Genomic DNA, 60,948 nt, shown 5'->3' with positions numbered 1-60,948 from the left:
TGTCTAATTTCTGATTTATCCAACGTGTAAGTGTTCTACGAATTCTTATCAGTTTTTACTGAACAATAAACTGATCAAAGATATAAAGCATTGTTTAATTTGCATACCCACGTTTCGTCTTCAAAATACTCGTAAGCCAAACAATTACAAAGTTGAAGAGCATTGAGGATCCAAAATTCTAAAAGTTGTACCAAACACGGCTAAGGTAATCTACAAAATGTATGCCTTGGATAAGAACATCCTAAGTTTTTCAAAAAATTTAAAGTTTTGTAAACAGCAAATTTATAAAAATGACCACATTATTGATATTCATGTAAACACCGAAGTGTTGACTACTGGGCTGGTGATACCCTCGGGGACAAAACGTCCACCAGCAGTGGCATCGACCCAGTGGTGTAAATAGTTATCAAAGATACCAAAGTTATAATTTAGTACGCCAGACGCGCGTTTCGTCTACATAAAACTCATCAGTGTCGCTCATATCACAATATTTAAAAAGCAAAACAATTACAAAGTTGAAGAGCATTGAGGAGCCAAAATTCAAAAAAAGTTGTACCAAATACGGCTAAGGTAATCTATGCCTGGGATAAGAAAATCCTTAGTTTTTCGAAAATCTCAAACTTTTGTAAACAGGAAATTTATAAAAATGACCACATTATTGATATTCATGTCAACACCGAAGTGTTGGCTACTGGGTTGGTGATACCCTTGGGGACGACACGTCCACCAGCAGTGGCATCGACCATATGGTGTAAGTAGTTATCAAAGGTACCATGATTATAATTTAGTACGCCAGACGCGCGTTTCGTCTACATAAGACTCATCAGTGACGCTCATTTCAAAATATTTAAAAAGCCAAACAATTACAAAGTTGAAGAGCATTGAGGATCCAAAATTCTAATAAAAGTTGTACCAAATATGGCTAAGGTAATCGATGCCTGGGATAAGAAAATCCTTAGTTTTTCGAAAATTTCAAAGTTTTGTAAACAGGAAATTTATAAAAATGACCACATTATTGATACACCGAAGTTTGTTTTTTCTACCATAACACAATTTATCTAGACCGTATGCTTTTTCAGTGACAGAAAAAACATCTAGAGAATGATACAAATATATGACCTTCTAACAACACCCAGCAGCTACGCACACATGCACTTACAAGTACTGACTGAAATTGTGTCGAGATTTTATGTTTGGTTGACGACCACACGCAAAGTGTGAAAAAGGCCTATAATATTCTTTTGTATAATATTAACATCGATGAAAACATACTGACGAGTGTATTGGTACAAAGATATAACAAGCGAAAAAAAACCAACCAAATATTGGATAGTTTATTGTCGAGATGTAATTCCAACTGTATGTGGTGGTGTTTAATTTTTTTTGTGATTGTTCAACCCTTGTAAATAGTTAAGAACATTTCAAATCTGCCTTTACATGTTCAAGCATATTGTGATGTGAACGATGTGAATGTGCATTTCAACAACTTACCCAGCCCTTACTAAATAAAATTGAGAATGGAAATGGGGAATATGTCAAAGAGACAACAACCCAACCATAGAAAAAATAACAGCAGAAGGTTACCAACAGGTCTTCAATGTAGCGAGAAATTCTCGCACCCGGAGGCGTCCTTCAGCTGGCCCCTAAAGCATACAAATTCATGATGACGTTATGCAAACCAACTGTATGGTGCAGTGAAGAGTTTATTGAGATAAATTAAATAGTATTTTTGTACAGTAACTATTTTTAATTAACATTGACTGTTCTTTAATAATTTCATCGTCTTTCGCATACAAAGATGCAAATGTGGTTCACCACCTGTTTTTCCAATGCAAACCAAGTGGCACCTCTATGAATGTCCATACCAAGATTGCCTCGCCCACTTATCGGGTGATTATTGTTAAGGTTCCAGTTCGAGTACGGCATAACTGTTCCATCATCAAACGTCCAATCCCCATTTAATGCTATACTGTCCGTACCTTGCATACAAACGTGGCCTGTAGATAGGTTAGCTATTCAAAGACAAACAGTTCATAATATAATGATAAGATAAAAGTGATAATGCAGAGTTGATAGACTGCCATGCAATTGCACTTGTTAAGATGTCTTCACAAAATACCATATTAATGATGTCTTTGCACTACATCCGTTGTATATGCATTGATTGATATGTGGATACAGGCATGCTAGAAGACCATAGTTTAGTTGATAGTGATTGAGTGATTTATCTAGTCTCTAGAGCCTCTGAGAGTACCAATTCAAGTTTAATAGTACATTGTGTCATTTGTCCTAATGTAAGTTATTCATGTGCATCATGACGATCTTATTAATCTATCCATATATAACTAATTTGTACTGTATGCTGTAACTTTTTGTTTTCACATTATTGTTTTTTATAGTTCGTTCTTATGTTGTACTGTTATACCACTGTCCCAGGTTAGGGGAGGGTTGGGGTCTCGCTAACATGTTTAACCCTGCCACATTATTTATGTATGTGCCTGTCCCAAGTCAGGAGCCTGTAATTCAGTGGATGTCGTTTGTTTATGTGTTACATATTTGTTTTTCGTTCATTTTTTTTACATAAATAAGGCCGTTAGTTTTTTCTGGTTTGAATTGTTTAACATTGTCTTATCGGGGCCTGTTATAGCTGACTATATGCGGTATGGGCTTGCTCATTGTTGAAGGCCGTACGGTGACCTATAATTGTTAATGTTTGTGTCATTTTGGTCTTTTGTGGATAGTTGTCTCATTGGCAATCTACTTTTTTATATTAGGTGAAGAGAAGGAGGTATATTCGCTTATCTCATTAACAGCGCAACATAATATATGTGTCGGCCTAAAATCAGAGGCATGAATTCAATGGTTTCGTTAGTTGTTGTTTATCATATGTGTGTCTTGTTTATTTTGATTTTCTCATAAATTAGGTCGTTTAAGTTCCCCGCTAGAAATATTAAATATACGAAAGCGTTTTAGGAAAGGACTACAGAAAACTGGATGTTGACCTATAGTTGTTTAAATCCCCTTCATTTTTTATATTGAAATCTTATCACATCTAATAAATGAATTGAAGTATTAGATAATGATGAATAAAAAAAAATAGATCATGTGATCGTCTTGGCAATTAGACCTCTATATACTTATTATTTTTTATATTAACATATAAGTATTTATATACTATTTTAAAACTAAATAACAGACAGCTGACGGACACCTACGGGTGCGGTAATACTCGCTTAATTGAAGACCTATTGGTAGATTTCGGCTGTTGTTTGCTCTATGATCGGGTTGTTGTCGCTTTGACACATTCTTCATTTCTTTCTCAATTTTATTACAATAAAAGTATACAATAAATAATGGCAATCCTATGATTTTGACCCGTGTATATATTAAATAATAAATACACCGTTTGGTGGTGTGCCTGTCAGATGAGGAACGTACAGATATGGTCAAAGGTAACCGGTGAATATATTGTGTTATTGGTATCGGATTCGACCAGAAACTTGTTAATAAATGGCAATATTAATTATGTGGAAATTAAAAGGGTCTGGAGTTCTGTAATTTTTAATCAACACAATTGACCTATATTAGCTTTACATAAAATTGAAATCTTTGATTTGTCGTTTTTACCCCATGACAGCTAACAAACTCGACCGCGTTACTTTAGTATTATAGATATGTTCTGGACCATGTGAGTATTTGGACCATATGCGTATGGTCATGACCATATGCGTATACTCATATGGACCGACCATACGAGTATGATCTGACCGTACGCGTATGGTCAGACCATATGAGTATAATACTCGTTTGGTTATTAACGGGCTGGACCATATGAGTATTTTGACCATATAGGTATTTTGTTATAATAACATTCAAAACTTTCAGTAATACACAAACTCTATCTAAAAAAAACAATGATGGTAACATGACAGCGTATTTTTTTTATAATTCAAATACTACGTAAAATTAAACATTAAATTAATGTCATAGTTAGCTTTCATCCCTAATTACATTCTTGTATGTAGGCTCTGGGTGACATTTACTTCCACACGGTATCATAACTTTTTTGCATTTGCAAGTCTTGGTTTTGCACGATCCTTTTTATTTACACCTTTTGTTTGCGAGTGAAAAGCTAGCCTTATTGTAGCTACGTACAGTGATATGATATCGAGGTATTGGGCCATTCCGATATGTCTACGATGTTTTTAAAAAGCTATAGATCTCAAATATCGTACTGGAATACACCATATTCACAGGAAACATTAAATAAACTATGTTTTTTTGCAGTGCCTTCAAATCTTGAGTAACAGTTCAAGAAATTTAAGTTACTCGTAATAAACAAAGATCGGAAATGACCATCGGTTATGACCATCGGTATAAAATGTGTTTATAATAGTTTTCGCATAGTAAAATAAAATCAAATCAAATTTGGAAACTTATAATTCTTATTTAGCTTATTTTTATTATGATATAATAATAAAATCTTCTATTTGACAGCGTCTTTTTAATAGACGTGTTAGAAAAGTTGATACTACTGCTGGCGCTCGTGTTGGATGAAGATATTAATACAATATGATATACATAGTGCGGTGACTGAAGGTAGATTTTTTGGATTTTAATCTCCCCACCGAACACACACCTATATAATATATCATTGGAAAGAGGAAATCGTGTACTATAATAATATGCCTGTCGTCAGGACTTTGTATGGTCACAACTTTTTTTAAATTGAGGTCAAAGGTTATATGTGAAAATCTGTGAAAATTTGGGAGGGTTTCAATTTTGACATTTTATTCTATTTCTAAACTCTACATAAATACAAACGATACTGTTTTGGCTTTATTAATGTTTGTTATTATACATAAACCTTAATCATTAAGATTTATTTTATCAACAAAATCCTAAAACGACGTTTTATAAACAAAACTTCAAAAATTAAGTTTTCAACCTATAAAATGTTTAGAGCACCTGAACCTTTTGAAAAATTTCAATTTCAGGTAAAAATCAAGTGTCATGCAGGACAATACTTTAAAATTATTTTTTTTAAACTATCATATTGGGTGAGGTATCAAATCAAAGCAATAGAACACTACAGTCAAATATGACCTCAAATTGAATTTCGGATACTTCCAGTTTTATCATAGACTATTCGTTGCTTTTGTTTTTTTTCACAATTATTACTGCTTTCATATAATATTATCTTTTGTTGCGTATTTTACTCTGGTTAATATCTATAACATTATAAGTTTTGTATCTATATCCCCCCTGTTTTCCTTGCAACGTATTTTAAAAGTATTCCATATAAAAAAAAGAAGACGTGATATGATTGCAAATGTGGCAACCCTCCAAATGAGACATAAATTACCAATACGTCCCGTATGGGCTTCAACAATGAGTAAAATTTATACTGCATAGTTTCACAAAATGAATATTGTAAAACAAAAGAAAAATCTCTCGACCTGATTAATGTACAAAATGAATAAGAAACAAACAAATATAGTATATAGAAACATACGACAAACACTGCATTACTGTCTCGTGACTTGAAACAGACACAAACAGAATGTGGCGGGGGTTTGACTTTTTTAAGGGCACGCCAACACTCCCCCAACCCGGGGGCTGGGACCATGTGTATCAGTTCAACCAGCTCTATACCTAATCAACCGTTATCTCCATCATTTTCATTTTCACCAACCGTCACAAGACATGTTTTTAATATTTCTACACATTTCACTCATGGCCACAGGTATGCACATGAAAGGTTCTGTTCAAAGCAAACACGTTATTTTGAGTTTTCCTTTTCAAGTACAGACAAGATATTGTTGGAAGTCCGAAGACATTTGTTCCCAAAGAAATACCAGCTTTAACCCATCCCTTTCAATTCATCCAAGATTTTACAGAGATCTTAAATGGGGTTATATACATTTTCATGGATCTACAATCTGTCGATACCTGTAACTTGGCATTGCACACGAGCATGTTCTTCTCTGGCTGTTTATGACGTCTTTACACTAAATCCATTGTATGTTGGATGTGTACGGATTGAGTGCTTAGTCTTAGAGGCATGGTTTTTTAATTAGTTGTTAGTGGCTTTGAACTAGCTGTCAGATAACTGCGAGTACTCTCAGATCTGTGCATTGTGTCTTTTTTTGTCGGGATGTATAAGTACCCTGCCACGTCCACTTGTATTTTTTTGTCTATCTGGTGAGTTAAGCCTTTTTCAACTGACTTTTATAGTTCGTTCTTATGTTATACCACTCTCCAAGGTTAAGGGGAGGGTTGGTATCCCGCTAACATGTTTAACCCCGCCACATTATTTATGTATTTGCCTGTCCCAAGTCAGGAGCCTGTAATTCAGTGGTTGTCGTTTGTTTATGTGTTACATATTTGATTTTCGTTCATTTTTTACATAAATGAGGCCGTTAGTTTTCTCGTTTGAATTGTTTTACATTGTCTTATCGGGGCCTTTTATAGCTGACTATGCGGTATGGGCTTTGCTCATTGTTGAAGACCGAACGGTGACCTATAGTTGTTAATGTGTGTGTCATTTTGGTCTTTTGTGGATAGTTGTCTCATTGGCAATCATACCACATCTTCTTTTTTATATTAAGATGACATCCATATGCTTGTCTGCAAAGATGATGGGGAAACATTGTGCATGAGACGTACACACTACTCTTGATTTCGTTCAATTTCATGGTTGGCAACACATTAGATAGCATCGCACTCTACTTTAAGAAGCATAAAATCCATTGGCATTCAATATTTCAACAAGTTGTTTCGAATCAAACTCATGGTACATTTGTAAAGCCAATCCTAAATGAAAAGGAGTAAAATAAAATGGCCACACAAACGGTTGACACAACTACGCAATTTCTGTGATGCCATTTCCTGAGAATAGTCTTGGCTATGCAGTTTCATCGAGTTACCATAAAATTAATTGCAATAAAGACGAAGGCATTGACTGAATTGAAGAAGAAGGAGACAATTCTTCCGAAGTTTTGTATATTTCTGTAGAGTTTGTAGAGATGTCTTTTCTATTGTATACTTGCAGCGGAATGACATATATCTGTCCGTTATTTGTGTCTTTTACATTTGACATTAAAATTTTGAATTCAGTTTTCAATTGACTAGCAGCTGATATGGCATCTCAAATAGTTATTTTGCTACAAAATATTGTTATATTTGCCTTGAACTTGTTGAAGTTGTTTGACAACTGTATTTCTATAGAAATCAATGAGTTTAGACTGCATTTTACAAGTAGAATATTTTAAATTAGAATCAGCTGGAAGAAAAGATCTACAACTAAGTAAGATATTTATCTAGTAACGGTGTCATGAGGAATGACCATTACATCGTTGTCAATAGCCAAATTACAATTAGTAAAAGCAGTATCGTGATCTGAGATATCTGCTTTTTTTTCGTTTTTAGCAAATAATTTGTAATGCAACCAAAATGACAGAGTGCTTGAAGTTTAAAAGATGGACGGGAAACTATTTCAACTTTAACTTTAACTGACACGGTTAAAACATTCTTAATACGCTCATCTGATTCAAACTTGAGTAGTTTTTGATCTTTCTAAAATGTTTTGTTGCAACAAAATATACAAGCGCTCTAGTTGAACGACTGCATTCTAGAACGCGTACACATACCCGAAACTGACGAACAACAGTCCGATATTTGTATGTCGTCATTAAATAGCAGATTAGAAGCTTCCTCGCTCTAAAAGGGGGAAAAAATATGTTTACTTGTGTAACTTTTGTAGCATGAACAATGATAAGCAGCCTGCACGGACTCCTGTAAATTAACAGCTTTCGCATGAAACATCTTGATGTTCACCTCATCTAATCTTTTATTCAATGCAGGTACAAAAATCGACTATCCTTTACTGGTAAATTGACTCAAAATTTCAGTCCATTTTTTCTTTTCTTTGCATAATAAGCACTGCATAAAATTTAACAACTTTTGTCTTTTCTTTGGACTTAATGGAGCAAGTTGCAACTGACTTGACATATCACGGAATATTTATTGAAACTATCCGTCAATTATTTTGATTTTACATTAGACTTTTCTGACAAAGTATATTTAATGTTTTATAACAAAAAATCATAGAATACAAACACATACAAACAAAGAATGTAGCATATATCAGTGCAAATATGTGTATATAATAGCGAAAAAGGTAGTAATATCATATATCAGTTGAGAGCAAATTATTGACTAAAGCACAAAATGTGACGGAAGGCAAGTGATTAAGTTCCGTGTTGAAATAGAAGTTTTTTATTCCATTCTTTTTTCATTAATTTCTTAAGGTTTTTTTTCATATTTTGGTTCCGAAATTTTTATCACTGATTAGTTTTATGAAATACTATATGCTAAAATTATTATGGGATAATTTTTATTACTACTATAAAGAAGAAACTAAAGTTTGTGTCTGAATTTGCAATCAAAATTACCTCAATTTTTAACAGTCTAAACTTCGCAAATTTTATAGATTTTAAGAAAATGAAATACTAAATAGAATATTTCGATATATGAAAATAGCTTCAGGAAAAACTATTTCAGTTAAATGTAAGCAAACATACACAATTTTTCATTTTGAAAAAGGGGGGTTGAAACTCTCCAATGTACTACTAGTCATTAAAACGACTATTTAGAAAAAATGTGACCGTACGAAATTCTGACGACAGGGCAAAAACTAAAGAAGACATATTTGTCTTTAAGTTAAGACCATTTTCAGCCGTGTGTTATTTGGGGAGATTAAACTCGTGATCTAGACGACTTTTTACACTTCTGTCACCGCACTAACAGGGGTCATCTCTAAAAGTTTAAATACTCTCTCATGTTTTGTTACCTGTATGGGTGTGTTTGATACCGTTGATGTTTACCTGCAGCAGTTTTTTTAATAAATAACACAGAAGGCGATCAAATATCATGTAAAAAAAGTAAAATAGTTTAAATTTTTATATTTTTTTTATCAATTATCATATTTATCTTGTTTTACGTTTTGTAAACAAATGGAAAAAAGGGCATAGTCGTATAACGCATGACTTCACATATTTACGTTTTTATATTAAATTGTTTATTAATATATTCTTTTTAAGGACACTGATAATAGAACAGCTGAAAGTAAATTAAAAAGATAGAAAAAATAATTCAAAACAAATAGCAGAAACAAATATAGAAACATTAAAATTAACCCCTAACCCCCTCCATCCTCACCCCAGGTCAACTCTTATAAGACCAGAAAACAGGGATTATGATTTCTGTTTCGTTTAACGTTTATTAATCAAGCATCTTTGATAAGATGGAAGCTTTTTACTTTCAATTTTTTTTTTAAAACCAAGTTTGCAAGCTATTGAAAGAAAATGATAAAATACAATTCGTCTCAATTAATTGAATAAGAAGAATGGAAACAGGGATTATGTCAGAAAAACAACAACCAGACCAAAATATTTAAAACAACAACAGGGTCTTCAACAAGCGAGAAATCCCGCATCCAGCGGAAGTTTTGAGCAGGCACCGAATACCTTATGTATACTAGATCAAGAAAATGGACGCCACTTTACACTTCGAAACACAGAGATGATGTTTTCCGTAGCTACAAATTCACACCCTTTAACGGCTTTCAATACTGTATATATTTTCAATCGACCCTTCGTGTAAATTAACATTCATTTGCATTTACGATTTCAATGGTTTTTGCATTTTGCAATTGTCAACACAAAACTTTATATGACCTATAAATGAACAATATTGCATCTTATCTAATCTTATATATATTTTTAGATTTTTCAGAATAATTTTAGATTCTTCAGATTTCAAATCAATGCAATAATTCAAACGAAAATAATGAGTAAATCACACCCTATATATATATAATTCAACCATAATTTCGTTTGAATTATTGCCCACAAAATCTTGTATTTACGTTGGCATATAAGCATCATGCTTTTATCTTATGAACAAGGAATATTTAAAAAAAAAAATGTTTCATTATAATATATTGGGAAACAAAATCGTCATTAAATGAGAATAAAACAATAGTTTGAGTCTCCTAGGAGTTAAGGCGAAGACATAGTGAATTTGCAAGTCATTTAGCATTTGTTGATTCTGAAAAGAAAATAGAAACAAGCATTGTCCCCCTTTTCAACGAAAAATAATTAAGATTTTTTTTTTAATAATTTAAATATATTCCTTTAATCAAATAATACCAATTGCATGTGTGAATATACTTTTTTTCAATATTCCACGTGATTAGTTTTAAAAGTCACATACAATGCGTATGTCTTGCTAAAAATAATTACGCCTTACAGTGGTATCAAACACATCCATACAGGTAACAAAATATGAGAGAGTATTTAAACTTTTGGAGATGACCCCTATATATCATATCGTATTAATCTTCATCCAACACGAGCGCCAGCAGTAGTGTCGACTTTTCTAACACGTCTAATGAACTGTCATCCCATATGAATTGTTTTTAAGCTTAAAAGTAAACTGTAACAGAGTGTAAAAGATTGTTAATTACCCCGACCATACGCATAAGGTCCGACCGCACGCGTATGGTCAGACCATATGAGTACATACCCATATGGGTATGACCATACGCGTATGGTCCAATTACTCATATGGTCCGGAACAGATATATATATCTATATATCATACAAATAATTTGAGTTGCATAGGCGTTAAAGATCAGCTTTTTAACAGGAATACTACCACATGCACACTTTTTTCAAATGTACATGCTACTTATGATGCTGTTACCATACCGAATAATAATTTTAAAATTTCGAATTGGTTTTTAGTATATTAGTAATAGTTCGCCCGAGTAGAGTCCCTAATTCTCAAAATACCTGTGTAGATATTTTGAAAATATATAATAACATGGCGAGTCGTAAACTGCATGCTGAATAGAAAAACTAGGACACCAGTAGTATTCCTCTGTTCGAAAATCCTAAATCGATTGAGAGAAAACAAATCCGGGTTACAAACTTCCACCGAGGGAAACATATCAACTATAAGAGGAAAACAGTGAATTAATTCAAAACTAGTAGTTCTATAGAATTTTCAGGAATATATCTAAGCAGCAACAACACAAATCAATAGCAGGAACATCATATCATTTATGGCATTATTATTAGGGACATTTAAAAAAATGATTAATGCTTAGTTTTACTTACAAGTAGCTTGAACAATATACCGTTGTTTTTCCTCGGAGTCTACTCTTATTAGTTCTGCTCCAAATGATTGACATTGTAATTTCAGTTCATCGAAGTCGGTTTGAATTGGACCATTGATATTATAACAAAGATTCAAGGGTTCGTAATAAACAAAATTATCCCAAGGAGGACATCTTCTTATACCTGAAAGAGACATACTATTAACAGTTGGGTTGAACAAAATAATCATAATAGAAGAAATATCTCCCATGATCTATATACATTAACAGATTGTGGAGTAGAGAACTTGGCGTACCTTTATCACACACAAGTTCGCTGAGGGTTAGGAAATGTAAGCATTGACTGAAATGTTAGGTTTAGTATATCCTAGGCATAGAATACCTTATATTAGCTGTATTTCGTACAATATTTTGGGTCATATAGCTCTTAAACTTTGTACATTAAAACTATTTGAACGTCACTGATGAGTATTATGTAGACGAAACGCGCGACTGCCGTAACAAAAAATCAGCCTGGTACCTTTGATAAATATTTACACTATCAGGTAAATGCTTCTGCTGATGAACATGTCGTCCCCAATCGTATCACCAGATCAGAGGTCAGCAATTTGGTGTTGACATGAATATCGATAATATGGTCATTTTCATAAATTTGCGGTCGGTAAAAGTATGATTTTTTTTTCGAAAAACTAAGATTTTTCTTATCCCAGGAATGGATAACCTTAGCTATATCCGGCACAATTTTATTGAAATATAGGTTATACATGCTCTTCAACTATGTACTTGTTTGGCTTTGAAACTAATTAATTTGATCTGAGCGTCACTGATGCGTCTTATGTATTCGAAACGCGCGTCTGGAGTAAGAATTTAAAAAGCTGGTACATTTGTACCTTAGATAACTTATTAAAGTGACAGAATATTTGTAGTATACCTGAAAAATGATAAAAAAAAAAAGCATAGCAAAGTGTATGGCGCTATTTTGCTTCGCCCTAGTGTATTATATTACATTTGTTGAAGATAAAAAAATATTTTATATGTATAATTAAAATTGACATATCATTCATATCTAGATTTAGTCTAATAAAACTTTAAACTTACGATCTTCTGTTACATAATGTCGCCATCCTGTTCCACTTTCTGGTGCTGTCAGATTTAGATATAAAATAGAATGCAGTAGACATTTGGTTGTGTTCACATTGAAGAAAAACGACGCACATCGATAATTCAATAGGCAGGCACTAGAACACAATGATAATGATTTTGTGTGAATGTCCAAAAGAGCATTTTTGGAATCAAAACGAAATTCATTTAACAGATTATTCTCGAAAAAAAATGCTCTTGGTTCAACAGTTTTCAAAACAAAAACTAAAATCATAACGAAAACGTTAATTATGCACATGCATCCCATCGCGACTAGTTAAATGGTTAACTCTGACGACAAAACGGAAAATTGTCTCTATAATCTACCAACATATATAGATTACCTTTTGTAGATTTCAAAGGCAAAGGAAAATATACACCTTCTTTCAAACCAATGAAAAGAATTAAATAAATGTTATTCAAACGAATTACCATATATTTGATTCTTCTTTTTGTCATTTTGCGTGTTTTAACAAACACAATTTAATCAAGTATAGATTATTTCAAAACATACAAATACTGTTCAGGCAGACAGGAAAGCTAAAAGACAATTTTCAAGATATGTCATTTGGTATGAACGGAAGCTTATTAGGGTCCTGCTTTTTAAATTTATTTTTCCATTGTCGACTTTAATCTTGGAGTTATAAACTCTAAACGCAAGTCCGACAATGCTTTTTTTCGACTTTATCAAACAAGTGAATCTCTTAACTAAGACCATCGAGACGTTTTGTTCACGGGACTTTAGCCTCTGTCAAACAGTGCACTTCAGTTGTGCTTTATTTACTTTACTTTTTATTATTGATAGCTATTATGATCAATATTCGGTACCTACATTTATTAATAAATATATTTAAAGCATGACTTTTACTTTTTTTTTTACATTATTTCAATTTTTAAATGCATATATTAAGGGACTTTAAATTTATTTGAAAAATGAAGTCCTGATTGATTCAAATACCTCAATTAACCATTTATATACGATTTTCAATATATATAGAACATAGTTTTCCCCCTAATCAATATGACGTTATAAAGAACAATGTAATAAGGAGTAATAACATATATGTTTAAAATCATGCACAATCATGACCCATATGATTGCCAAAGGAGTAATTACATATATGTTTAAAATCATGCACAATAATGACCCATATGATTGCCAAAGGAGTAATTAAAAATATGTCTAAAATCATGCACAATAATGACCGATATGATTGCCACATACACATATACCAATTACTACGAAATAACACCTCAAATTACTTTTCATTAATGCCTATCTTTCTTTTACATTAAGCCGCAAATTATCAGTAGATCTAGTATAACTTCAGTTATACAACATGTACAATAAACTATGAGCTAGATGTAAAATAGCAGTCGCGATTATCTTAGCTGTATTTGGCAAAATGCTTAGTACTTTTAGTCCTCAATGCTCTTCAACTTTGTACTTTGTTTGGCCTTTTTAACCTTTTTGGATTCGAGCGTCACTGATGCGTCTATTGTAGACGAAACGCTCGCCTGGCGTTTAAATACGTTTAGTCCTGGTATCTATGATGCATTAATTTACAACCACTAGGTCGATGCCACTGCTGGTTGAGATTTATTTCCCCGAGGGTATCAAAAGCTCAGAAGTCAGCACTTGTTATGCTTACACAAATTGTCATTGATATGTTTATCTTTATAAATTTACTGTTTACAAGTTTTTGAATTTTTTGAAAAACTAAGGCTTTTCTACCTCAGACATACATGACCCTTGGCTGTACATGCTGTAATTAGCAAAATTTGTAGGAATGTTTGTCCTCATTGCTCTTCAACTTCCAACTTTGTTTGGTAATTTTAACCTTTTTGGATCCAAGCTTCACTGATGAGTCTTTTGTAGACGAAACGCGCGTCTGGCGTATAAACAAAATTTAGTCCTGGTATCTTTGATTCTTTCATTTACAACCACTGGATCGATGCCACTGCTGGTGGAGATTAATTTCCCCGAGGAAGCCCAGTAGCCAGCATGCATTAATCTCTTTATCGGATACTTCCGACAATTGTTATATGTATGGCAAATTAACCAATGAAATAACTAAAACAGTCAAAAATTTGATTCAAAAGTTAAATTATGAATCCAACAAATACATTATAATTGCCCAACAATAACATCTATATCTATATGATATTTATTTATACTACTTTTTCCTATAGAGGCATTTTGACAGATTGAAAATTTGGAAGAGTTTTATCATCACTATTACTCCATGTTTGTTGTTTTAAAAAAAAAGTTTCCTTAAATTTTTACGCTGTCATAATTAAAACAAGTCTGACGTCACAATGGAAAATTAAACAACCGATACTTGAAATGCCGAGATACCCTTGATATGGGTTTTCAGCCCGGTTGGGAAATTAGGGCTTGTGTACTTCTGCTCATTACACATATGCAAAAGCTTTCATATCATTGTTAAGTTTATGATAAATAAGTATGTTAAATAAATGCTTTTGCCTCAACCATTAATCAGAAAACTAATGACGAAGATGTAAACAAACACATTATGGTCTTTGCTAACAAACAAATGTTACACACACTATCATTGACTTACCAAAAGTATACCTAATTCCCTTAAACTGACACAAACTTAACTCAAGTTAGTCTTTCAAATCATTTTACTTTTTTGTCTTTTCCAAACACATTATCTCTTATCATTATCACATCTTCTTTTTAGGAGATGATCGTCCAATCCGCTCATTCATTATTCAGTGACTTTCGAAAATAATGAGAAGTGATATGATGTTCAAATGAAGTGATGGTAAGCAAATAAAAGGGAAACGTATTGCCTTCAACAGTGATTAAAACTCATACGGTATAGTCGATTATGAAATGCTTGACAAGAAAAATATTAAAACTAGTCAACAAGAAACCATATAGTTAACGTCCTATTTCATAACAAAACAATTTACGAATAAAATTAAATATGACCAACATAAAAAAAAAACAACAACTGCTAATTAACAGGTACTTGAATTGAGACAGACACACGCAAAATGTAGCAGCCTTAAACACATGTGAATGCACCGACCTTTTTAAACCTGGAAGAGTGTGTAAAAGTGCATCATGATAGAAAAACTTATAGAACAGTTGAAAAGGGCTTAACTCGTCAAATCGAAACAAAGCAGAAACAAATGAAGTCCGAACGTGACAAGGTGTATATACATCCAACACAACCCAAAAGAAACAGAGTTCAGATTTTGGAGTACTTAAAGTTACTGACAGCTGGTTCAAATTAAGCCAAAAAAAGTTATTTAATAAAATGATGTCTCAAATACTAACAAAACAGCGCTTTCATCCTGATTTTTCATTAGAATATAGGGAATTTCACAACTGTTACAGACATGTCCCAGGCTAAGTGAGTTTGAATGTTACAGATGTCCCACCATTTTCTATTTTTTTTATCCAGTCAGATGCCTGTAAATCAGCGGTCGTCATTGGATGATGTCTCTTTGATCTGGTTTATGTTGATTGTTTCGTCATAAATCAGGTAAAAAAGAATTCCTTTGAATTATTCCGCATATTGACATGATAAGGCCTTTCATGGTTTACTATACGGAACATGTTTTTTTTTCAGTTGCAGATTTGGTAGTATAATTGTGAATACGAAGGTAAAAATATATCGATGTTAAACATGTTAAAGATATCAACATTTTGCTATATCTCGTTCGTGGGAATGAAAAATTGCTATCATTTAAATTTTTTCCGATCAGAATATTTGTATGTTCTTGTTTATCGTGAACAGCTGACTGACATTTTCAACGTAAGAATTGTAAACTACAAGAAACAAGTTTATAGTCAGTATACATGATGATATACTATCACAATTAGTATTCCAATATTTGAAATGTAAATAGGCTTTCGTGCTATTTCTGACAAATCACAGTTCCTATCAGATTCTCCGTTAGGAATTTCAAACCAAGTAAAGTTTTTTGAAATTGAAATACCAAGGTTGTTTCCTTCTGTAGCTCCTGGAGATGCCATTGGGTTCCAGTTGAAACTAGATATCATTGAGATGGGAGCCATCTCTGTGGGCCCCGCTGTTAATAACGTGGGGTAGATAAGTTGTATGGATAATCTGATATGAAGCATTATTTGAAGTTATAACATAGTCTCATGTGTGATTTTAATCTAAGATTTTAAGTTAAAACTGATAAATATTCTGAACTTACTTTCATAGTATAATAGTGATATGACTGCATGATGTTAACTCATTGTTGACTACTGTAAGGTGACTTCTGGATATATGGATTGATGTTTGAACAATATGTTTAAAGGTGCTGATATTTGTCACATATTTTTAGAATTATGCCTTCAATATATTATGACCCACCAAGTATAAAGTATGAAATATTAACGGTTCTCGAGAGGTAGAGCTGACACAATTTGTTAAGAACAACGAACAGATGGACAGACCGACGGACTGACCTTTGACCTAGGATGCATACATTATGACACATTCTCTGGTGTTGGTTAATATATATGTTAAGTTGAAAATGTTTGTCAGGTATAAAGTATGAAATAATAACAGCTGTCCTCTCAAAATATGGTGTAGATCAAATTTGTTAGCGATGGACAGACCAACAGACAGACAGACCTTTGACCTAGGAAGGGGTACATACATCATGACACACCCTCTGGTGTTGGTTAAAATGGATGTCAAGTATAAACTTTGAAATCATAACGGTTCTCAAGATATAGAGCGGACACGATCTTCACCACAGGACACAGGGTTGTCAACTGAAACCAAAGTTTTTTTGATGTTGACCTTTGACCTAGGAAGTTGTACATACATCATGTCACGCCCTCTGGTGGTGGTTAACATGGATGTCAAGTATAAACATTGAAATCATAATGGTTATCTAGATATGGAGCGGACACGATCTTCACCACAGGACACGGGGTTGTCAACTAAAACCAAAGTTTTTGACCTTTGACCTAGGAAGTTGTACATACATCATGACACGCCCTCTGGTGGTTGTTGAAATGGATGTCAAGTATAAACTTTGAAATCATAACGGTTATCTAGATATGATGCGGACACGATCTTCACCACAGGACACGGGGTTGTCAACTGAAGCCAAAGTTTTTGACCTTGACCTTTGACCTAAGAAGTTGTACATACAACATGACACACCCTCTGGTGTTGGTTAATAATCATGTTAAGTAATGGTTCTCTAGATATGGAGCGGACACGAAAGTGTTACGGACCGACAGACGGACGGACGGAAAGACGGACGGACAGGCGGACGGTACGACGGATGGACGGACAGACGGACGGACAGACGGACGGACAGACGGACGGACAGACGGACGGACAGACGGACGGACAGACGGACGGACAGACGGACGGACAGACGGACGGACAGACGGATTACTATAGGGCGACCCGCCTAAAGGCGGGGCCCTAATAAGTCATTAATGTTCCATCGTCAAAAGTCCATTGTTGTGGTAGATGAATTGTATTCGTTCCTTGGAAACATAGCTGTGGAACTGTGAAGTCTTCTAAAATGAATGGAGAGTATATGTAATACAATAACACTAAATATATAATGTACTTAATTGAATTGAAATACGTAGATATTCATAAAATCATCATAAGAAATGTGTACTAAATTTGTTCAGATATTACAATAAACAAGGACAACACCAACAGACAGACGTAAATTGACATGAAAATAAATGTCGAAAAGAAAGGATAATTTTTATATAAGAACGCATTCATCCCCTTCCATATATTTTAACATCATTTAAAGGAATGACAAGAGCGGACAGTGTGCCCGCTTCTGTTTCATTCAATATGGAATTTACTGACCCCATATATATATATCGTCATACTAGTAGTTTACAAGCACACTGTGTAACTAATAATATCCCTTGGATAGAGAGTAGCTTTATTTGACAATTATAGGAAATCTTCTTATTTGGACAGTAAGGATATACAATACTTGATATTAATTCAAAATATCTCTGCTTTTCTTCAGTATCCACTTTGACTAACTCAGCATTTGCGTTAAGGCAGATGTGTTTGAACAGAGTAAAATTTGTTTGCAAGGGGTCGTATATTTTGTAACAAAAATCCAAGTCCCTGTAGTATATAAATCGGTCCACCGAGGAACAGCGACCACTTCCTGGAAATATAAATAAACTCATCATAGATACAAAAGACTCATCAATGACTCTTGAATAAAAAATGTTACAAAAGCCAAACAAAGTACCAAATTGAAGAGCATGAAAAACCAAATGATTCCTGAAAGTTTTTCCAAATACAGCTATAGTAATATAAATTAAAAGTTTTATATTGTCTTCACAGAATAAAACGTATTTGTATCTATTTAACAAATGTTGACAAGTCAATTATAAAACAAATCATGCACATCGTAAGATTGGGCTTAACCAAACGCAAGTAACACCCTTATGAGTGGATAAAGTAATCTTAACCCTTATTCAAGCTTAAACGCATACTTTGTGTATCTTCAAAACTGAAATCAAGAATATACCCACATTTGTTCACTGAGGTGAGAGAAACGTAGATATACGCCTGATTTATTTTACAAAAATAACTTACGATCTTCTGTTAAGTAAAACTTCCATCCTGCACCAAATTGAGACGGTTCCGTATTTCTGAACGATATGGCATGCAAAGTGCATTCTTTAGTTTGGGAATTGTAGAAATACGACAAGCAACGCATATGTTCGAGACAAAGCATTGAGCAATGCAAAAGAGAGGTAACTGTTGCATTGTACACTGTGTTTGCTGTCTGGAAGTGACCATCATACTTATCATCATACACAGCATATTGTTGTAACATTGTCATAGAGAAGAATAAGTTGCAGCAGAGTGTATATCCTCTTAAAAGTATCATTTTGGTTTTTGCTATAGATTTAATGAAACTAACATAAAAGCCACGACGTGCGTATTTATAAGGTTATGAAAAATCAATTAGTAATGGTTTTAGTAAAACTAACTATGTTTTAACTTTTAAAACTGTATTTCCGTCATCTTTGGTCTGACATTGGACTATATTGAGTTGATATAATACGTCATGGAGATAGCAACAAAGGCAATTACATCCGATGCACATTTTGTTAAGGGACAATACGACTAGCAGTTCTAAAACAGTCTTTATCCGACAAAACGGTTATATAATGAAATATAACTTATTTTCTGGCAATTTTCCAATAAAATAATACATAAATTAAACAATAATATTTGTTTACTCTCTACAACAAGTATTGTGCAGTAATGCTAAAACAATCTTTATTCAGCTCGACTTTGTTATAAAGAAAGCAAACTTATTTTAAAAACAGCTTTTCAGGTGTGACAAAAATAATACAATCTTGTTTGTTTATATGCTAATAGGTATCCTGCACAATATTTGTTTCAATAATCTACTTTATTTAAGTTACAGGCTTACTTCGAGGACAAAACGACACGTAAAATAGGTTAATTATTATAGTGAAGATCCATATAAACATTCGTTGTATTATTTTCTGTTAAAAACGATCAACTGCATCCTGTTAAAAACTTAAGATTAGATTATAATACGTATACTCTAAACAAGGTTGTTGTATATGTATAGCAACAACGTATTTCACAATATGTTGATTTTTTTTTTATTTCACTCACCGCTAAATGTTTGTTTCAATTTCAAGGAAACTTTTAAAATATCTTACACTATGTTTTCTAGCTTAGGATTACAGAAATCTTTGCTTTGTATTTTATTTGCATTTTCCTTATGATCATTTATACCATATATTGGCAAAATTTAAAAACGCAAAACATTATTATTCCTTGAAAATAATTCTAAGTCTTATTTTCAAATATTCATTTTTTGTAAAATAAATTGTTAACATAAATTTCATTCATTATTCAATTGTTAAAAAATGTCTGCAGTTCCAAAGATGTATTAATAACTCCAAGGTTTAAGGTTCAAATCATGTGGAATACAATGAAACCATGGTCTCCTTATCAATGCATGTGTTACCGTCGAAAGCAAACACTGCCTGTAACTAACACTTAAAGGATTCACAAAAGGGTCGACTCTTTCTGTTGGGAATAATTTGAGTTTGGTTTTATACCTTTTGATTTAACTTTTGGCCAATTCACTACAGTGTGATTTGGAAATATTGCGGTTTCAACTTCAGGGCAATATACATAAAGTCAATTTTTTGGCATTTAATGATGAAAAAAATACATATGACGTGAATCGGTCTGCATTTGCACTAAACAATTTGATAAGCAGTAGATGTGGTAAACATATTACGTTACGTAATGAAGTTTTATTGACGTAGAGTTGTCACTGCAAATTGATTTTGGTCATGTGTGGTCATTATCAAATCCCGTTGGTACACGGACAGTAAGAGACGGTTCTGACGTGAAATGATTTTGTAACAGTACGTTCACTTACGCTTGGTTACAATATTCGTGTAGCCTTTTTTTCAAATTTTCATTGTTCAGTCTCGGTAATATTAAAATGCAACAATTGTTTATAAGTTTTAAGTATTGAAAAGTTAAAATAGCAAAAAAGAAGGAAAAAATTGTCCACAAAGAAAAACATTAATAGAAATAATCATTTATGGTTTCCAAAATTCTGGCGCCTTCATTAATAAAGTATGTTCAATAAGATTAGGTATCTCTGGTATTGGTCGTTTTGAAATGTTCGCAGAGTTCAGTATTTTAGTTATTTTACTTTTTACGGATATATCATTAAAAATATCGCCAGCAATGCATAAAGCATTATAAAAAACAAACAGCAGATTAAATATCTTCAGACATTATTACCATACTAGAAAAGTTAATACCATACCATATACATGATACATGATACATATACAAGTATTTCTCTAATTCTATGGAAATTTATCGCTTTCCGAAACCATTGTATAAAAAAATTTAATCAACGTGTGGTTGCCGGTGATCTCAGAACATCATTGGATGATTTTAAGGGTCATGACCTTTTTAGCTAACTGGATGAATCAAAATATGCTAACAGGTGTTAATGAAATCGACAACTTCGTGCAATGTGAAAGGCACTCGAAGGGGATTTTCGGTTAACTAAAAAAGAAAAAGTTTTTTTTAATCATTAGAGAAACAGATTCTTTCATAGTTACTCGTGAATTATCGGATTTATCCAATCTCGAAGCGGCTCGGACTTTAAAATTGATAATTTAACTATCTCGATTGGATAAATCCGATAATCCACTGGTACCAATGTAAGAATCTATATATATCTATTTTTTTCTATTTATCAAACTGTTCACGTGAACTCAAAATTGTTTTATTTGAATGACTTATAAAAAGTGTGGTTATTAAACATGTTGATACCAACAAACTTAAAAGCACATATAGCCTGTTTGGATTTTATTATCATATCTGACAATGGCTTTATGTATCTTTAAAAAATAAAATCAATTTTGTTATATTGTTGGTTTTAAATTTTTTGTTACGCCTTCTTCATGGAATTGTAACAGATGGAAACATACCCTCAATGTTTCCGACAACGCTAGTAGGGCTTTCTTTTCGGCATGCTCAAACAACAACGCTCGTTTTGTCAATGTAATAAAATTAGATATTAATTCAAAATAAAATAAAAGAAACTGTAAAAAATGTGCATCGAACATGTTGTTGAAATATTGGTTATTGTTCAAAATATTTAATTCCATTACTACTTCAGTTGGTCTAGATACAAATGAAAATAAGAAGATTAGATAAACATGTAATCATGTATGTAAACATACAAATAGAAAAGTTAAATGCTTCTTCGAATTTCTTTTTGCTTAAGATTATTGCACAATTTTGATAAATTTGGTATATGTCAACAATCAGTCCATTCTTCTAAGTTAAAAAGCAATACAAACATAGAATTAAATATAGAAATAGTAAGTGTCATATTTATAATTGGTTTAAAGTGGTGGCCCAAAAAATAATTCAGGCCCATTTTACTGTGAAGTATCGAATAACTTTTCAAAATGTATAATTATGTTTAATTGCATATCAGAATATGTAATTTCTTGTAAAAAAGGCGTAGCAGTCCATTTATTATTGATGTTGATATACTTGTTATATAAGAACCTCGTCGAACATTTTAACGTTTACATTTGTCGTCAAAATGTTAAATCTGAAAGGATTTATAGTCTGTTGTTGCATCTTGCATTATTCTGCTGAGTTTATGCAGCTGTATAGTATATATGATGAAACCTTTGATAACAAATACCATTTATCGAACGCTGTTCATCATTCAACAGTTACATTACTATCGCAATGCGCAATGCTTTGTCTACAATCTATGCGCTGTTTGTCGTATTTTTACAATACGCAATCTGGCGAATGTATTTTGCATGCCATATCATTCAAACATACAGTACCGTCTTTTGCTGGCATGGGATGGAAGTTTCACCTAACAGAAGATCGTAAGTGTTTATGGTTCAATTGGGGATATTTTTTGTGTGTGCTTTTTGATTGAGGGGTGTGTGGTATGAGTTTACAAAAAAAATGAATGATTTCAACGAATCATGGTAAATTTTCATAAACTGTATGCTGATTCATGTGAATAAAATGCTCGGTAATGAAAAGAAAACAATTTTTGGATTGAATCCTGTTTAGAAAAACTGAAGGTATAATACTACCAAATCTTAATACGTAAATAGGTCGAAAAAAATATTACCTTGAATATTACAGTTGTAGGTAAATAATTCTACATTTAATTTCAGCCTGGGCCATACACATATATCTTGAGTAATTCAAAATTTTGGGTTTCTATATAGATTATTATGGAAATTTGAGGTCACATGGTTACTTTAACTTGTACACAGGTTAAAAAATGGTGAGCATTTTTTATATGCTATAAAATGTATAATGTGCAATTTTCTATATTCTGAACTGGACAGGACAAAAAATTACTCATGCCAATTTTTTTTCTAATTGAATCAAAGATAAATTCTGCACAATTATTTGAAAATTGCAAATGTTTCAAAGACTTATACATGTAATAGGGGGAAATCAATCGAGGTATAACACCTCAAGTTTAAATCTAAAAACTTATTTTATGAAAAAAGAAGTTCAGCTTGTACATGTTTACTTTCGTTTACTATACACATTTTAAAACTAATTTCCTCTATATTTTTCATCTTGAGACGTGACTTCATCATGTTCATGGATGGATTATAACTACATGACTCCTAACTATGTAGTTGTCCTTTACTTTTAAAGGGAGTAGTCGCTGTACCATAAATGATGGATTTATCTACTACAAGGATTTGGATTTCTGTTACAAAATATATGACCCTTCACCAAGAGACTTCATGGTCTATAAATCAATATGTGAACAAGCCAATGCTGAATTAGTCAAGGTGGATACAAAGGAAAAACAGAAATATATTGAATTAATTACAGGTAAGATGTGCCTTTTTTATTAACCACGTGGTATCTTACATACACTACCAATTACTGTAACTTTCTGGTGGATCTTGAGAAAAACAACCAAATGCTTTTCAAAAAAAAGTATTGATACGTATTTCATTTTAAACGTTGGTATTACAATACGAATTTAAGGAGATGTGAGACACAAAAATAAAACAAACAAACAGTGAAAAATGTCAAAATACGATATTAATAGTCATTAGTGGCACTCATATCAAAGTAGATTGAAACCCAAGCAAGTATAAAGTTAAAGAGCAGCTGATGAGTATAATGTAGACTGGTATATCTAGATATAAGCATAGTACCTTTGATAACTGTTGATATCCAAATTATTTTTATAGTAATTTCCTGGAAAAATTATCTCTATGTTATTGTCACTCATCAAATTAGGACGTTAGTTGTTAACAAATATTCAATATAAACCTTTTAATGATACAAATCTTATTTATCTTATTTTATGTAGTTATCAAAGGTACCAGGCTTATAACTTGATACGCCAGATACGGCGCGTTTCGTCAACATTAGACTCATATATGTGACGCTCAGATCAACACATTTAAAAAGCCCAAAACGTATCAAGTTGAAGAGCATTGACAAGCTACAATACCCAGATACGGCTATGGTAATCAAACAAAAGTCCACCTATTGTTTGCGCTATGGACATAACACATAGATTTAATGCAAAGCTACATAAAGTAACAGTAGTATACTGCTGTCCAAAACTCACCACTCGATTAAGCGTAAACAAATCTGGGTTACAAACTAAAACTTAGGGGAAAACATTAACCATCAGAGGTATACAAAAGAAACATTAACCATAACAACGAAACAAAAGATACACTGAACTGCAATAAAAAACAAACACAAGTTACGGTGTCAGAAACTAAAATACTGGTACAACACCGGGTATCCACATCCAAAATCAGCAGATTGATCCGAATCCCAAAAAACAAATTTAGAACAATAGGTATCAGTGAGTTAGTTAAATTATATCTATATGATAATTACCCACCGCTACGCATAATTTAATAATTGTTCATTGTGATTCATATCTTATATTCCTCTGCGTTTTCTGGTCGGGATAGCCGGTGTTATGACTATTGAACACCGGAATACTATTGTTGCCTTTATTATTCCTTGAATTATTTGTGTAAACTTCAAAAGTCTTCAGCCACTCGAAAACCGTTTTCCATTTTATGTTAGTTTTATTAACTAAGTATGAGATTGTTCTAGTTTTGTTGTACATGCATGATTATTATGTTTATTTAAACTGACTTTGGAGATTATTGTTTTGAAAAACTGTACATGTGTTAAATATTTCAGCTGACTTATCCGTTTTAAGGCTATGTGTCCAAGGAACGGATACAATTGATTCACAACAACGCTGGACATTTGACGATGGGACATTAATGACTTACTTTAATTGGAATCACCAGTATAACCAGCCATCTGGAGGACAAGGATACATTGGTATTTCAGTTGTGCGTAACTTTACTTGGTTTGATATTGTTGCCTCAACGCCTTCAAGTACATGTAATTTTATTTGCCAGAAATAGAACTACAGGAGAGTCCAACTATTACGCGTAAACGAAGAGTTTTAGTCATTCGAATTCAGTTTTCTATTTTATGTTTTAGTTTTAAGTTTGAGAATCTTCTAGCTTTTTGTACATGTATTTGTAATTTATAGACTGACTTTGTTTTACCGTATATCTTTTGTATTATGAAGTATTTGAGATTTGCAATCGACATTAACTAAATATTTGTGACAATGGAACCGTATTCGGTAAATATTAAATCCAACCTTCCAGTTCCACAGCTTTGTGTTAAAGGAACAAATTCGATACAATTGATTCACAATAGCAGTGAACATTTGACGATGGTACATTGATGACTTATTTCAATTTGAATCAACGGTATAACCAGCCATCTGGAGGAAGAGGATTCTTTGGTATTTCAATTGTGGATAACTTAAATTAGTTTGATGTTGTTCACTCAACGCCCTCAAAGACATGTAATTTTATTTGCCAGGAAGAGAACTACAGGAGAGTCAAACTATTACGCGTAAATGAAAATTTTAGTCATTCGACCTCGCTTATCCATTTTATGTTTTAGTTTAAAGTTAGAGAATGTTCTTGGTGTTTGTGAATGAATTTGTCTGACGTCTTTTAGTCCTTTATGGGTGGATTTGGCATACATAAATTAAATTCAAAGATTGGGGATTAGTAGATAAGGTTGTTAAGAGTGATATATGGCTTTTTGTTCTTCTTTGATAACCTTTTGTTTGTTTTTGTTGTTGATAGGATGCTTGTGGTACTTGCACGTCCTGTCATTATTGTTTATGATATTCTCGTATTCTTGCCTTTCATTTTTGCTAAATGTGCTTTGACTGTGTGCCTTTTGAAGTTACTTAAACTTTGTTGCTTATCTTTATTTTTGATGTGTGATTTGCATTGTGTGTGTGATTATGATTCTTTGCTGCATGTACGTCATTGTGTTGTTATGTTGTGGTGGGTTTATGTATTCTTGTCTTTACCTTTTGCTATTAGCTTTGTCTGTGTGCCATTCTTTGCTTCTTTCTTTCTTACATATATGTATATTTATCTAGTGATTAAGATTATAACACAATGTGACTGCTGTATTTTTGACATTTTCACCTATTATGTCTGTTTTTTTGTTCGCGCATCATTTTCAATATATTGGAATTTGATGTGACTGTCATACAAGTAAGAGTTTTAGGTAGCTATAAAAGGTTCAATCCACCATTTTCTACATAAGAAAATGTCTGTACCAAGTCGGTCGGGAATATGACAGTTGTTATCTATTTGTTTGATGTGTTTGACATGTTTGATGTGTTTGAGCTTTTGATTTTGCCATTTGCTTAGGGACTTTCCTCGAGTCTCCTCGGAGTTCAGATTGTAGGTGATTTAACTTTTTTTTGTTTACCGTATAGCTTTTGTATTATGAAGTATAAATGATTTGCAATCAACGTTAACTATTCATGTGTTTGTTGAAAACTGTGTAATAAATTCAGAAAAAAAGCAAGATAGTACAAAGATTCATACAAACGCCATGATACGGTATCAGTTTGGATACACAATTAAGATTTCCTTCCGAATCCACAACTTAAATATACACAGCTTCTTCTGAAAGAGGGGCGAAAAATACCAGGGGGACAATCAAACTCATAGATGATCGAAAATAAACTGACAACGTCATGGCCATGATGGCTAAAAATGACTAATACAAAAAATATAAGACACAACATAGAAAACTAAAGACAAAGCAACACGAACACCACCGAAAAAAACATGAGGTGATCCGGAAGGAAAACAGATCCTGGTTACTATTGCTGAAAATGTTGCTATATATTAAAATTTTGTTATTATAACACTGTTTCTGTTAAATAAATGTGTATATGTATCCATTTTGCTTTAGTGTGTCTGTGTATATGTATCCATTTTGCTTTAGTGTGTCTGTGTATAGATTTATACGGCTGCAACTTTTATCAAACGATTACTGCATGTTTGTGCCCAAACATGACAAACTAAGGTATTTGTATCAAACAAAATCGAAATCTCTAGTTTTGTATTTATTTGTAATCATGTAATATTGTTCTCTGATGTTTATTGTGTGTCACATTAGTAGCATGTTTGTGTTTTGCCAGACAGCATGAACATGTAACTACTGCTTTGCAAAATGACGAATTCATGCATTTATTCAACATGCATATTTTATCATCAACATGAAATCGAAAGATTGTATATTTAGGTGGGTGGGTGAGATTGAAAAGATCTTGTAATAGTTATTGTATTACATCATTGGTTGCACTTATAGGTTGCATATATAGACAATGCGATTTCCCAATGGATTTCTATTTACAGTTTAACTGTGCCACTTGTAGTAAGAAGTTTCGTAAAAGTTTAAAATTGAAAGGTCATTTGCACTGCTATTATTTCAAAGGTCAAAACATCTGCATCATCATTTAATTTTGCCGCTACCCATGTGTATTTGTTATTGATAGTGAATGTTTCTGTAATTTGTACACAGGTTTTAGAGAATAAAATATATAACTACATGCATGACGTTTAAGGAGACTTAATCAAGTACAATGCACGGTCCTTTATTACGATTGATTATTGTACGGTTATCGTCCAGTGACAAATATATCAATATATTAAAGATTGATCCTCGGGGAATACAAAAGTTTATCAGACAAGAACAGTTTAACATTTCTAACCCTGTGAAGTTATTTTTTCTCAACTGCATTGATGCCAAAAGAAATCAATTGAGACAACTGGAGGCCTGTTTTATAACAATATATAAAAAAAGAAGATGTGGTATGATTGCCAATGAGACAGCTATACACAAAAGACCAAAATGACACATACATTAACAACTATAGGTCACCGTACGGCCTTGATTGCCAATGAGACAACTACCCACAAAAGACCAAAATGACACAGACATTACCAACTATAGGTCACCGTAAGGCCTTCAATTTGAGAATGGAAACGGCGAATCAGTCGAAGAGACAACAGCCCGACCAATTTAAAGAGCAGATTACAAGCGAATTAAAAGCACATATCTGACAGTACTCGCAGTTATTGACAGCTAATGTTTAGAAAAGAACTTCTCATAAAAAAATGTATTCATGACTTAAATATATTTAACACATGGAAAGAGTAAAATCTATTTGTTCTTAATGTGCTATAATATGGAAAATGCACAGCAAAGGTGTTCATTAACTTTCTCACATAAATTATACTGCACAGTTCAAATCTATATTTATCCAAAGGGGTGGTTCCTGGATTTTGAAAGGGGCTTTATTCTATCAAAATATCCCAGAGTGTAGCGAGACTAAAGACAATATTGACGATTTTAAGCTAAAACACGATACTTTGTCAAATCCAAGGATTACAGACATGTTCGCCCCCAACCCCGAATCCGCTATCTGCCTTGAAATTACGTATGTATGTACTGGTAAATGCCTCCGATATCCGAAGAACCCCTCGAAATCTGCGAGGGTCCAGTGGTATCCATGTACACTCCCTTTCGGGTTTAATGGAGATGTGTCACTTACGTTTAAATTTATACGACAATTATTTTTTAAGGACAATTCAATCCCCACCCAAAACACAGCAAGTGCTAGGACACCTGGAAGTCGGTTACTGCAGTATTATGGTTGAGGAAGCCGAAGTCCTCGGAGAAAACCACAGAGCCACTCGGTGGAAACAGACAAACCAGAGAGATATCAGAAGATTTATCTCCAGGTTAAAGTAGGGGACACTTTTGACCAACCGAGACCCCCAAAGTACCCAGTTTAGTTTAAAGTCTCCGGTACCAGAGATGTGGGTGAGAGGGTGAAAGTTACCCTTCTGATGTACTTTCTGGTAGTAAGACCCGTCACGGCCAGACTGGGAGACTGGATAGGCAAATGCTCACATTAAGTCTGTACCGATATCAAACATTTTATACTTACCAAGGAATATGCATTGAATATAATTTACAAAAAAAATAATTTAACTGATAATTTACATGTTATTTGAAACAACAAACGAATTAAACATCAGTAAACCTATGTATATACGCCATGTTTTGTTTCTAAATGAGAAAGTTTGGGAAGAGATATTTCATAACAAAACTCTTTATAGTCATTTAATTCAGCAAACATTGTCTTTACTACAATAATATATGAGATTACACTTGTTACGTGTAGTTTGAAAGGTTTGAGAGGATCTGTTGCCTTGTTCGCTGTTCATAATGTACACAGATGCCAGTATATTCCTGTTCTTCTTGTGTTGTTGCTCTTTTTCATGTGATAATTCTGCCGCCGAACAAAGAATAAATACAAACAATTTTGTGAAAAATCGTCCAATTAATGAACTGGACATTAAAAATAAAGATCAACAGGAACTTTTGTTAATGTTATCGGATATTAACAGATTCGCAAAACTCTTAGAACACCAGCTTAACTTAACGATGACAAGAGTTAATAATATCGATCATAGTCTATCGAGGCGAATTTCGGATTACAACAACAGTAGTGGGAAAGAGAACATGATTAGTCATAGTGAACAGAAACATACATGTACAGCTATCAACAGAAAAGGTAATAAGCCTATATCATTTATCATTTGTGATGAAAGTTTTGGAACTTGCATGTATCCTTTAAAGGCTTAAAAGGAATAATTTTTGGTCAATTTTAAACTTAATTCTAGTTTGTCACGAGGAACAGCTTGATATAGGCACTTGTTTGCATATTAAGGTAAACTTGAACTCTTTTCTGACACAGGTGCTTGTGCTCAAGATGACGTTTGGTCTCGTGTTGTTGGGTTACTTTCTTCTTACACTTCTATCCGTTCAGAAGTGTAAAGTAATGAAACTACAGTAACTGACTAGACGTGTTGATAATTTTTGCTCCGCTTTTAAAAATTGATTAAATGCGCTAGCTACAAAGAAATGGAAACCTATAGACAAATAAAAACCAATTGCCTCAATGATGATTTCTGAATTATCTCTCCTCGCAAGTGAAATCAATTATTTCATTTTCAAAATATCAGCGCTGTTTAAGTTTTTCTTGGGTTAAAAAAAATCGTTCTAGAACATATTGCGCTGAAGTACTAGTGCGTACAAATTTAGAATTCGATTTCCTCATCAAATTAAAGGTATCGTTTGATAAAGGTACTCATTTCAAAGAGAAAAAAATTAACAAAATCGCTCGCTCTAATTTTTGTATATAAAAGTCCGGAGAACAAGTATATACATGTATGCAATTTGGAATGTCCTTTAAAATATTAAAATAAGGCTTCACGCCCATCGTTTCTGTCATTCAGAACAGTTGTCTTTAAAAGGAATTATTTACGCTAACTAATTTAAAGTCAAGGAACAGTAATTGGGCTTTGTCATAGATTTTGGTAACATCTTGCATATTAGTTGGGCTCGTTGAATTATATCTGAAAATTTAAAAATAATACAACGATCTCTTTCATTTTCTGAAACATAACTGATTTAACTCTTCAAAAAGGGTGAGTATTTAAATAAGAAGCACATAAAACGGACCTATTATGAATTACCAAATCAGTTATATTTGAAAGAAAACAAAAGAGATAAAGGCATTATTTTCAGATAAAGTTCAAAGAGTTAAAAGGTGTTTGCAAAATTTTTAAAAATCTGTGACATAGCCCATTTACTGTTACTTGACCTTAATCTCACATTATCTAAATCACGGTGGGTATGGTTGTCCTGCGAGAGAACGTACTGTGCTGGTGATTTGGTCCTGACGGGTGCTGGTGGGTCCTGATTCTGTGCTGGTGGGTTTGTTTACATTGTATCAGAACGGCAATAAAACGACTGTTTTGTTGCTTAATTTTTCTCTGATGCGTCATAAGTACCATGCAAAGTATATTACAACAATATTATATTGCAAAAGTCGTGCAAGTTCGTTAAACGGAATTGTCCTGACGCGGTGCTGGTGATAAGAAAAACGGTCCTGGTTCTGTGCTCATATGTCCTGGTTCTGTGCCTTTATATTTTAGTTAAAAGTGGCATATATTCAAGATCATTGATGCTGTACTGTTATGACTAATTAACTGTTGCCTGCTTTCTTGAAATTGACATTGTTGTGAATCCGTTTACTGTTATTATGCAAGAAAAAAATACCCCTATTTTTTTTTATTTCTTTTCAAATAAACTGTAATCTTATTCATTGGCCTGTTAATGGAACCCTTCTTGCCCCCTTTTAAGATAAAGAAAATATGTTAACGATTTTCGGGATTACGATTATTTTGCAAGATCACCAAAATACGTTGTAATTTATACAATACTTATATAAAGTTGATGATGTGGTATGTTTGTTGTCAATGGACAAATTTCCATAAGAAACCAAAGGAAGTATGTGTTTTAACTAATAACCATACGTCATTGGAATACGTTCAAAAATAACCCATTACATAAAAATGTAAAAGGTTTTGCATAAAGATGGAGAGCAAAAATATAGAACAAAGGACTTTCTGAGCGTTTGAATCATATGTATTTAGTAGCTTAAAACATATTTTTTTGGTGAACAATTGAGTGCTGACTATAAGAATGACAATAGTATTGCGGGTTGGTTTTTTGTTTTTTTTTGTTTTTTTGGGGGGGGATGGGGATAAGAAAGAGCGAGGTTACAGTGAAAGTTTTAAGCTTGCAATGGAATGGTTTCCCGTAAGATTAAAAAGTTGTATTTTAAAAGAAAAATGAATCTTATAGCTATTAAGAATCACTTGCTGTATCTGTAAGATTTTTTCAACATAACTATTTTGTCTGAACGGTTATCAGTTTTTTTTTCGAAAGTGCGATAGAACACTAAAAAAATCACTATTTTATGAAAGGGCAAACTAGAATATGTCAGAGAATGAAGACGAGATAACCTAGAGAACACTAACAAAACTAAGATTTCTTAGCTTTTTCATTTACAAATTCCAAAATAAATAAAGAATTACGGGGGAGGAAGTGAACAATGTGTCCTAATTTACTATTATTTAAATATTTTTATGAATAAAAATCAAATGTGCCTTAATTATAATTGAAAATGAGTAAATGATAAAAGGACCTAACTTAAATACACTTTTATTTTAATATTGGTAATATCACTAAGCTTTTAAGTTTTGTGTGTCAAACACACCATCTCTGTAGTAATGACTCCTTACTAAGATATTTCACTTCATCCATTTTTGTCTGCATTTTTTTATATTGTGAATTGTTAGTATTATTATATTAAAATGAAGCCTTAATTTATATTTAAAAAAACTGAATCTAAAGCCAAATATATCAAACATTTTTGTTTCGATTTATCCGTTTTCAGGACAGTAACAATCAACGTAAACACGCCTGGAGAGTAAAATGCTTACTCGACCATTTTTAGACACCCTCCTAAAAAACAAACCGGGGTGGGGGTTCAGAGATGCAAATTAAGAACTTAGATCAATATTTTATTTTTTCGTGTATGGTTTATGACCCCTGTCAATTACGAAATGTGCAAACTGCAAAAGTATCAAAACAGCACAGACAATGAATAATAGAGACATAATGGGTGTGCGGGATGTATCAAGTTCGCAGTCGCGTCCGGTCAGAATGGAGACGTTAAATCGCACGTTTAGAACCCTTGCAGCAACTCTTTGAGGGGTCCATAGGTGGCCTGCTGCAAGGCAAAATTTCTGTTCCTATCCAATACATCCTCATTTTCCAGTGACAGTCCAAAATTCCACGACCATTGGCCTCTTTTATGACAAGCCCTACCTATTGCATTTATTGTGAACTTGTTCTCGTCCTGAACATGCATGAAATATTTGCCACTGGACGTAAAGCAACCAACAATCAATCAATCAATAGCTTTTTACAATTGAGTTTACAACAAGTATATAAGTTTGAAAAAGAAATTCTTAGATTAAACACCTACATTTAACTTTAAAAGGTCATACCAGTTTAAAACAATACAAATCTACACACACACACACACAAACTGGCTTAATTTCAAATGGTTATCAACCTGAATCGCTATAAGATCATATAAGCTCACCTGTGTCGAGGGTTCGTGTGAGGTTCATGTATTGTTTTGGTGTCCGCAATTACAAAACGATCTTTTCTGAAATTACTTGACCAAATGTTACCACATGATTTTTCAAGAGTGAATCTAGGAAAAACAATATTCATCAACAAACATGACCACTGTCTGTTAAAATGTATTCGAGTTTTTAGTTACAGCCGATTACATTGAGTATGTAGGCAAACATAATATCTTTGGTTAGCTTGCTTGTTAGCTAAACCGTACCCTCCTTTCGAAGTAGTCTGGTCCTACAGACAGAAAGATGTGTCATTTGTCAGACTAGTATACTCTTAAAGTAGGGTAGTTTACATAACCTAACAATGACTTTTCTGTTCATCAAGCAATATAACCAAAGATATTCCCTTTGTCTTCACACTCATTGAAATCGGCTTTAATATAGCAAAAGTTCAAGCAATTAGGGCAAAACTTTCCGAGTAAAAAAAATCAAAATGTCTATCTACCTTAAGCTTGCACATTTCAGAACATTCAGATCAGATAACGAAACTGGGTCCAGCAACATTTATAAGCAATTTAAGATTTTGACCCTCACAGTTTCCATTCACCTTCCATTCATGATCATTAAATTGAACTGTAAAACATTTCTTGGTACCTTATTAATTCCTTTATAACTCTTATGTAAACATAATTATGACAATAACTGTTGTGAGCACAAGATTAACTGCACACTTTTAAAGTTCTGCTTCATCAAACATTAAAATGTGAACTTAAGTTTTGAGACTTTTTTAATCGACGCGATTGAGGTTTTTGTATATGAGAACATGGTTTATCTATTAGTTGAAAATGCGGCTTTGAAATAGCTTTCAGTACCTGCGAGCATTCGTTGTTCAATAATGTGTGTCTTTGTGTTATTATTTAATGTGATAAATTGTTGTGTTGGTACAGCACTGTAACAATGAAGGAGGAAATGAGGAAGGTTTGTTGGGTGGAAGTGGGGAGGGGTATGCGGAGCGCTGATAAACATGTATATGCGGCATGGGCTTTGATCATTGTTGAAGCATCAATGTAAGGGGCATTTAATATCTTAATACAACTATTCTTATTTCAGATACTATATATTGTTCTCCGATATTGGACGAAAGATGTTGCCCTTTTACGTAATTATGTTATACAAGTTACCATCATTTGAAAACACATATTAAACAGCCAAATGGATGCACAAGAGCTAAAATAGGAGTAATAGATCCTATTGACAACAATTATCTGCCCAATTTTATTGATTTTGTAACATTTGTTTCAAATATGACCAACTTCTTATCCAAAATCACCAGCACCGTATCAGGACCCACCAGCACAATGACAGGACCCACCAGCACAGTATCAGGACATGAGTAAATTGAAAAAATGCTAAATTTTAATAAATTGCAATGTTTTTTTACAAAATAGTTTTGTTGTGTGGATTGCGGTATAGAATCTATGAGCATTTTTGTTTTATTTTTTCAGTTCGAGATTTTCTGAAATGAGCATTTTTATGTTACGCTTACTGAAACAGTTTAGAGGGTCAACTTTTCAAATGGTTTACATATGAACCCATAAGAAACAAAATTGAAAAATCTCAACTGTTTTCTTCCATTTTTTATGAGTGAAAACGTCAAAAATCATCATTTTCGTCTTTGTTTACATTTTTTCATTGATCACCAGCACCCGTCAGGACCAAATCACCAGCACAGTACGTTCTCTCGCAGGACAACCATACCCACCGTGTAAATACTAATCATAAAGTGTATACTTCACTATAGGCACTTAAAGGATGCATTCAAATAAAACTAAACTGGGGACGGAAATATACCTGAATAAACAAACAAAGACTTGTGGAATTCAATGTAGATACAAAATTAGTAACATGTATACTTTTTGCAAGTTTGATGTACATAGGAACTGAGCGATGCATGTCCGCATTACTTCCTTTAAGAAGTTAAAATGTCAATGTATTTTAATCTCTTATAAAATATCATCTTATTTCAAGCTCATCTGGTATGCACACAGGGTTATTGTGATCTTTTCGTATAACTGGAAGTCCGCCGTCTGTCGATGAAGTCCGTCGTCCATAAACATTTACAAAAGTATTCTCTGAGACAACCATGCTAAATGAAACCAAAGTTGACCACAATCATCAGTATAGTATTTAGTCTACAAATGCGTTTGATGATCACATCGCCAGACAAAGTAATAAATAAAAGGACATGCATAGTGCAAGAAAGAGAAAATCTCACTGGGCAGAAATTTGGTTTTCATCTTTAAAACTATACGCGTTTATGATAGAAACGTTATAACGTTTAAAAACGCCAAAGATAATCAGCTGAATACATTTTTTACCAAATTGAATGTGTGTCTTTTTAATGAAAATGCGCACTTTAGAAGATAGACGGAATTTGTGAACAGCAAAATTGACCAGCAGGATAAAATCTACCATTAAAGCAAAGAAGCAAAAACTGTCAAATGGCTCATTAAAAGAAATGTTGTACTTATATGACGGTCATGACAGAGACTGCGAGATGACTCATAATAGGAAATGTTTCCTAAAATGGCGACTTTTACTGTTTTATGTTATTCTGCGTATATTACATGCAGGGAAACTGTAGGAAGCAAACATGTACACATGGTACAAGCCTACAAATTGTGTTTTAATAATAATATATCATAATTACTGGTGCTTTTTTTGTTACATCTTATCCTCATTTCAGTATATTTTAAAAGACAACATTTACATTAATTTTACGATCTTTGTTGTTGTTTTATTTCCAGTTGCTCTGACCGCTTGCACGGAAGGAGGTGAATATCGAAATGGATCTTTCATTGATTTCACGGACATACGACAAGTAAATGGAATGAAGAATATCGACGACTTTATGAATTCGAGGAAGTTCACCTGTCTAAGTTCTGGACTTTACCTTCTGTCTGTTTACATTAATTCTTTCTCTCATGGGTCACAATATAGATTATTGAAAAACAATACCGGATCGTGACCTTGGAACGAGCAGTTGGCACACCGGAAGTGGTTTTGCAGCGGCCATGTTGAAAGTGAATGACACCATGTCAATACAAGCGTGGAGTTCCGTATATATCGCGGGATCATATTCATGTATTACAATTGTTAAACTTTAAGTTGTTAATTTAAAACTGGAAGGGGAGAAACAGGACAACGTTCAAAAACATCTGCATGGCGTAAATGTATGGCCATTTCTATTGCACAAATTTTTATGATAAACCAGATCAGTTGAAGATGAAAATACCTACAATAAAATTCATATCATTTCAAGAATTTATACACACGAAAAGTAATAAGTTAATTAAATGCACATTATTTTTGAAATAAATCTCATTGATGACAACCTATAGCAAAATCTCTAACTTCATTAACTGGCAGTATTTTGTCAAAATTACAAAATCAGGAATTCGTGGTAACCATCCTCAATCCACAAACGGTGTCCGCATACTTTAGTTGTTGACATTTTAACTATTGCATCAGTTTGTTTTGTTTACACATTGTTGTCGATAACCCCGAATTTCGTTTGACTGTTTGACACTGAGGTTTAGATAGATCTAGGTATACAACGAGGTTTAATCCACCATTTTTAAAATATTGAAATAGATATAAGAAGGGTGGTCTGAGTGCCAATGAGACAACTCTCCATCAAAATAACAATTTGTAAAAGTAAACCATAATAGGTCAATATACGGCCTTCAACACGGAGCATTGGCTCACATCGACCAATAAGCTATAAAGGGCCGCAAAATTACTAGTGTAAAACTATTCAAACGGGAAAATCAACGGTCTAATGTATATAAAAAATGCCTGTTCTAAGTCAGAAACATGAACAGACAACTCTTGGTTAAAAATGTCTTACAAACGAAAAAGTCACCAAAGCTTACTACGACTTCCTACAAGTGATATTGCATGTTAAATACGGGTGCTACATGCGGAGCTGGGTCTGCTTATCTGTCCGGCGCATGCGTCTGGGATCTTCCCATTTTTTTGTGACATTGGTGATGCTCAGTCTTAAGTTTTCTGTTGTGTTTTGTGTACTGAAAATATTTGTCTATTGGTTTGTTTCCTTATTAGTCATGGTGTTTATTTTCGACTTAAGAGTTTGAATGTCAGTTACTGGTATATTTCGCCTCTCTTTTTTTTTTATAAATTTGTGTGTCTGAAGCGCTTGTCTGGATTACAGAAGTAACTACTTAGACCTCTCTATCACCGAGACCCTCCTTACAACGAAGATTCACACTAAAGCATTTAGAAAACAGAGATGCATATATACGTAGAAACGTTAGAAGTAGATTGATAAAAAAGAACCAAACATGATTTACTAAAGTTTTCTTAGTCAACTTTCCCTGAGGGAAGTGATGACGTACATGTATGTTGGTGATTTTGACGACATTATTATCTTGATGATGGACGTGGTCAATATTTGCATAACATTTGTAAACATTGAGCAAAGCCCATACCGAATAGTCAGCTATAAAAGGCCCCGATAAAACAATGTAAAACAATTCAAATGAGAAAACTAACGGCCTTATTTATGTAAAAAAATGAACGAAAAACAAATATGTAACACAAAACAAACGACAACCACTGCATTACAGGCTCCTGACTTGGGAAAGGCACATACATAAATAATGTGGCGGGGTTAAACATGTTAGCGGGATCCCAACCCTCCATCTAACCTGGAACAGTGGTATAACAGTACAACATAAGAACGAACTATATGCATATATTCTCATTATGTTTGCTTTACATGTACATGAAGATTGAAACAGTCTCACTTAATTTTTTTTCAAATCAAATATAAAATTCAGGACATTAAGCGCTTTTAGCCGTCGGAAGACATTTTTTTATAATTTAAAATGATTTAAACTTCTTATTAATCTAAAGTATGTATGACATAAACGTTGACTGAGATGACTTGTTGATTTGAACAAGAGTGCTCACGCTGAAATATCTCGTCTTCTTTACTTACCAGTGATAGTAGTTTGATAGTCTTAAATATAAAGTTCCTATATCTATTCTAATACAACTATCACTTAAACTTAACATTATCCAAGAAAATGAGGTCAAGGTCATATAAACGAAACGAGAAATACATAAAAACCTTACAATCATTAAATGTACTAATAGATATAGGAAGATGTGGTGTGAGTGCCAATGAGACAACTCTCCATCCAAATAACAATTTAAAAAGTAAACCATTATAGGTTAAAGTACGGCCTTCAACACGGAGCCTTGGCTCACACCGAACAACAAGCTATAAAGGGCCCCAAAATTACTAGTGTAAAACCATTCAAACGGGAACACCAACGGTCTAATCTATATAAACAAAACGAGAAACGAGAAACACGTATATATTACATAAACAAACGACAACTACTGTACATCAGATTCCTGACTAAGGATAGGTGCAAACATTTGCAGCGGGATTAAACGTTTTAATGGATCCAAACCTTAAGTATAGGCTTAACCAAAATATTAAAAAAAGACCAATGCACATCGAAAAAGGTCAAGGTCAGAAAAACCAGGCAGCTTGTACAGCTTACAATCCCTCTTTACAACAATTATAGTTTACCTATTGCTTATATAGCTTAAGAAAAACAGATCAAAACACAAAAAGCAATGAACTGTAAATTATAAACAATGAGGTCGAGGTCAAATAAAACCTGCGAGTCTCAAATATTCATCATAAAATATTTCAATACACAAAATATAGTTGACCTATGGCATATAGTATTAAAAAAAGACAAAAACTCAACAACATAACTTCGACCAATGAACTATACAGAAAATGTCAAGGTCAGATGACACCTGCTAGTTGGATATATATACACCTAACAATCCTCCCTTACACCAAATATAGTAAACCTCGTGCATACAGTAAAAGAAAAACTGACTAAAACCTAAACTGAATTTTCTTAAATATAAAGCTTTGAATAAAGTTAACGATGCCGCTGCCGGATCACTATACCTAAGTCTCGCGGGAATTTTTTTTAAATTTTTTTTAAATTTTGTAAATTGTCGATCATTTAACAGAGGCGAAATATATCAAGCTGATTGGTCGAAAACAAGCTGACAATGGAAATTATAAAAAAAAAATTGAATGATTTTACACTAGTCGTTGTATTGCCATTTCAATCTTGCTGTTCGGTGTGAGCCAATACTCCATGTTGAAGGCCGTACTTTGACCTTTAATGGTTTACTTTTTAAATTTGTTTGTAGAGTTGTCTCATTAGAACTTATGCGACATCTTCCTTTATCTTAATAGCAAAACGTAAAACACAACATACAGCTTTTGACGTGTTTATGCCCCACATACATGTAAGATAGTTTAGAGGGGCATTATGTTTATTTGTCTGTGCGTCGTACTGTCCGTTCGTCCGTCCATTAGTCCGTCTGTCCTGATTTAGGTTACATGTAGTTGAAGACCAATCAATTTGCAACTAAGTATACATGTTCCTTAGTATAATATGATCTTTCTCATTTTTCACGGTCCACTGAACTTGGCATAGAAAACGATAGAACGAGTGGGACGTTCATGTATTATGGACACATTCTTGTGTGTGTGTGTGGTTTTTTCACCTCACAATTAGTATTTCCTCCTAGTGAGTACGTTTTGGCCATCATTCTTTCATACAAGGGTAAAAAAAACCAACAAAACAGTACTTCTGTTTCTACGGAAGTATTTAGTTAAAAGTAATATCATAAGAAATAAAAAAGAAAAAAAACACAAATAAAAATACCAAAAATAATATACATAATATGTATTTCGCAAAATCTTAATTTTGCAAGTATTAAAACTTGGTCATATATGAGTTTTACAAAATTAGTTTTATTAAACCCGAGAATGTTTCTACTGTCCTTAGCAGCCTCTTTTAGTGGTACTTTATTATCTAATTTTCTGTATGCCAATCATTCAAAATTCATCTCAAATCGTGTTTAACTAGCCATTTTCTGAAGTTCTAGTTCAATTTTATAACAGTGAAACACGATTCGGCACCAAAGACGTACATGCTTGTTACACTTTCTAACACTTCAATCCACACTTTATCATTCAAATCAAGGGTGACAACTGCCAAACCAGTTCCGGTGTGATAATTATGGGTATCGTCGTCGTGGTATGGTCCGACTTCTACTCGAATTATTTCCTTTCCGTTTTTACTTATTCTATATTCGGCACCTTTCGAATTCGACATGATTTGAGCAGATATCAAGTATAATCCGGGACCTTGGGATGAGAATTTCCCTGTTGTGTTGAAATCTCCAAAATTGTTTATTCCGTATGAAGTTTTGATATCACTGAATGGTATAACGGAACTACCAGAGTATGCCTTGCTTGCCGAACCACAGGTTGTCATGGCGACTAAAAAAGAAAAAAACAATTGTTTTTCAAACATGTATAAATTGCTCTCAAAATAGCGGAAATGAAGGAGAGTTCAGATAATTTATTTTAGATCAACTCACTTATTCTGTTTAATATATATATATTTTAATTAAATGTTGATAAATGTTAATTTAATGTTGATTAGTATATATTTTAAGATTTCCCTTTAATTATTTGTTCATACCTTTTCACAACTTTCCATGTATTAATTATAGGTTAGACAATACTTGGTCATGTTTTATGAAGATTTAAGCCCAAGGCGAAGCCGAGGGCTTAAATCTTCATAAAACATGATCAAGTTCTGTCTGACCAATTTAGAACATATTCACACTTTCGAGTGACCTTACAAAACTATCCTTTCCTATTGTAATATTCAAATCTAAATAAGAGTTCACTTTTTATAATGAACTAAATATATGATCATTTCAATGGATGAAATGAAATAGCACGGACACAGTTAGTGAAGGATAAATTGTTTTTCTTCTACTTCAGGTAAAATTTAATACTCATATATCTTAACATTTTTTTTTTATTTTAAAAAGCAACACAATGTTATATAAATCCCCTTTTTGGAATTAGATTTTTTTTATAGATATAAAACTCTCTGTATGAATATTTGAATTCAGACCTTTCAACATTAAATGCTTACTTTTTATTGATAAACTTAAATGTATTGCGTTTTTCCGACAACAGCCCTTTGCTTTATATATCAGCAGTCTGGCATTGTACTTTTTTGAAGGAAAGAAAAATAATTCTATTCATTTTATTTATCCTTACCATTTTTTTTGTGTATTCTATTATGTGTACCATTAGAAAATGCATGAAATTTTGCAAAATTCAAAATATTTTTATTTTAATCTTTTCTCTTTCATCTTTAATCAGTAGGCTTTTTTCCCAAGAAAAATGCCTTAGGGGATTGTACACTTTGTTAGTGCAGCTATTAAGAGTTCACTTTCATAATTAACTGACAATGAAAAGTCATTCATGTATAGCATTTCATAGTGCATGGACAACCATGTAATATGAAAATAAGAGGGCAAAAAACTGATTTTTCATTGGACGAGAAGGGGTGAGTATGTTCTAATAACTATTTACCTAAAAATGAAATGTTGTCAGTTATCGGACATTAATGAAATTAGGAAAAATCTAGAGAGAATACTTTCCCTCTAAATTTTTAACGACTTGTTGGTGACCGTCTGCTGTTGGTTTTTTTTGTCGGGTTGTTGACTCTTTGACACATTCCCCATTTCCATTCTCAATTTTATTATTTATCTCGAAGACAAAGATGCCACCCGTTTATGTTTTCCTGAATATTTTGTTCCGATCGTTGTTTATAAACTATCAATCCTTATCGGACCACAGATCAATTATCACGTTGTGATTGGTTAAACGCCGTCAAGTGGTGACCCCCTATGAGACCGTATGGGGTTAGTAAGTTTCATATGGGGTTCGTGACGCGTTAAAGGCGACGTCACCTATTAATGTTGTTGTGTTTCTTTAACTATTTTTCAACAAAACGCAGCAGAAAAAGTCCAGCGTACGATAAATTCGTTATACGGTTAACAACTGACCTCCTACGGCTCCATAGTGGGCGAATAAAATCCCCTATCGATTTTAGTAACCCTCTATGTATCCGTAGGGGGTCAGTAGCGAACCTTATAACTTATAATAACAGTCTTTTCAAACTCTACATAGCAGCGTTGCATTTTTTTGTTTTTGTTTTTTGTTTTAAAGAAGGAGATTTGATAAGTAAGAATCAATGTTTGTGTTATTTATAGTCGCAGTGGCGGATTCAGAAAGGGTAGAGGTATGGGGTGGAACCTCCCTTTTTTTCTGGAAAATTGTTGCAATTGAATGGGACATATGGTGGAACCATCCCCCTCTATGCTTGATTCGGCCCTTCCCCCATCTTTTGAAAATGGCTGGATTCACCCCTGAGTCGTTCGCTGAAATGAAATTAGTTACTTTAAAATCTGTTTATTTTAACTTGTCAGTAAAGAAAAATGTGTAAATGTGTTACCACATGATTGGAAGAGAGAATTGTTATAATCATTCTTTTTTAGATCTAAGAATCAGCAAATTTGTTAAATTCTCTTACATTCTATTATATGTCCTAACAGAGTAATGAAACACCAACGGTGATAATAATATGTAAAGTACTGTGTTATTTTGTACTAAAGAACGAAGCAATATAGTATTGGCCTTTTAACTTTTCTACTGTCATTGATAATATAGAAAATTCAGTGATCCTGTATTTATGTTTCCATTTGTATTTATATATAGTTGATACGGTTATAGTATTTGAACTGATTGATTAGTTGGTGATTAACGCCACTTGTAGCACTATTGTGCTATTTTCGTTGCAGTCAGATTTTTTGGATGAAGGAAACATTAGTACGGGCTTCGAACTTGACAGGCTACAGCAGTAGTTAGGTATATATCAACAAACTAAATACCAATCTACATGAGTTTATTGATACACCGTGTATTAAAGATAAGAAAAGCACACAGTATATGTTTGCTAAGACTATGTAATGAAAATAAAGAGATTTGAAATGATTAAACTTTCTGATTATCTAGGTACACAAATTATTTACTGAACTTCATAAAGCTGGATAATTGTCTTTGGCAATCATATCAAATCTCCGTTGGTTTTTTTTTATAAACAAGTAAACTATATCAAAGTAAAACCCGTCATAAAGTGAGAGGCGGGAAGAATGGGCGTAATATCGAATTTTATTAAAAACTATCAATCTTTCCCGAATCCCGATTTTTTTTTAATTAGAACACGATAGATGCTTATCCCAAATCCTTGCGAAAATAAGGACCTCATTTTGATTTCCCACACAAAAAATGAAGGCTCTATCTGAATTTCTGAAAAAGGTTCATTCGCTCCTTTATAGAAGATAGCACCAACCCTTCAATATAAAAATAATTTGATAAAACCTTTAACAATACATATATAGTATACATGTACTAACCTTTGCCTTTTAAACTATTCACGAATACCTGACGAGTAAAATCAGAGTAGTTTCTTTGCAAATCTTCGAATTGGTGTCGTAGGTTCCCTAATCCAGCCAGGAAGCTGTTAATATTTGCATGTTCGTTTTTCACTATGTTTGTTATTGCCGTTTTAAACTCTGTTTCAACAGAGGATATATTGTGAGAGTATTCTGCCTTTAAATCGCTTACATCTTTCTTGTGGCTGTTTTTCAGAGTAGTCAGCTCCTGCCATATATTTGCAACAGTTAGTGCATTCTGGGTAATTCTGGCATTTACACCTGCTAGTTGAACAGTGTCTTTCATTACCTGATTTTCGATTCTAGAAATGTTTTTCTCCGTGACTGCTTCAATTGCATCAAGGGTTTGATTTATTTGTATTTCAAATGTTGAAGAAAGTCCTGTCTGTAGACCAGGAATAAGCTTACTAACAGTACTGTTAAACTCTTGATTCAGCATTTCTATTTTGACTTCGAGCTTTTTCTCTAAAGTAGTGAGATTATTCAAGCTCATTTCGGAAACTTGAGCTAAACGCTTCTTAAGACCACTACAGCAAGCATTTTGAATAGTCTCTAATTCGCTTATCTTTATCAAAGCATTTCCAATGGTTGAGTTACAATGTTCTCCAATACTCACGATTTCATTTTTCACTTCAGTTTGAACGTTACCTATCTTACGATGAAGGGACGAGTTTAATTTATTAATTTCTTCTGTAAGGTTCGTTTTGATTGAATTTGAAATATATTTTTGTTGTTCCGTTTTTTCTCCGATGTCATGTAAACTTTTGTTTTGTCTTTGTTCCAGAGCTTGCAATGTCTGTTTCAATTCCATCGAAACAGAGGCTATTGTTTTGTTGCTAGCTTTGCCAGTTTCGTCGACTGATCGTGTTAGATTATCTTTAATTTCAACTAATTTTCCGTCAAGTTCCTGAAGACTCCTTTCTAATGCTTGTGAACCTGAAAGGCATGATATGTTCACGGCCATTATTTGGCTCTCCAGTTTTGCATTGATTTTTGTGACGCTTTGATTGCAGTCTAATGACAAACGTTCAACTTCTTTTGTCAAGTTCTGTTTTATTTGGTTCTCGTTGGTTCTAAGCTGGTCTATGTTATTCATGATCACTAGTGAGCTTTTATTATGCATTTCGGTCAGCGTATGGATCTCCTTATTCAAATTTAATTCTACATTTCGAATAGTTTTAGTTAGATTTAATTCGATGAATTGAGATTGTCTGGAGAGTTCAGCCCCATTTTTGTTAATACTCCCCGCGTTAGTGTTGATCATTTTATATAGATTTGTAACTTCTCCTACGTACGACTTTCTCACTGTGGCAACTTTCCCATCACAGTAGTTCCTAGTTGAAGTATTTACTGAGGTGATTAAGTCATTAATTTTGTTGTCTATACTTGTAATATTCGCCGTGTTAGAACCACCATCATTTTTTCTCGCTAACAAAAGATTGATTGTAGCATTTGTGTCTGCGACAGTTTCTTCCAAATCTTTTGTTTTCATTTTAATAGCATTGAGATCACTTTCGTAACGACTTCCGTTGGAAAGCCACGTACTTATATTTTTAACAGCTGCTTTAATTTCTCTGTCCAATGCTTGCAGTTGATAATTAAATCCAAATATAATGTTATTTTCATTGTTTTCAAACATTTCTAAATATTTTATTCTAGTATCTATATCGTGAAGGCTTTTGTTGAATTGGTTTGCTTCAGTTTTACTTGAAGCAATTTCGTTCAATACGCTGACTAAATTGCTGCTTATTTTTGAAACTTTGTCACTAATATTTTGCAATTTTGCATTAAAACTGTCTGCCATTTGTGTTAATCCAGTCGTGTTTATTGGTACGACTTCGGTTTGATTTGATACCCAACTTTTCATTTCTGATTGCATCTTTTTGACTTCTTGGTTTAAAGTATGTTCCAAAACGGTCTGACGATGTTCCAACTTCAACCTTGCTTCACGTTCTTCCGTAATCATTTTGAAAAGTGTTTGGTGAGAAAACTCCATAGAATTTGTTCCTGGATTATGCGGTTGTGTATATTGAACAGTATGGGCAATGTGTGGCTGAGTACGGAAAATTGGCGTATCCGTAGCGGAATCCAGTTCTTGAACTATGTGCTTTACTTTCGGTTCTAATGCAACCAGTGGTATATTTTCTGAATTTGATTTGTGTGTCCCTATCCCTGGATTTATCGGCCCACCGACAAAAATCTTATCCGTCTGTTTATCTGTTGATGTAAACTGCTGCTCTACTGCAACCAATGGTTGATTTTCGGCATTTACCTTTTCTGGTGGTATCCAATGAATTGGCGGTCTAGTGACAGACTCTTTAACGACGTCCGGTGACGATTGTTCGAACGCTGTTAGCGGTATTGTTTCTTTCACTTTCACGGCATGAACTAGTAATGTTCCGAATAATAAAGCACAGGGTAAACTAAACGTTATCATCGTGAATTAGTTGTAGTGAGTCCGAAAAAACGAAATTAATGAATCTGCAAAACACAGACAAGAGACTTGTACGTCACTGCACATGCAGCAATAGAAATTTAACAGTGAGCTAATTCTTTTTATAAACCATGAATACTTCCTTCACTAACGGTATTTATTTAGGAAGGTCTTACAAGAATATCTAGATACGTGTCGGTTACGCGTTTACCAAGATACGTACCTTTAATTATGATAACTGATTATTTGGTCAGAAAATCATTGTTTGTACAGAAAAGGATCAAATGGTGTAACATGTCAAAATTTGATACATGGACAAGGAATATTTACTTAAGTATAAATATGAAATCCAAGTTATCTAAGATGAACTTCATGTTAAACCAAGACCTTGACTACTAAACAACGCACGACAAATTGGCTTTCCCTTTTCGACAAATAATGGGATTATAAAGGCTTTAACTTGTATATAACATGTAATCCTATATTGCATACAATTGTTTTGTAAAAGAGTTTTTATTTGAAATATTGAAAAAGAATAAAATTGTGAGATAAATACATTTTACTTTTTGAAAAAAATATTTTTGTTAAAATATATAAAACGATGGAAATACAACCAAGTAACAAAAACAAAAAACACAAATCAAAACATGCAATTCTTTAACACGTCTGATTTCAACAGTTATACCATTGAACTGCATGATTCTGGTTTTACTATTGTAGAACAGTTCTAGGGTTAGATTAATTTTTAAATAGTTAATTTCGATTCATTGCGGAGCATGCAGGTAATACCGAGACTTTTGAACAATCAGAATTTTGTAATCATGATAATGATAAAGCATGACAGCACCGAGGTGCACTGGAGTGTTGACTACAGGGCTGTATGTGGACTGACATAATCTTTTCTAAGGTATAACTGTCAGAAACTGTATTAGAGTTTACTCTCCAACAATATAAAAAGAAGATCTGGTATGATTGCCAATAAGACAACCCTCCACAAGAGACCAAATTACAACCAAATTAAAAAACTATATGTCACTCTACGACATTCAACAATGAGCAAAGCCCATACTACATGGTCATGTTCCTACTGCTTAATCTTAGATCTCGGTGACTAATTGGTCTAAGTTGTTTGGCTACAGGTCTCACTAGGTTTCAGCACTGCTGTTTTGAATTCTAATCCTATTCTTGGCAAGGTATTTTTATTTCAGGTCTTAATTCACTGGGACATCACGTTCGACATGTTTAAGTAGATTCAAAGCTATTTGGCATATATCGTCTAGCATGGTTTGGATCGTGGTTTGGGTGAGATAGATTTGACAAAACCCCGGAAACATACATCGCCGCCTGCACATATATATTGGAATGATCCCAACCCTCCCCTAACCTGGGACATTTGTCTAACAGTACAACATAAGAATGAACTATACAAATCAGTTGAAAAGGTTTAACTGATCAGATGGACAAAAATACAAGTGGACATGGCCGGGTACTTATACATCACGATACAAAAAGACACAATGAACAGATCTGAGAGTACTCGAAGTTATCTGACAGCTAGTTCAAAGCCACTTACAACTAATAAAATAATCATGCAACTAAGACTAAACTATCAATCCGTACACATCCAACATCCAATGGATTTTTGTTAACAGATATTGGAAAATCTTAAATTTGGCATTAACATTAGAAAAATCATATCATAGGGAACATGTGTACTAAGTTTCAAGTTGATTGGACTTCAATTTCATTAAAAACTACTTCGACCAAAAACTTTAACCTAAAGCGGGACAGACGGACGGACAAACAGACGGACGATACGACAGACGGACGCACAGACCAAAAAATATAATGCCCGTAAATGTTGCATACAAACCCATTTTTTATTTGCAGTTATTTCCGATTATCTATTTGACAAAGATACTGCTTAATAAGAGGGAAACCTTGTTTCCGAATCCCTTTGTATAAATGAATTACTGTATGTATATTTATATGTCATGGACATGATTTTTGATTAGATATGTTTAAAGGTTTTTTGAAAAGGTCGGTATTTCTCTAAGGATACCCCAATCTCCTTATGGCTCAACCAATCAAAACTGGCTACCATAATATTGGCCAGGTACTCTGAACGTAGCGTTACACTCAGACAATCAGTCAAGCAACAACTTTATGCCGTATATTGTTACTTGTTCCATATGTTGTTGTGTGACAAATAAGGTAAAATATAAAAAAAGAAGATGTGGTATGATTTCCAATGAGACAACTATTCACAAAAGACCAAAATGACAAAGAAATTAACAACTATTATAGGTCACCGTACGGCCTTCAACAATGAGCAAAGCCCATACCGCATAGTCAGCTATAAAAGGCCCCGATAAGACAATGTAAAATAATTCAAACGAGAAAACTAACGGCCTTATTTATGTAAAAAAAATAAAAAAAAACAAATATGTAACACATAAACAAACGACATTCACTGAATATACAGGTTCCTGACTTGGGATAAGCACATACATAAATAATGTGGCAGGGTTAAACATGTTAGCGGGATCCAAACCCTCCCCCTAACCTGGGACAGTGTGTTTAATGGTTTTTGGAAAAGGTAGGTATTTCTCTATAGATACCCCGATATGCTTTTGGCTCAACCAATAAAAACTATCATGAAATGGCCAATGGAACGTTTGTATTGTGTGTTGGCGTTTTGTAATGTGTTTCTCTTTTGTTGATATCATTATAATTATCCCACTATTCACATTCCACCATCATCGTGTATAGAAGTGTCAAAGTGACTGTCATCAATTTATAAATCTTAAAGAAGTAGATGATGTGTCCTGTTTTCTATAAATTTACCTTAAAAATTAATCATGACAAGCCTTATATACAGTTTATTGTAACTAAGTACAAACGGATCGAGGAAAAGATAACAACCCTTGACTCCGAGTACATGACACAATTATAGTACAATGTATATAACCCGAACAAATTATTCTAAACCGGAACCACTCAGTTTTCGCTACTGCTCATTAGTGTCGTGTTTTTAGTTGAGTAGCGGATACCAATATTCAAGTCTTCAGGCGAGCAGGCAACAATAAGACCCCCAAAAATGCATCTTACTGAAAGTACTACTTGTGGCCATTGTTATATTATAGTTCGTGTCTGTGTGTGTTACATTTTAACGTTGGGTCGTTTGTTTGCTCTTATTTTTTTTTAGTGTAAATTCAAATTGCGATTTGACATGTCACGGTACTGGTCTATCCCAAATGCATGTATTTGGTTTTGATGTTATATTTGTTATTCTCGGGGGATTTTGTCTGATGCTTGGTCCGTTTATGTGTGTGTTACATTTGAGGGTTGTGTCGTTGTTCTCCTCTTATATTTAATGCGCTTCCCTCGGTTTTAGTTTGTTACCCTGATTTTTTTTGTCCATGGATTTATGAGTTTTGAAAAGCGGTATACTACTGTTGCCTTTATTTCAAAAATGAAAAAAACAACAAACAACTTGAGCAACACTACATAGAAAACTAAAGACTGAAACACGAACCCCAGCAAACACTAGAGGTGATTTTGGGTGATCCAGAAGGGTAAACAGATCCTGCTTATCGTTTTTTTTAGGTTTCTTAAGTTCAGACTAATCTCAGTAGAGAACAAATAAATCTTGATCACATTGGAACAATTTAAGTTTAGTAAGTTTTCTAGTTAAATTTCCTTAAGTTTTAAAGTTTTAACGTTTGTTTCCTTTTAAAATAATATGTCTGTTCATGTTTTTTTCAAAGGGAAAGAAGATTAATTAAAGCTCGTGCGTGAATTGTCTACATTTAGAAGGGGAAATAGAAAACCTTTCTCGTAAATGGTAAATGAGGAATGGACGAAACAGAACGGCAAACATTGAAGAAAAAAAATCATTCATACTAAACTGTTCTTTACCAACATACATTTGTATTCGAACAACCAACTACTAGTAAACAGAGATGTGTGTACATTATAATTTTGTATAGACTATTGTTTGTTGTTGTCTTTTTTGTTGTTGTTGCTGTTGTTTGAGTTGATAGATGTTCTTCAATAAATTATCGATACTAAAACAAACCAACCTATTGCTATTATCTTTAAAAAAGAGGGACGGAATATCCACGAGGGACATTCAAACTCGGAGATCGAAATTGAACGCCATGACTAACAAATAAAATGACAAACAGACAAATAACAGTACACAAAAAACAACATAGAAAACTAAAGCCTAAGCAGCTAGAACCTCACCCAAAACAGGGGTGATCTCAGATGCTCTGGAAAGATATGCGGATCCTTCTCCACATGTGGCACCCAAGTAGAGAGATTTGCACTCTTCCAACTCGTAGATTCAATGACCGACTACATGTTAAACTATCTGCAGAACATCTTACATGTGCATTTTACACAGGCTACTAACAATTAATTAATTGGTTTTTAATTGAATGATGTTCAGTGGAAAGTATTTCAGGCACTTATCGTAAACAAATTATATAATTAAATCAATATTAGCTATTTAAATTGAAACACGAATTTCAATCTTATCTTCATCCCTTGTTGAAACTCTGACTGGAAAAAGCGGTCCATGATGAAATTGACATTGAACAAAATACAGCAGTGTTACTATATGTAGGAAATAAACTCAACTAGTTGCAGTATCAAAACGGTAAATTATTCAATTTTACAGTGAATACCTTTAATAAATTGGTTGTAAAAAAAACTCACATTTCACCATGACAAAAAATCAATCTCAATTTTTAGATCCAATACAGTCGCTCAAGTTTATGTAGTTAAGGTTTATGACCCCTTCTGTAGCCATTTTTGTACGAATTTTTCAAACTTCAATTGTATCAAAACTACAGATATAATGAATAATAGAGATAGGCTACTTAGTACATAAACCAAGGGGGAAACTTGACGGATAGCATAATTATTTACTGTTTCATTGGCTTATTAATCATCTATCATACATTCTAAATCATAAACAAATACGATTGTTCTGGTCTGAAACTGAAACCTATTGATAAGTATCTACATGTATAATGAATTAAAACTAATAGTTCAATGAAGTTTTCCCATTGTTCAGTTTCCTTATGATTAAAACGATTTTTTCAACAAATTTTTCCACAGTTTGTACACATACTTGCAAACTAAAATTATATATACTATTATCCTTTTTGTACCTGAAATTACAATATTTAGTTTGTCCATGATTGTACCAAGGAGGATTTATCTCATTTGATCTCCTTGATTGTATACCGACCTATATGAATGTATTTGTCATGTATGATTTATTCTATTTATTACTTAAGGGGTACCATTTGAATTTAAGAAAGAGAGAGGGCTTTGATGAAATTTGAAAAACAAAGTTAAAAAGTATAAAACAACTTCAGTCAGTGGCGGATCCAGCCATTTCAAATAAAAGGGGGATCCCAACCAAGGATACAGGGGGAGTTACAACCATATATCCCCATTCAAATGCATTGATCGTACAATCCCCCTAAATCAGCAACTGTATGTTGACTCTGAAGAGCATCGAGTGCCCAAAAGTCGGAAAGGTTTTTCCAGATAAGGTCATTGATTTGAGAGAATACTGCAATAGAAATCCAAGAAATTTATTATTAGTTCATAGTTATTTTATTCTTTTTCATTGATCGGATTTTGGTTGAAATTTTTTTTGGGGGAATGGGGGTGTAAACAACAGTCTAACAATATCCTCATGTCATGTAAGAAAACATTTCTGCTGAAGAAAACGTGCAGAAGTTTAATTATTTAGCAGATAATCTATGTATTTATTTCTATAAAATGTACACTACACAAGGAAGTATGTATCGTACACAAAGTAGGAAGGAAACGTACGTCAAGTTCTATTATGTTCCATCAAGTTTAATCTGATTTCATTTATCACTATTCTTATCATCTGATATATAGATTTATAGAACTACATAGGGAAAGTTTTGTTACAAAAAAACCCCACTTCTTCTTTTTTATTTATCATTTTTCTCATCATTTGATTTATAGATTTATAGAATAACAAAGGGTAAGTTTTATTACAAAAAAAACCTTTGTTCTTCAAGTCAGGCATAAGTTTAGTTTTTCAATAATTCTATTTCCAATTTTCAAGTTTTTGTGAACAGAATTTGCGACAATCTTGTTAAAATAAATAAAAAAGAGCGTTAATAACAAATTGCAATTGTACACATAGTCGGTTAATTTTCTAAAAGTTGAATTCCGTCTTTGAAATTGTATTGGAACTACACACCACAAACATTTTCAGGCAAATTGTAGCTTATTTTATTCAAATACTAGTCTTAAGGTCTGTTTAAAGTTTACACTGATTGTATTTTATCTTTATGTTATTCTATTTTTAATATCTAGGATGGAAGTCAACAGTACAAAAAGCCTTTTTAAGGATCTTAGAAATTCAACCCTTACATCAGGCTCATATCAACCAAACACAACATACAGGAAGAATCTCGTGGAACTAGATCTTCAGAATTTCATAAACAACGACCTTCCAGTTACATCTATTCTTAGTGTTCTTTCGTTACTTGGAGTTATCGGGAATCTTCATGCTATTGTTATATTTCGTAGGTACCCGGTATCTCCCGTTAAGATTCTAATATTATGGATGGTTGTGATTGATTTCGTCACGTGTTTTATCTGTATTCCACTAGAACTGGTGCAGATACGTTTCACTTTCACATATCCATCCGATGAATTATGCAAATTTACTCGTTTTCTTACTCATTATACGAGTTTAACTGCCGGTACCTTTCTTATCCTAATATCAGTCGAACGACGACAAAAAATATGCGCGCCATTTCAGTGGCAATTGTCTCTCAAAAGAGCAAAAAAATTGGGGATAGTTGTGATACTATTATGCGCTTTGATATCTATTCCGTCCGTGTTTTTATACGGACTTTCAGAACGAAGTGTAAATTTTGCAGGACTGGTTGGTAAAGGTTGTATTAATGTTCTGAAGGGAAAGACAGAGTCAATGCTAAAAAAATATAGCTACGCCATATTGGTTTTGGTCGTCAGTTTTATTGGATTTTTTATATGCGCTGTCGCTTATATTCAGATTGTCAATGAAATAAGAAAACAACTTCGAACAGAAAAGAACAGAACGATACAGTTTTTAGACGGAATCTCTAACAATGAAGATCCAACATCCCCTGGACCAATGACCAGATCAGAGAGCCTTGCTCCAGGAACTTTGGATCAGTTTACTTCCACAATACAAGGAAGAAAAACGCTACAAAAGCGTTATAAAGACTCAAAAACTTTGACTATTATGATACTTATAGCAACTGGAGTATCCTACGCTGGTTTCATTCTACATGTCTCTGCTGTTATCTTACGAACAGCAATAACAAAGGAAGCATTCGAAGGTATACAATCAATACATGCTGTTTTAATTAGAGGCTATTATTTACATAGTACACTTCATCCAATTATATACTTCATTGTAGACAAACGATTTAGGACTGAGTGTAAAAATGTTTACAGAAGTATAACAATGTCATTTTCTGTTGATCATGTTGATAAAGAATAATAGTTAAACACTTTCTCTTCTGTTATTATTTAAAACGGTGTGTCCTTGAAGTGAAGATAAGGATGTTGGAATGTGTGGATGTTGGGTTACACTTTTTTTCTTTTGATGTAGTATCGATATACACTAATTGCCCGATTAATGAATTATTATGGCAGTTAGAATTTCTAATGATCAGTTTGATAAATCAGATTACAAAATCAAATGCCCACCTACGGATGATTTAATCTATCTCCTCAGATAAATTTTAGAGAACAACAATTGTTATTTAAAGGACAGCTTTAAAGGCAAAAAATAGTAGCAGCGCCAATTGGAAATCTGTGATATACTCATGTATAAAATAATGAAAGAAATTCTTTCTAAGTTTACACATAGAAAAAAATTCTTTTCTATGGAAGGTATCGTGATGAAATTATATAAGTATATCACAGCGACTGGAAGGAAATAATCATCATCCGTTCCTTAAATTTACACTAGATTTTTCATCTAAAAAAATAATATTTCTTGATGTTAATATTTTCAAAGAAACAAGATTTTCTAATGAAAATATCTTTGATGTGAAAACACACTTCAAACCGACAAATGACTTACTTTATCTAGATCGTATTAGCTGTCACAATCGACACGTTTATTATGGGCGAAGTAATCAGATACATTAGAACAACAAAAGAGGGACGAAAGATATCAAAGGGACAGTCAAACTCATAAATCTAAAACAAACTGAAGAAGCCATGGCTAAAAATGAAAAAGACAAACAGAAAAACAATAGTACACATGACACAACATGGAAAACTAAAGAATAAACAACACGAACCCCACCAAAAACTAGGGAAGATCTCAGGTGCTGCGGAAGGGTAAGCAGATCCTGCTACACATGTGGCACCCGCCGTGTTGCTTATGTGATTACAAATCCGGTAAATTGTCTAATTCGGTAGGTCCCATTCATGAAAGGGAAGGGGGTTGTAGTTACGACGTGAGGAACATACCCGGTGTCATTTGTAAAACGGTTATTCCATAACGGTCAACCAACTCGTGATGGCGTCCGTAAAATTAACGAAGGGATGATTTCAACTTCATTATTTGGAACTCTTGGTTTAATAGCTTCCTTGTGAGCAGTAACCCTCTATCAAGAAAATCGTGATAGGAAATGCAAGCACATGAATATCGTACCAATTGGGAGATATATACCCCGTATGCAGGTGCTGTTGGAATGTTGCTACTTAGAAATGGAAAGTTCACAATTGGAAAACTGAAATCATCTCTTTTGTTGTAAAGTTTTGTTTTTAACCGGCCCTCATTGTCAATTTCTAGATGTAAGTCAAGATATGAAGCCGACTTAACTGTATCAAATAATGGTGTTGATTTATAATATATTTTGTTACAGTTCAGATCGAACTTAATAAAGAGAGAGTACAATGAGATTGAAATCGAAAAAATGCATTTATAAATTAAAACAATGCATTATCAAACATTGGAATCTACTAAGACAGGGTGCAGTTTGCAACGAAATATTTCCATGCAAACCAATAATAGCGTATAAAAAGCTTAAAAACACAGCAGATACATTGCCAATGACAAAATTAGAATACAGCAAATCCCTGATGATGACGGGCATACAATTGTTTAACCCCGTTTATAAATGCTATACATTTATCATAAGCATATAATACAAAAAACCGCCGAAACACCTAATTGTTGTCGGATTGATGTAAACCAATTGGAAGTCAAGTAATACTAGCATCAATTGATCAATATTTTGTAATAAAATTACAACTAAATAATAAATAATAAAAGTATGTATAACATTTGTATAAGGTGTACTTCGAAAAAGATTTTTTGCTATCGGTATTCGGATTGATGTTGGATTACATTAGGTGTTAGGTGGCACTTTTATACAAAATAAACACGTATCATCCATGATAGAAATTATTATAAATTAAGGAATGTATCTCCCTAGTGCAAAGCTCTGATTCCTTTCACGGATTTGCCTATACTTTTTGGACCTTTTGGATTATAGCTCTTCATCTTTTATATAAGCTTTGGGTTTCAAATATTTTGGCAACGAGCATCACTGAAGAGACATGTATTGTCGAAATGCGCATCTGGTGCAAGAAAATTGGTACCGTTAATCTTCTTACCACTAACAGATAAAACTCGTATATGACAATTATCATGTAATAATAACGATTTTTGTACAAAATGTAGTTTCTTCCAAAAAAAATATCATGTATTCAAAAATATTTAGATAAATGAAATCTGATTTGAACAAGTTTTATTCATTATGTTCGGCGTTTTTTTCAACAGCCTGTCAAGGCATTTCAATGAAATCAAATTGTGTCCTTCTTCTTGTCGACTTGTTTCTTTATTATTATGAGGCTGAATTCATACAGGAACTTCTTAGGAAGAAAGATAAGAAATTAGCAATATCCTTTAACTCTACGTTTCGCTTTATAGATGATGTTATTTTTCTAAATACTTCAAAATTTGGTGACTATGTTGAACGCATCTATCCCATCGAACTAGGGATAAATGATACTACAGTTGAGTCGGCCACATATCTAGATTAACATCTAAAATTTGACAATGAGGATCGGTGGCAAAAAAATTGTTACGACAACAGAGATGATTTCAGCTTTCCAAATGTGAACTTTCAATTTCTTAGCTGCAACATTCCAGCAGCACCTGCATACGGAGTATATATCTCACAATTAGTACGATGTTCCCGTGCTTGCATTTCCCATCATTATTTTTTTTATAGAGGGTTGCTGCTCACAAGGAAGCTAATAAACCAAGAGTTTCAAATGGTGAAGTTGAAAGCATCCCTTCGTAAATTTTACGGACGCCATCACGAGTTGGTTGACCGTTATGGAATAACCGTTTCACAACATGATATCGGATATGTTCCTTACGTCGTAACTACAATCTCCTTCCATTTCATGAATGTGATCTACCGAATAAGACTATTTACCGGATTTGTTATCACGTAAGCAACTATTTTTTTCCTTTCGTTATCCTACATGAAAATGGCAATAGGAACCGTGGATTGCGTAATATCGTCCGCATATTTCCAATATGTTCACATGAATTAATGAGGTCATGTGTCAAAAAATTAATTGGCAAATCAATTTAGTATTTTACCGTATCGCGAAGTGTATAACTACCTTTCATCCGCTACTTAACCCTGTTTTGTTTACATTGAATTTTCAAGGATAAAGAACGGATATCATTTTGTATTGTAAATATCAGACCATAATTAATAAACAGAACAATACTATTTGGATGAAACCCCAATTATAACCTTATCCTAACGATTGTCATTCAAACGAAGAGAAGTGAGTAGATTTTACAACTGTCAACGTTGTCGTTTTGCAACGTCCCGTTAAGGTTCATCTGAAGGAATTGAAAAATATGGCCGTTTGTAGTCCAAAACATTTACTTAGAGAACAGACAAACTGATGCATCTAGGAAAGTTTGAAGGCATGGCTGTACCTAGGTATATAAAAGTTATATAACGTCTGTGTTTCGCCAAAAAATATGACTAACCTGGATTTTCACGTGAATTTTTTTCCTAGTCTGCAGAAGATCGCAAAATAAATAAACAAACGAGTTTTATTGGATAAGGTCCAGTCAGTTACACAGTTTAAATATTGTTTACATGTGTCTATTGTTCATCTATTGTCCATTTGAATCAATACTTCAATACTACTCACAACATCGAATCTATGAGGGAAGCTTCTCAAACATTTCCCAAACTTAGTTTATTTTTGCACTTTCTGCAAGAATGAAAAAAAATAATAGCAAAACCCAGAAAAGTTCATAATTTTCTGAATCATAAAAATGCATTCAAAATTTAACTGTCTAGGTTCCGAAAGCAAAGTTTTTATGTGTTGTAGATTTTAGATTTAGCCAAATGGTTATGATGAACCTTAAATACATTTGCTTATATAGACCGGCAAGGCAATGTTGACAGTAACGTACATTATTATTACAAAAACAATAAATCATTCTACTTGGATGAAAGTACTTATATATGTAATAGTTTAATTAAGGTAAATATGGATGTATTTTACATGCCTTGGATTTAAAAACGAAATTAAATACCTATCTAAAATTAAACATCATGTATATTCGAACATACTGAGGGATAGTAGAGTGGAATAGAAACCCGACGACAAGAGAAACTTTACATATAGATGTATGATCCCTTGAAACAACATGACATAAACAAAAGGGGGAACAAATATGTTTTGTTCATGTTCACAAAATAAATTCTATTCTTATGAATTACAATAGACTGTGTTTTAGGAATACAATCAATTTACACTTGTTTAAGAAATATAAAGTACTAAGAATCAAATACAACTGGGTGTGACATTATATATACACTGTCATAGTTTATACCTAACTATCTAGGTGACGATTTGTTGAAAAAATTGAAAAAATAATCTAGCCAGTTCACTTTAGACGCAGAGTAAGTAATGATTTAAAGTGTACTCTTCCGGACAATTGTTGTAGAATTTACTGATTTAATGCTTATGAATTATTCATTCTAAATTAACGGTCCACATAACATCTTGTTACGAAATTGAACCCTTGTATCTATGATGAGTTTCAAGATATGATCAATTAAATAAAAATAGTATATATGTAAGCCTACATATCAAAACTATAGTCAAATACGTTAACAAAGTAATATAAATGTGTATCATGGGTAAGCAGTTTCATATGAGATGTACTGGTGCAGTCAATGAAACGACGCAAAGTGATTGTGTAAATTTTATTAATAATATGTATATAAAATATAATAGCAAGATCTTTCTGATTACAATAATGAAAAACGATACTAAGGTCATAATGTGCTCGCTACTATAGGAAACTGAGATTGACCGCTATCAAACGTATTTTAAAGAATTGTCGTAACGTTCTCACCACTACAAAAAGATCACTTTATAAAACTGATTTTATTGCAAGGTCATTATGTACTCGCTACTACAGTAAGCATACATTGCCCTCAGTCATATTGATTGGAAAGCAATGTCATAATGTCCTCGCTGCTACAGGAAACTTCCAAACATAGCCATATACAATGTTTTGATACTGATGATCATGAAGAAGAAAAACAAAACAAAAAATGTAAAAAAAAACCTGTTTTTGATGACGTTTTTGGTTATTCCAGTTTGTATGCTATTTTTCGTCTCCCGACTACTAAACCTGTTCCATAAAATTCTGTTTTTTTAAATCCAAATTCTTTGACCGCCATGTCTAAAAGTGTCAAATTTATTCCTTTGCCTGATATACAACGAAGTAATATATAGTCACTCTTTGACTTACAGAGAAACTTAGCAAAGTGTAAAATGAGGTGCTCTCTAATATTCTCAGATAGAGAGCCATAAACGTTGAAATTAATCATCATTCCAATTGATGCTTCCCTGACATTACTAATTGAAAGTAAAGTTCTTTGTGGACAATTCAAATCAGACACAACAACAGTAGTTCGTTCTGTAACCATCAGATGAGCGTTAGATTGAATGGCGCTGTATGGAACTTGATCAACAACTATTTCATCCTCAGGGAATAAGAACTGCTTATGGTCAGGCGATGCCAGAACTTGACCAAGAAGATTGACATCAATATATTCAGCTTTTAAAGATTGATTTGCTTGACCTATGACACTGTACTTTATCTGTAGAGGTCCTTTATGTGTGTCATAATATCGATAGTCCTATTAAAAAAAAGAAGATGTTTTTTTAATCATTTATGGCTAATTACAATTTAACATTTCTAATACATAAATAAAGAAGTGATTCAAACATTATGGTTCCAATTCTCTCAGTTAAAGGTGACAGTAGATGAATTAGCTACTATACATAGGTCTCTTTTTATCATATAGCTCCAAATTTTGCATCGTATCTACGCATCCCTGTCTTTCAAATGTGTAGGTTAGTGTTCCCAATGAAAGAAAATCCAGAAATGCCATTCGAACAAACGAAATCTTAATGGTATTTTTTCATATGTAAACGGGAAATTGCGATTTAGATTAGTATTGATGTATAACACCTAGTTTACAAATAAAGACTTCATTTGTGAACGAGAGTCCATTTCTTACTATAAGTATAGGACAAAAGCTTAACTTATGATTTGCGAACGGTTAAAAGATATTAAGACGAAGTTTGTCCTGTCTCTTATGTTCTGCAATGTATTTATTATATTTATATACCATATACAGTTTACTTATGAATTCCAGTTACTTGCCTACTTACTCCACTTGTTTTGAACTCTGGAAGATAGTTGTTCCTTTGGCAAATCATACCACATCTCGTTTATTGTTTAAATACTACTAGTTACATCATTATATTCCTTTATTGTGTACAGATTATTAGTATTTCAATTAACACATGTTCCGTGTCGAATCCGATACCGATCCCAATAATCAATGTCACATGTAGTTTCCGGTTGTAGTTACCTGTTACCTGCTTTAAAATCTCTCTTCTGTTAGGAGAACCGTGAATTATGCAAGTGGTTGTTTTATACTTATGGTAAACTACTGTGCACTATTTACATGTACATTTAACAGGTATGTTTTGTTCCAATTCAATACCACTATTTATTTTGGTTAAATAGACCAAAATTAAATTTAGTTTATAGTCAATGTATTGTAGTTGAAAAACCAGCATGGGTTAAAGCAGAAAGATTTTGAAAGCACAGACAACTGTGCATCTTACAATCAGAATGACCATATCATATGACAATACAAATACTAAAAAAAAACAACCTTGCATACGTCATAGTCACGGACCCGCGAGTGTTCAAGTATTGTCTAAAAGTTATTATGATGCAACCTACATTGGTATGTGCAGGTGTGGTAGCAATATGAAACATATTTGGAGATGTAGGATAAATGTCAATCAGACAATTTCTAAGGAAAAATTATGGAAATATCTTTCTTCTGTACTAAATTGTGCCGCAATTATTATAATTACAAGGCAGTTGTATAGCGCATTCTATAAAAACTACAATAACTTTAAGCGCAGACAGTGGTAATGCTTATTTGGTATTGGTTTTTAGTATCATCCGTTACGTACTCATATTTTAGTTAAACAAAAATGAATTGAGGTATTATTTCCCTACCCATCCCATTTTTTCAGCTAGAAGACAGGAAACAGACAAAAAAAAATCTGTTTGACCTA

The 60,948-nt window shown here is 33.2% G+C and overlaps 4 protein-coding genes across 4 annotated transcripts in view; 2 read left to right on the top strand and 2 right to left on the bottom strand.

Annotated features, from left to right (window-relative positions):
* The first annotated feature begins 22,738 nt into the window (after positions 1 to 22,738).
* On the top strand, positions 22,739 to 25,334 carry LOC134689927 (uncharacterized). Its single transcript, XM_063549893.1, has 3 exons — positions 22,739 to 22,769; positions 23,569 to 23,751; positions 25,102 to 25,334. Exons 1-3 carry the CDS (start codon positions 22,739 to 22,741, stop codon positions 25,332 to 25,334), a joined length of 447 nt encoding a protein of 148 aa, XP_063405963.1.
* A 14,857-nt stretch (positions 25,335 to 40,191) lies between these two features.
* Positions 40,192 to 46,423, bottom strand: LOC134690963 (repetitive organellar protein-like). The gene is made up of 2 exons (XM_063551142.1): positions 43,734 to 46,423; positions 40,192 to 40,731 (listed from the first exon to the last, which is right to left on the bottom strand). The coding sequence occupies exons 1-2, from the start codon at positions 46,207 to 46,209 to the stop codon at positions 40,331 to 40,333; spliced, it is 2,877 nt and encodes a 958-aa protein (XP_063407212.1). The 5' UTR covers positions 46,210 to 46,423; the 3' UTR covers positions 40,192 to 40,330.
* A 5,732-nt stretch (positions 46,424 to 52,155) lies between these two features.
* Positions 52,156 to 53,776, top strand: LOC134689645 (neuromedin-U receptor 2-like). Its single transcript, XM_063549613.1, has 2 exons — positions 52,156 to 52,246; positions 52,585 to 53,776. The coding sequence occupies exon 2, from the start codon at positions 52,586 to 52,588 to the stop codon at positions 53,762 to 53,764; it is 1,179 nt and encodes a 392-aa protein (XP_063405683.1). The 5' UTR covers positions 52,156 to 52,246; position 52,585; the 3' UTR covers positions 53,765 to 53,776.
* Positions 53,777 to 58,928: 5,152 nt separating this feature from the next.
* LOC134689926 (histidine N-acetyltransferase-like) overlaps positions 58,929 to 60,948 on the bottom strand; it is a 3,901-nt gene continuing 1,881 nt past the window's right edge. The window contains exon 3 of the mRNA XM_063549892.1: positions 58,929 to 59,483. Coding sequence (XP_063405962.1) covers positions 58,929 to 59,483 — 555 coding nt within the window. The remainder of the gene's footprint in view (positions 59,484 to 60,948) is intronic.

The sequence above is a fragment of the Mytilus trossulus genome, chromosome 11, assembly GCF_036588685.1.
Source record: "Mytilus trossulus isolate FHL-02 chromosome 11, PNRI_Mtr1.1.1.hap1, whole genome shotgun sequence".
NCBI lineage: Eukaryota > Metazoa > Mollusca > Bivalvia > Mytilida > Mytilidae > Mytilus > Mytilus trossulus.
The sequence above is the reverse complement of the archived record's forward strand: the minus strand, read 5'-3'. Positions and strand labels throughout refer to the sequence as shown.

Coding starts and splice junctions, on each gene's coding strand:
- LOC134689927 (XM_063549893.1), top strand. CDS start 22,739: ATGGGATGGAAGTTTCACCTAACAGAAGATC. Junction 22,770..23,568: donor GTTTCACCTAACAGAAGATC/GTAAGTGTTTAT, acceptor TTACTTTTAAAG/GGAGTAGTCGCTGTACCATA. Junction 23,752..25,101: donor ATATATTGAATTAATTACAG/GTAAGATGTGCC, acceptor TAAATATTTCAG/CTGACTTATCCGTTTTAAGG.
- LOC134690963 (XM_063551142.1), bottom strand. CDS start 46,209: ATGATAACGTTTAGTTTACCCTGTGCTTTATTATTCGGAACATTACTA. Junction 40,732..43,733: donor GAATAGTTTAAAAGGCAAAG/GTTAGTACATGT, acceptor TTTCTTTTTTAG/TCGCCATGACAACCTGTGGT.
- LOC134689645 (XM_063549613.1), top strand. CDS start 52,586: ATGGAAGTCAACAGTACAAAAAGCCTTTTTAAGGATCTTAGAAATTCA.